The sequence below is a fragment of the Amblyraja radiata genome, chromosome 15 (genome assembly GCF_010909765.2).
Source record: "Amblyraja radiata isolate CabotCenter1 chromosome 15, sAmbRad1.1.pri, whole genome shotgun sequence".
Classification (NCBI taxonomy): Eukaryota; Metazoa; Chordata; class Chondrichthyes; order Rajiformes; family Rajidae; genus Amblyraja; species Amblyraja radiata.
In genome coordinates this window covers 35,672,300-35,743,329 of record NC_045970.1, presented here as the reverse complement: position 1 = coordinate 35,743,329, position 71,030 = coordinate 35,672,300, and the positions used below count along the sequence as shown (strand labels likewise).

The following is a 71,030-nucleotide window of genomic DNA, read 5'->3' as shown; positions in this document are numbered from 1 at the left end:
CAGCGAGGCAAAGCTATAAACACGGTTAATGTTTGTCACTTTCGTGCTTGTCACCATTTAGTGCCAGTCCGGCAGCAGACAAATGAAACACACACAATGGTATTTTTAGCTATGGAAAATTGCCATTGCTGACAAGTCAGGCAGGAATGACGCCATGCTAATTAGACTGCTCTTATGCACACTTTTTCAAAGGGGAAGGAGATAAAGTATAATCAAGTAGGCAGACCAGTGGGTAGTAGTGGAGTTGCTGCTTTACGATTCCAGAGACCTGGGTTCCATCCTATCTACAGGTGCTTGCCTGTACAGAGTTTGTACGTTCTCCCTGTGACCGCGTGGGTTTTCTCCGGGTGCTGCAGTTTCCTCCCACATTCCAAAGTTGTGCAGGTTTCTAAGTTAATTGGTCCCTAGTGTATCGGATGGAACTAGTGAATTTTGGTGGGAGATTGCAACCTTCACGTGGTCCACCCTGTTTCGACGAATACAATCAGCCTGGCGTGCACAAACAGAAGATCAAACAGAACAAGTTGTCTTACAACTTTAGGCTGTGCACGCCATACGCAAGAAGAAGAAGAAGAACTAGTGAATGTGTGATCGTTGGTCGGCGATGAATCGGTGGGCTGAAGGGCCATTTTTTTAGTTGTACCTCTAAACTAAACTAAACTAAACTAAACTAAACTAAACTGAATTGGTGTCAAGGATGCCTAATGGTCAGTGGGCCAAGGTTTGGTTTAATTTAGTTTAGTTTATTGTGACGTGTACCAAGGTAGAATTAAAGCATTTGACGGACAGTTTCCGTGCTGTGTGACTCCGCGAATAGGAATCCTATTTTGAAACATAACACCAAAGTTAAGTTTGAGGAAACAGACTGGAAACAGACCGGTGGTTCTCCCAGAAGGTGCAATTCTAAATTAAGCAACAATTTAAATACATTTGCATTTAAAACCGTTTGGTTACAAAAGGAGTGAGTTTAAACGAGAAGCAACAAGTGAGAGCAGACACAGGAAATCTTGATTTGGTTCTTCTGGGCCACAGAATCATATTCAGAAATATAAACTAACAACTCACGACACGACACGGTGGCGCAGCGGTAGAGCTGCTGCCTTTACAACGCCAGAGACCCGGGTTCGATCCTGACTATGGGTGCTGTCTGTACGGAGTTTGTATGTTCTCCCCAGTCCCGCATTGGTTTTCTCTGGATCTCCGGTTTCCTTCCACAATCCAAAGACATACAAGTTTGTAGGTTCATTTGGCTTCGGTAAAAAATTATAAATTGTCCCTAGTGTGTGTCGGATAGTGTAAATGTGCGGGGATCGCTGGTTGGTGCGGACTCGGTGGGCCGAAGGGCCTGTTTCTGCGCTGTATCTCCAAACTAATCTAAACTAAACTAAACTAAACTAAAAAGCCGAGAGATTAATTAAATCAGCGGGAAGCGAGATAAAAATATGTAGAAGCAATGAACTGCAGCCACTGGTTTACAAAAACAGACACAAAGTGCTGGAGTAACTCAGTGGGTCAGCCAGTATCCCTGGGGAACATTGATAGGTAATGTTTCGGGACATGATATTTCCCGAATAGTTCCGACCCATAATGTCAATAGACAATAGACAATAGGTGCAAGAGTAGGCCATTCGGCCCCTTGAGCCAGCAGCGCCAGTCACTGTGATCATGGCCAATCAGTACCACATTCCTGCCTTCTCCAAATATCCCTTGACTTCGCTATCTTTAAGAGCTCTATCTAACTCTCGAAAGCATCCAGAGAATTGGCCTCCACTGCCTTCTGAGGCTGAGAATTCCAGATTCATGACTCTCTGGGTGAAAAAGTTTTTCCTCATCTCCGTTCTAAATGACCTACCCCTTTTATTCTTAAACTGTGGCCCCTGGTTCTGGACTTCCCCAACATCAAGAACATGTTTCCTGCCTCTAGCATGTCCAATCCCTTAATCATCTTTTATGTTTCAATAAGATTCCCTTCTAAATTCCAGTGTATACAAGTCCAGTTTCTCCATTCTTTCAACATAAGACAGTCCCTTTATCTTTATTTTTAGAGATACAGAGTGGAAACATGCCCTCTCGCCCTCCAAGTCCGGCCAATCAGTGATCACCACGTAAATGAGCACTATCCTACACATGAAGGACAATTTACATCAACCTACAAACATGTATATCATTGGAATGTGGGAAGAAACCAAAGCACCCGGGGAAAATCCACACAGTCACAGGGAGAAGGTACAAACTCTGTACAGATAGCACCTGTAGTCAGGATCAAACCTGGGTCTCTGGTGCTATGAGGCAGCAACTCTACTGCAGTACCACTGTTGCTAAACCGAGCTGTGATGCATCCCGATAGGATGCTTTCTGCCGCGCATCTGTAGAAATTGGTAAGAGTTATTGGGGACCGTAAACAAATGTAATTCTGTTAGGGGCTGTGGATTATGAGGAGACATGTGCAGAAAGAAGTTTGTTATTGGGGAAACAGAAAATGAGAGGAAATATGGTCATTAATAATTGAAAAGTACTGACAGCACGGGTAGTTGGGACCGAACCCAGGTCTGGGGCTGTGCCACTGTGCCACCCTGATGTGTAAACTGAGAAAGGCAGCCATCCTATGAAACATATGACTGGGAGAACTCACTCTGCCGTATCGAATTGTTAGCAGAAACACCTGACTTGTGTCCCATCTCCATTTCCTTCTCACCAATTGAATAAACTCTCAGTTCCATCAGCTGCTCCTCCTGCTCCGAATAATGGAAATGACGGAGTCGATAAATAATGTAGAGTTTGGCCTGATTCTCTTTTGTACTCAAGGGGATGATATGCAAAAATGTTCCACTTGGAAATATTCATTGTTGCTGGATCTAAATAATGGAACTCAAACACAACAGCCTTATGGAATTGCCAAGGAGTAGCTGACAACTGCACTCTCGGGCAATTAGGAAAAAACGTTTCATCCTGGCCTCGTCAGTGTTGTCCACATCTGTCGAGTGAGTGAAACAAAACCTGAATGATAAAATAGGTGGAGCTGGAACCATAATGGATGGCACGGTGACACAGCGGTAGTGTTGCTGCCTTGCGGTGCCAGAGACCCGGGTTCGATCCTGACTATGGGTGCTGTCTGTACGTAGTTTGTACGTTCTCCGTGTGGGTTTTCACCGGGTGCACCGGTTTCCTCCCACCCTCCAAAGACATGCAGATTTGTAAGTTAATTGGCTTCTGGAAATTGTCCCTAGTGTGTACAATGGAACTAGTGTATGGATGATCGCTGTTTGGCACACATTTGGTGTTTCCACCCTATATTTATAAACTAAACTAAACTGTCTTCTGTAAATTGTAAATTGTCCCTAGTGGGTAAGATAGTGCGAGTGTACGGGTGATTGATGGTCAGCACAAACTCGGTGGACCGAAGGGCCTGTTTCTATGCTGTATCTCAAAAGTCTAATGTTTAAAGAAATAGATTATGGAGAAACAAGGAACCGCAGATGCTGAAATCTTGAGTAAAACACAAAGTGCTGGAGGAACTCAGCGGGTCAGGCAGCATCTGCAGACGGAATGGACAGACAACATTTTTGATCGGGAACCAACTTTAGACTCAACCTTTTGGATCGAGTCCATTCTTCTGATTATATTTGATTATATTTGAACAAATAGACTATATCTCATCTGAGCAAGGTGCTCGAGGTGTCAAAATACCTTTCCGTGACTTAACACTACTTATTCTGGTCATTGCAGGACTTCTGACTATGTTTCCCACAGTTCCCATTATATCAAGACCAAAACACAAAGCGTTGGAGTAACTCAGCGGGTCAGGTGGAGAGAATGGATATGCAACATTTCGGGTCAGGAGCCTTCGTCAGACTGATGGAAGGGTCCAGACCCAAAATGTTGCCAAATCAGTTTGAAGAGGGATCCCGACCCGAAACGTTCCCTGTCCATTTTTATCCACAGATGCTGCCTGATTCGCTGAGTTCCTCCAGCACTGAGTTTTGCTAACGATTCCAGATTCTGCAGTATTTTGTGGCTACATCTTTGCATGTCTGGGCTGTTTCTTTTGCTGCACCTTGGGAAACATTTGACAAGTTTGGGTTTGTTTTGGAAGTATTGTTCTGACATAAAACTCAGTGAAACAGTGGCAGCTCATTACCTGAGGACTCAGCGCTTGTTATTGAAATCTTGGAACAGTTTTCACATTCTCAGTCAAAAAACGCTTCCACGCCTGTAATTGGTAAACTCAGTTCTCGGTACTCCAAACAGATCTGGGAGCACATCTGGGTGTTACTTGAAGCACAAGCAAAAGTGCAACAAATTGGAGACCCTCGGACTATCTTTGATTGGACTTTACTGGCTTTATCTTGCATTTAATCATTATTCACGTCATTCCCTTTATCATGTGTCTGTACACTGTGGATGCCTCAATTGGAATTGTAATCAATTGTAATCTTTCCACTGATTGGTTAGCACGAGACAAAAGCTTTTCACTGTACCTCGGTACGTGACAATAAACTCAACTCAAAGGAAGCCATTCAAGGTTAATAATGGCTGCCTCGCCAACAGTCTGTCCGTCCCTTCTTAGTTGTTTTAATAGTATGTGTTAAATGTATGTGTTAAATGTATCGTTCTCCAGCAAAGGCCGCCAACTCCACGATGCTAGGCCGCAGTGCAGACGGAGACACAATATGGAATAAAATCGCATCTCCGTTGAGGTAAGAGATTTAAAAAAGTTTCCCCAACCCCCCGCCCCCCCATATAAAACAAGCTAAAGAACTCTATGTTCCTTCTAAGAGGGAATGCAGGGGTTACTTGAAATTAGAGAAACTTTCATGTCACCTAATTTCTTGCCAAATGTCACCAAATTTCCCTGCGAAATTCAAGCACCCGCAGAATCGTAAATCTCTCCAAATATGTCCCCAGCACTGCATTATTAATATTTTTTTGAATATCGCTCGAATGTAAAGTTTCTAAGAACATTTGTAGGGATTTTCAATATTTGCACTCAGCAAATTCAAACTAATTGGAGGAGGATAACGTTTTTCAAAAGTAGAACAAGAATTGTTGTCGGCCAGTCTGCCTCACACAGAATAAATCTTAAATCCCACGTTTCATAAAAATAGATTCCACGCCGTTCTGCTGTTGAGCACTGGCCTATTTTCCACACCGACATCGAAGATGAAGGTAGAACAATACAGAATGGGAACGGGCCCTTCAGCCCATAATGTTTGTTCCAAACACAATGCCAATTTGGAGAATCTCTTTACCTACTCGTCTAGAGTCTGTGTTTCAGTCCTGAGGGGTAGGGTGTTATGAGGGAAAGGGAAGATTTAGTATTTAGTGGGATTGGTGAAAAGTTTCTTCCCACCTGTTTTCAGGCAACTGAATCTTCCCACCAACTAGAGAGTGGTCCTGAGCTACCAGCTACCTCTTTGAAGACACTTGGATAATCTTTAACCAGACTTTACTGGACTTTACCTTGAATAAACGTTATTCCCTTTATCCTGTTTCTGTACACTATGGAGGGCTCAATTGGGATCATGTATAGTCTTTCCGCTGACTAGTGAGCACGCAACAAAAAGCTTTTCACTGTACCTTGGTACACGTGACAATAAACTAAACTAAACTAAAGGGTTGATTAATCAAAATGTGGCTGTCTTAAACTGCCCATGGCCCCAGAACTAGAAGTCCCTCTCAGCCCCTCCCTCTCTTATTAAGTTTAATTTATTTAAGGATACAGTGAGGAAACATGGTGTTCAGCCCAGCGAGTCCACACCGACCATCGATCACCCATTCACATTTGTTCTTTGTATCCCACTTCTTTCCCATCCACTAATATCACACGTTAGGGGCATTTTTTAACAGAAGCCAATTAACCTACAAACCCGCACGTCTTTGGGATGTGGGAGGAAACCGGAGCACCCGGAGGAAACTCACGCGGTCACAGACAGAACGTACAAACTCCACAAAGACAGTAACCAAGGTCAGGATTGAAAAGGAATGAGAGGCTGGAAACACCGCAACAGCGCCTGAGGAGAGTAAAGCCCAAGACACATCATGAGGTGATTTTCATTTGGCTTTGCCACAAACTCACATTCAAACACTCTCTCCACTTCAAATCTTATTGAGGGCTGTGTTGATTGATTGAAAGATACAGCATGGAAACAGCCACTTCGGCCCACCGAGTCCATGCCAACCTTTGATCTCCCATTCACACTCGTTATATGTTATCCCACTTTCCACTCCCTACACACTTTACTTAGGCAAATTAACTTGCGATCCCACCCATGTTTAGGATGTGAGAGGAAGCCGGAGCACCCGATGGAAGTCCACGCGGTCACGCGGAGAACATGCAAATTCCACACAGACAGCGCCCAAGGTCAGGATTGAACTCTGTAAGGCAGCAGCTCTACCAGCTGCGCCACTGTGCTGCCCAATCTTCCAATCTACCTCATTTCAACCCCACACTTTTGTTTTATCTGCACTTGCTCTGTGGCATTGTTTATTTTCTCTTTTGCGCTACCTGATGTACTCAAAATGAAGACACAAAGTGCTGAAGAAGGCTCCCCACCCAAAAAGTTACATATCCAGGGGTTATCTAGAGATGTGACATGTGGCAGCGCTGCGCACGCAGCTGCGGCTCGCCTGCAGTCCGTCTGTCTTTCTTCTTTCTTTGTCTTATCGTTAATGGTAGAGGTATGTTTTAGTCTATTTTTGGTTGTGTATTATGTGGGGGGGGGAGATACTTTTTAAAATCTCTTCCTTCAATGGAGATGCAACCTATTTTCGTGTCGTATCTCCGTTCGCGCTGAGCTCTAACATCGAGGAGCTGGCGGCCTCCAACTGCAATCGACCTTGAGGGCTCCGGTCGCACAGCCTGCGGACACCATCGCAGTGTCGCTGTGGCTGCGACTCGACTTCGGAGGCTTCGGCCACGGTCCCTGAGGACTGCAACATCGGGAGCTCGTAGGTCCCTGGTTCGCGACCAATTTTCTGGAGCTCCAGCAACAGCAGCTTCGTCTGCCCCGAATCGCCTCGGCGCAGCATTTTGACTGCCTGACCGTGGGAGAAGAAGCAAGGAAGAGATAAGACATTTTTCACCTTCCATCACAGTGAGGAGGTGCCTGGAGGAGAGTCACTGTGATGGATGTTTGTGTTAAATTGTGTTAATTGTGTGTTTTGTTGTTTTTTTACTGTAATGACTGCATGGTAACAAAATTTTGTTCAAACTTGTTTTTGAATGACAAATAAAGAAATTCAAATTCAAATTCAAATGACCCGCTCAGTTACTCCAGCACTTTGAGTCTTTGTTTGCAAATCAGTATCTGCAATTCCTTGTATCGCCTGGTACATTGATAGATGGTATTATCTACCTGGATAGCATGCAAAACAAGTGTAACTGTATCGGTACTCATGACAATTATATTCTATGAGGGATAACTCGACATGCGCCAACTGTGCTAAAAAAAATACCCCTTACATTTATTTTATCTGAAAGGGTAAAATAACGGGACCCCCAATTTAAAAAATGAAGTACTCGAGGATAATGCAAGAAGTTAGCTGCACCATTTTTACAAATTGGATAATAGATTTTGGTTCAGGTGACCAACAGAGGTGACTGAAGTGTTCAGTATAATAGACTCAGGAAGCAAGTAGACGTGTCCCTGGGAAAGGGGTGATTGTGTTGCAGGAAAGACAAAGTGATTAAATTAAGGTTTTTGGTTTTAAATTGTCAGTCTCAATTTTGTTTCAACAGTGAGCGCAACACAAATTGATGATCTCTGCGCAGGAAATGTATTCAGGATCTTTGAGATGTGATCTTGTCAAATGCCTGAACTAGACACAAAGTTTCACTTCATACTACTCTTCTAAATGTGGCACAGTGGCTCAGCGGTAGAGTTGCTGCCTTATGGCGCCAGGGACCCGGGTCCCATCCTGACCGCGGGTGCCGTTTGTACGGAGTTATACGTTCTCCCTGTGATCGAGTGGGTTTTCTACAGGTGCTCCGGTTTTCTCGCACACTCCAAAGACGTTGGTTCATTGACTCTGGTAAAAATTGTTAAATTGTCCCTAGTGTGTAGGATAGAGTTAGTGTGTGGGGTGATCGCTGGTCGGCGCGGAGTTGGTGAGCCAATGGGCCTATTTCCACACTGCATCTCCAAGGTCTAAAGTCTAAAGCAAAATTCCACAGGTAGGCAGGGTGAATGGGGCATAATATATTACTGGCTGCTGTAAGCAAGGTGGAGCAGGGAGCGTTATAATTACATTGATGTGATGTGCCAGAGATATGCTCTTCAGCTTTTGTGGCGGCTTGTATCCGGGCAGACGGCTCTGCGATTGAGTCGCAGCTGTCTTATTGTGTGCCGCCAACTTAATTCCCCCCCAAAATGCCAGCCTACTGTCTGTAACTAAGACATTTCTCTCGCGAAAACAGTAATTAGGCTTCGGGTCTGACCACACCTTGTACTGTTGTTGTAAAGAGGCAAATACAAGCATAGGTTACCTGCTGCTCAGAACAATGCAAACGGCATGTTAGTCAAATTAACATCAAAACCAAAGATCCTATAGCTATAGGATCTTTGATCAAAACGGAGGGAGCTTTGGTTCAAAATCCACTCACCCTCATACCTACTGCTCATCCCCTTCCTACACTGAAGGTGAACAACAAACTATTGTTTCATTGGGCTTGTTCCAGGATTAGAGAGTGATTAGTGCTGGCACCAGTCTGCTTGTTGGGTGACAGTCACGGCTCATGTTCCACGTTGTGCATTGCCACCCACAATTGTAAGCAGTTGCATTTGTTTTTTAGTTTAGTTTAGTTCAGTTCAGTTTAGAGATAGAGCGCAGAAACAGGATCTTCGGCCTACCGAGTCCGCGCCGACCAGCGATCCCTGTACACTAGCACTCTCCTACACACCAGGAACAATTTACAATATTTTACAGAAGCCCACTGACCTACAAACCTGCACGTCTTTGCAGTGTGGGAGGAATCCGGAGCACCCTGAGAAAATCCACACAGTCACGGGAAGAACTCCGCATAGACAGCACCCGTAGTCAGGATTGAACCCGGGTCTCTGGTGCTGTAAGGCAGCAGCTCTAATGCTGCGTCATTGTGCTGATACATTTTTAAGGTGACTTTTCGGGTCGAGACTCTTCTTCAGATTGATGTCAGGGGAGAGGGAGGTACATAGATAAGGAAGTGTAAGGTGTGAACACAGGACCAAGGGAATGAGGTTCAAGGAAAATGTAGACTGGATCATTGTTATCTGGGAGAAGAAAACATCAAAGCAAACAGAGATAAAATGTAGTGGGAGACAGTAAGACTGGTCGGAGAACTGGGAAGGGGGAGGAGGGCAACAAGAAAATGGCAGAATAGTTAAACGAGTATTTTGGTTCTGCCTTCACTAAGGAAGACACTAACAATCTCCCAGAAATACTAGGGGACCGAGGATCTAGTGGGAGGAAGGAACTGGAGGGAATCCACATTAGTCAGGAAATGGTGTTAGGTAAGCTGTTGGAACTGAAGGCAGATAAATAACCCAGGACCTGATGGTCTGCATCCTAGAGTACTCAAGGAGGTGGTCATAAAAATCGTGGATGCATTGGTGATCATTTTCCAATGTTCTCTCAACTCTGGATCAGTTCCTGTGGACTGGAGGGTAGCCAATGTAACCCCACTTTTTAAGAAAGGAGGGAGAGAGAAAATGGGGAATTATAGGCCAGTTATCTGTAGGCCATCGGTAGTGGGGAAGCTGCTTGAGTCGATTGTTAAAGATGTTCCCAGGATGGTGGGACTGACATATGATGAAAACATTGGTCGACTGGGCTTGTATTCACTGGAATTTAGAAGGATGAGAGGAGATCTTATAGAAACATATAAAATTCTTAAGGGATTGGACAGGCTAGATGCAGGAAAAATGTTCCCGATGTTGGGAGAGTTCAGAACCAGAGGTCACAATTTAAGAATAAGGGGTATGCCATTTAGGACTGAGATGAGGAAAAACCTCTTCACCCAGAGAATTGTGAATCTGTGGAATTCTCTGCCACAGAAGGCAGCGAAGCCAATTCACTGGCTGTTATCAAGAGAGAATTAGATTTAGCTCTTAGTGCTAAAGGAATCAAGGGATATGGGGAAAAAAGTAGGAATGGGGTTCTGATTTTGGATGATTAGCCATGATCATATTTTAATGGTCTCGAAGGGCCGAATGGCCAACTCCTGCACCTGTTTTTCTTTGTTTCTACAGGTATGTAGGGTCTGTTTCCGAGCTGAGTGGTATTATGACTCTATATATGTATATGAGTGCGTAAGTAAGTGTGTATCTAGGAATACATCAGTGTTTTGGTCTTTGTGCATGAGTGTAGGTATAAGTGTAAAAGTATGTACACATATGTGTGACTAAGTGTGAACATAAAGTACTGGAGTAACTCAGCTGGTCAGGTTCTCCAGAACAGGAGCATTTCTGGAGAAAAAGGATGGGTGATGTTTTGGGTCGTGACCCACCATCAGACTCTCAGCCTGAGTGTATGTGATCGTGTGGGTGTGACTGCAGGCAATATACTGTGGCACCAGAATTATCTGATTAGATATAATGGGCTTGAGTTATCTGATAGGAGAAATGCTGTCGGCAATATCTTTATGCTTGGTCTCAATGTAGTATTTGAGCTTCTTAAACAATGAGCGTGTGTGAGACTCAAACTCTTGCCTAAGTGCCTTTGTAAGATGCAGTATTGTTCTGCTCAGGAGCAGTCTCTGAGGAACACTTTAGACTTTAGATTTTGGAGATCCAGCGTGGAAACGAGCACTTCGGCCCACCGGGTCTGCGCCGACCAGCGATCACCCCATACACTAGCACTATCCTGCACACACTAGGTACAATTTACAATTTTTACCCAAAGCCAATTAACCTACAAACCTGTACGTCTTTGGAATGTGGGAGGAAACCGGGGCACCCAGAGAAAACCCCCACAGTCACGGGGAGGACGTACAAACTCCGTACAGGCAGCACCTTTTCTCAGGATCGTACCCCGGTCCATAGTGCTATAAGGCAGCAACTCCACCCCCGTGCCACCGTCCTCCGACAATCCTACCCCCTCCCCCCTCCCCTCCCACTGTCACACCCCCCTAAGTGGAAGGATGGGGTTCTTCTTGGTTCTTCTTCTTCTTGGTTTCTTGGTCCTCTAAAATATTCCAAATGGAATTTAAACTGGAGGTGGTTGCTAAAACAATGGGCACTGTGTTGCTCTTTTAGGTTGTCATGGTGATTCTGGAGTAAAGTGTCTGATTTTCCTTTTGTGATGAGAACATTTAAAGAATATATTTGACGGCTTCCACATCTCCATGTTCTCTCGAGAGGCAGCCTGTCCCGCTGAGTTACCACAGCACTCTGTGTCCTTTAGTGTAAATCAGCGCCTGAGGTTCCTTGTTTCAGCATTTCAGCGGTCGGGCTTGGAGGCTGACACAGATTGTGTGAAGGCATGGATAAATAGAAACATAGAAAATTAGGTGCAGGAGTAGGCCATTCGACCCGTCGAGTCAGCACCGCCATTCAATATGATCATGGCTGATCATCTAATATCAGTACCCCATTCCTGCTTTCTCCCCATATCCCTTGATTCCCTTAGCCCTAAGAGCTAAATCTAACTCTCTCTTGAAAACATCCACTGCCTTCTGTAGTGTGGATTGGTGTGAAATCGCAGAATCAAATTATCACCAGGATTGCAGGCAAAATGATTGCGTTTCAGACGAAAAAGGGGACAGTGACAGATTCAGCATCTGGGGAAGGCCGGTTATGTAGAGAACTAAAACCAATGACAATGGAATTGTTTAAAAAAAAACTATTTATAGCAACAAATCCCTATTAATTATTCCCCAGCACAACCAGCATGACAGGTCTCACATTATTCACACGTTGCACTCCAGAATATAATTTTCTTAAAAGATATCTACCTAATTTGCATTTGAATGAATCGATACTAACTACTTCCACCATCTCCCTCGGGGCTTCCATTCTATAAATTAACTGTAACTCGCTGAAATAATGGCCCTGCAGGTTGATTTTAAATGATCCCACTTTGAGCTGTTTGTTCAGCTACGATATTGTTGGTCAGGAGACTTGCAAAGAACACATCTTTAACTGTCCCCGTTGCCTCAATAGCAGCATATCCTTGTGGGGTGACCCACACCACCCTGGCCACACTCTCATTTCACTCCCTGCCATTGGGGAGAAGGTACAGGAGCCTGGAAACTGTAACGTTCAGGTTCAGGAGCAGCTTCTTCCCTACAGCCATCAGACTATCTAAAAATCATCGAGCCACAGAGTCATGCAGAATGGAAACAGGCCCTACTGCCAAACTTGCCCACGCCGGCCAACATGCCCCATCTACAATAGTCCCACCTGCCTGCGTTTGGCCCAGATCACTCTAAACCTGTGCTATCCATGTACCTGTCCAAATGTTTCTTAAACATTGCAATAGTACCTGCCTCAACTGACTCCTTGGGCAGCTTGTTCCATACACCCACCACCCTTTGTGAAAACAAGGTTATCCCTCAGGTTCCTATTAAATCTTTACCCCCTCAACTTAAACCGATGACCTCTGGTTCTCGATTCCCCTACTCCAAGGACTAAAGACTCTGTGCTTTTACCTGATTTATTCCTATCATGATCTTGTACACTTTTATAAGATCACACATTATCCTCCTGAGCTCCAAGGATTAAAGTCCTGTCCTACTCAACTTCTCCCTATAGCTCAGGACATTAACTCCTGGCAACATCCTCGTCAATTTTCTCTGCACCCTTTCCAGCTTGACAACCTCTCTCTTGTAACATGGTGCCCAAAGCTGAACACACACAGTGCTGTAAATGTGGTCTCAACAGTCCTTTCTTTCTTGCTATATCTCTAAAACTAATTAAAAACTAATGATCCTCCATGATCTTATAACATTCTTGAGGGACTAAGTTTCCTATCCTGCTCCCACTTTGTGTCTTCACATGCTAAAGATCGACTGCCCCATATTTAAAGGGCTCAGGCAAAATGGCGTCCGTTGTGCTCTAATTTTCCTTTGATTCCAAGCAGTTGTGCAATCTCCCTGTGCGGAAATATCAGGGGTAGGTCTAGGCATGTTTGCATGGAGGGGATTTGATCAGACTAATACCAACTCTGCCACCAGACATTATTTCATCACTTTTTTGCTGCATTGACTGCATTCTGTCTGGTTGAGGACAAACTCTTTGCTCAGCATTTGGTGGGTTTCAGTGTGAGGGAACAGACATACAAGGCTCTTCACATGGGCACGTGTACTGGTGGGAAAGAAAGCAAGTCTCACGCCCAAACAGATCATTACACCACCTCAGGATGTTCCATGCAGTCAATGAAGTTTTTTTTAAAAACGTGTAATCAGTGTTGTACTGTTGGAGGCAAGGTAAATGTATTTATAATAAAGCTACCTTACAACCCAATGGTCGGAACATTGAATTCTCCAATTTTAGGTAACTACTAAAACCCTTCCCTCACCTTTCGTCCCGCAACCCCCCCCCTTTCCCCTCCCCCCTTTCCCCCCTCCCCCCCCGTTCCCCTCCCCCCCCCCCCCCCTTCTGTCAATTGTCCCTAGTGTGCAGGATATAACTAGTGTATAGTGATGATCGTTGGTCGGCGCGGACAGGCAAAAGGGCCGGTTTCTGCACTGTATCTCTAAACTAAACTAACCTCTACCCTTGATTGATAGACACAACATGCTGGAGTAATAACTCAGCGGGTCAGGCTGCATATCTGGAGAAAAGGGATGGGTGTCATTTTGGGTCAAGACCCTTCTTCAGACTGAAAGTAGAGGGGAGGAAACTGAAGGTAAAAAAAAGGCTAGAATAAATCAAGGCCAGCAACGGATGACCAGGGAAGGGTGGAGCCCATAATGGCCCATTGTTGGCTGAGGAAGAGGTCCACCCCTGATTGGTTGTGTACCACTCTGGCCAGGGCGAGGAACCTAAGGGAAGACCTCACTTCCGAATGACAAGCGGAAGACAAGAAAATGTGAAAAAGTTTACGTCTTAAAACGAGGAAATTGACAGACTGACAACTTGACAAATGAACAGATTTTCTTTGAGCTGTGATTCGACGAGATTGTTACATTTTCAGGTTCGATTTAAAGGCTTTGTATGAAACGTTTAGCATTGTCAGTTTGCAGTCAGTAACAAGCTTGACCTTGAATTGACTGCAAGATTTGTGAGGCAAATAAGATTATGATTATGGGACTGACTTGTTTTTGCAGTCAGATGCAAATCATTGGTTTCCATGAAGTGTAATTAAGACATTGAATCAGTACAGCTGGATTAATGTGCTGTGAGATTTGCTGGTCTTCTTGAGTTGAGCACTTGGAGGTCGTTAGATGCTGCCTGACCCGCTGAGTGACTCCAGCATTTGTGTCTATCTTCGGAGTAAACCAGCATCTGCGGTTCCTTCCTGCTAACTTGGAGATTGCTATCAGGTGAGTTATTAAAACCCAGTGCCTATTTCAGCAGCTGTTAGTTAGAAAGATGTCAGGGAATCAGCAGCAGGAAACCAGGGTATTCTGTAAATGTCCTGTGCAACATGTGCTTCTGATGCAACACCAATAAAGCGGCCTTATCCCAATTGCAGGCCTGGCTCGCCTGCCGCGGAACTGGGAACCCGCTCACAGAGGGAATCCACGGAGAGGAGGATGGAGGGAGATGGCGGTGGACGCCGGACAAAGGGCCTGGTAAGAAGGGTCTTAATTTCCGCGCCCTGAAGATTGGTTGTGGGAGACCCCTCCCCTCCCCCGGGAAAGGACTGGAGAGGGTCGTGCAAGGAGAGGGACGATGGTTCACAGGATGACTAGAATGGAGGCGATGGCTGCAACAGGCCTTTGTGGCCAGCTGCAGCTGGGACTGTAAAATGGCGTAAAAATGGCGGCTCTTGCATATGGGCTCAATGGGCTGCTCTGTACACTCTATGGGTTGCTCTGTACACTCAATGGGCTGCTCTGTACACCGGGCGATTGTGCTTATATTTGGTGATAGTCCTTCTGAAAAAAAAGTCTGATGTAAAAAAAGTATTTCACTGTAAAGATACAGTGAAATATTGGTTCACTTACCAAAGAAACCATTGAACCACTGAGTAAAGGGGTTATTGAGGGACAGACCCCATCTACCAAATAGGCATAAAATGAGCAGCTGGAGGAACTCAGTGGGTCAGGCAGCACCTGGCTCAGATGATGGGTCTAACCCGAAACGTAGACTGTCCATTTCCCACCAAACATGGCTCACTAATGCCTCTACTTCCTGAGAAGACTGAGGAAATTCGGCATGTCTCCAGTTGCACCATAGAAAGCATACTATTGGGTTGCATTACAGCTTGGTTTGGGAACTCTGCCCAAAACTGCAAGAAATTGCAGAATTGTAGATGTAGCCCAGTCCACCACACAGACCAGACTCCCCACCAGTGATTCCAGCTACACTTCAGGTTGCCTTGGCAAAGCAGCCAACATAAAGACTTCCCACACTGGTCATTCCTTCTCCTCCCTGCTCCCATCCAGCAAAAGGTACAGAAGCTTGAAAGTACGCACCTCCAGACTCAGGAGAGCTTTTACCCCTATTGTTTCTGAATTGTCCTTCCATAAGTTAGGGTACTGTCCGCTTCACCTCTACCCCATTGTGGCACAGTGGCACAGCGGTGGAGTTGCTGTCTTACAGCGCCAGACACCCGGGTTTGAACCTGACTATGGGCGTTGTCTGTGCGGAGTTTGTACGTTCTCCCTGTGACCTGCATGGGTTTTCTCCGGGATCTCCAGCCTCCTCCCACACTCTGAACACATACAGGTATGTAGGTTAATTGGCTTGGTATAATCGTAAATTGTCCCTGGTGTGCATAGGATAGTGTTAATGTGCTGGGATCGCTGGTTGGCGTGGACTTGATGTGCCAAAGAGCGTTTCCGCGCTGTATCGCAAACTAAACTAAACTAAACTGAGGTGCTCCAATGTTGAGAACTATAGTTTAGTTTAGCGTGGAAACAAGTCCTTTAGTCCACGCAGTCCATGCCGGCCATCGATCCCCGTACACTAATTCTATCCTATGCACTACGGACAATTTACAGACACCAATTTAACCTACAAACCTGAGGTTGATACAAAATGCTGGAGCAACTCAGCGGGACAGGCAGACTGAAGAAGGGTCTCGACCCGAAATGTCACCCATTCCTTCTCTCCGGAGATGCTGTCTGTCCCGCTGAGTTACTCCAGCATTTTGTGTCTACCATCGATTTAAACCAGCATCTGCAGTTCTTTCTTACACAACCTACAAACCTGCATGTCCTTGGAATATGGGAGGAATCCGGAGCACCCGGACAAAACCCACATGGTCACAGGGAAAACGTATAAAAACTGCGCACAGACAGCACCCATAGTCAGGATTAAACCCGGGTCTCTGGCACTGTAAGGTAGCAGCTCTACCGCTGTGCCACTATGCCCCCTTTTATTCTGCACTCTGTACATTCCCTGTGCTCTATTTATTGTACTTGAGTTTGACGTGATTGTATTAATGTACCGTATTATTTGATCAGTTTGGATCGCATGCAAAAAAAAAGCTTATCGCTGTACCTCAGTACACGTGATTATAATAAACGTAAAAATAATCCTAAATGCTGCCTGACAATGCTGAGTTCTTCTGCAGTTTGTTATTTTGCCCCCAATTCCGGCATCTGCAGACTCATGTTAATCAACAAGACATGCCTCTTGCCTTGAGGGCGGAATAATAAATTCAACAACTACAGATTACCAGCCTTCCCTGTTTCAAATGACCCTAAAAATATAACAAATAAGAACAAAAGAAAGCCATGCCTTGCATAAAGATCATGGCTGATCTTTCACCTCAAACACCATTACCCTGCACTATCCTCATGAAATGTCCAGAAATAGGAGAATCAAGAACAAAAGGACATAGACTTAAGTTGAGAGGGGAAAGTTTTAATAGCAACCTGAGGAATGACTTTAACAGAAAGAGTGGTGGGTATACGAACTGGCAGAGGAGTTAGCTGAGGCAGGTCTTCTCACAACAAGTAAAATAAATTCGGATAGGTTACATGGATAGGAAAGGTTTAGAGGAATATGGGCTAAACACAGCCAGGTGGAACTAGAGTAGATGGGATATCTTGGGCAACATGGAGGCTGAAGGGCCAGTTTGCGTGCTGCATGACTCTAAACCTATCAATGTTTGTTCCGGATGAACTCAATAAAGGCTTCTAAGGTAGAGACTTCTTAAGATCCACGGCCACCTAAGTGGAGACAATTCTCCTCCTTTCAGCCCTGAATGCCATACTCTAGTTCTGAGCTCCTAGTTCTAAAGGAGGGGCAGGACAGAGCATGGCAGGTAATAGGTGAACTCAGGCAAGTTAGGTTTTTGATGGTCAGATAGTTGGACAAATGCCAGAGATGAAAAAACAGAAGGTGTGACACAAAAGGATTGAAGAGTTACGACTTGTGAAGCCAGAGGAAGGTATGTAGGTGGAGGGGGAGAAATCCAGTCCAGTCTAGTCCAGGTGGGGCAGAGGTGGATCTTCAGGTGTGTCCCGACACGAAACGTCACCTATCCATGTTCCCCAGAGATGCTGTTTGTTGTGATTGAACGGTGCAGAGAAGATTTATGAGGTTGTAGCCAGGACTAGAGGGACTGAGCTATAATGAGAGGTTGAGCAGGCTAGAGCTCTATTCCTTGGAGCACAGGAGGATGAGGGGCAATCATATAGAGGTGTATAAGATCATGAGAGGAATAGATTGGGTAAATGCACTGAGTCTTTTGGGGAATCAAAAAGCCAGAAGACATATCGTAGGTTTAAGTTGAGGGGGGAAGGATTTAATAGGAATCCAACAGGTAACTTTTTCACACAAAGGGTAGTAGGTATATGGAACAATCCGGACAAGGTAGTTGAGGTAGGTACTAAATACCACGTTTAAAAAAGATTTGGATAAGTACACGGATAGGATAAGTTTAGAGGGATAGGTGCCAATTGCAGGCAGATGGGACAAGTGTAGTTGGGGCATGTTGACCAGCGTGGGCAAGTTGGGCTGAAGGGCCTGTTTCCACACTGTATGACTCTATGACCCCCTGAGTTACCCTAGCACCATATGTCTTACTTTCTCGACAGCATCTGTAGAAGTTTGCCAAATTTCTCTAAACTACTACGAAAGTATAGACACTGGCTGGCCTTCTTTGCGATTACATCTATAATGTGGACGTAAGACGGGTCATCCGAGATGTTAACGCCCAGGAACCTGAAGGTTCTGTGTATTTGATGCCTGCTGAGTATTTCCAGAATTTTCAGTTTCGATGCCCGATTTGTGGCATCTGCGGTTCTCTGCGAGTTTCCGAGTTGTTTGCTTCATTCACCGCTTGTAGGTTTTCGCAACAAGCACCTGATGCCGAGTTCACCTACACGGCAAAAGTGGCAGCACCTTGAAGGCAAATATTCACCTCTGACGCCCTTTGTGATGAATCAATAGGGTGATTCCTCTTTAAATTGTTTTGTAGTTTAAAATAGCGTGGGTCACATGAACCATCCAAACAGACCTTTCAGTTTATCCTTGTCACACCTTTTACCTGAAAGCACCTAGTCCCTTTCATCTCACAACAGTAGGAAAGCAGAAGGTTAAAAACAATAATAAAAGATGTTTTGTTTCATTGGTATGTAAAAAGAGCCAGAATGAAACTACCATGAGTAAGTGTCGTAATAACTAAAACAAAAGGTTCAAAAGTATTTTGTCATGTGTACCAATTAAGGTACACAGGATTCTCAGGAGACTGCAGATGCTGAAATCTTCAGCTAAACACAAATTGCTGAAGGAACTCAGCAGATCATGCGGCATTTGGGGAGGGAATGGACAGGCGATGTGCTTATTTTATATGTGACATTAAAGCACCATTGAACCATCCTCTTCCTTCAGTATACATAGTTTTCCCCCTCTGCTGTAGTGGTTGGTAACTCAATTTACCATAGTCATACTATAAAAAGCAATAAGACACACAACTACATAAAAGTTAACACAAATATCCACCACAGCAGATTCCCCACATTCCTCACTGTGATGGAAGGCAATAAAGTCTAATCTTCTTCACTCTTTATTCTCCCGCAGTCGGGGCAGTCGAACCACCGCAGTCGGGGCAGTCGAACCATCTGCAGTCGGGGCGATCGAACCATCTGCAGTCGGGGCGGTCGAATCTGCTGCGGCCTGGATCTCCCGAAGTCGATCCCTAGCCAAGGGACAGCAAGCTCCACGATGTTAAAGAAATAAGAAGTCAGCTTGAGGGTGTAACTTCAGGCCAGATTTTAAAGTAGGTTGAATGTACGGCACAGAAATAAGTTGAGAGTTCAGGTTTATTACTGTCACGTGTACCGAGGTCGAGTGAGAAGCTTTGTTTTGCGTGCTATCCAATCAGATCAGATAATACTCAGTACACAGGTTTATAGGTTATTGGCTTTGGTAAAAATTGTAAATTGCTCTTAGTATGTAGGGTAGTGTTAGTGTCAGGGTGATCACTGGCTGGCATGGTCTCGGTGGGACGAAGGGTCTGTTTCCACGCAGCATCTCTAAAGGGACACAGGTGAGGGCTCCAACCACTACAGCAGAGGGGGAAAACTAAGTATACTGAAGGAAGAGGATGGTTCAATGGTGCTTTATTGTCACATATAAAATAAGCACATCGCCTGTCCATTCCCTCCCCAAATGCCGCATGATCTGCTGAGTTCCTTCAGCAATTTGTGTTTAGCTGAAGATTTCAGCATCTGCAGTCTCCTGAGAATCCTGTGTACCCCATGTGATACTCCAGTGGAGAATCAAAATCACAGGCATTTTGGAGGGGCGGAGGCAGTTTGTGGGTTGGGGAGTGTAAGGTGGTACAGTATTCAGGTTCGAACCCAGGTCTCTGCCGCTGTAAGGCAGCAACTTATCGCTGTGCCACTATTTACAATTTTATCAAAGCCAATTAACCTGTACGTCTTTGGGGTGTGGAAGATGTGCCATCTCCGCGATGTCTTGCAGTAATACTGTCCGATGCTCATCACGTGGGCTAGACTGCTGCAACAGGTCAGACGGGATGGGTTGGTAGGTCTTTTCCTGTCAATCAGCATTTGTTGGTAAACAAGTCAAGACGATTACATCTGCAGGAGAATAGTTTGTCACTTGGAACATAATTATCGATGCTGCATTGTGTGTGTATGTGTGTACACCAGACTGTCTCAGCGCTCCCGGAAAATGATTCAATACTTTATTGTCACATGTACCTAGGTGAAATTCTTTGCTTTGCATACAATACCCCAAGTATACAAAGATTTGCTACATTTCTGGCGTTGAGAAAGTACTCTCATTAGCCATGTTGGTACCTCTTCGTTCTCGATGCCCCCTCCTCTGCTGGGTTCCTCTTCGTTCTCAGCCGTGCGGCCCGATTGCATCTCTGTGTGCCCGCCCTTGGTCTGACCACCTCTCTGTGGCCCACCCTTGGTCTGACCACCTCTCTGCAGCCCATCCTTGGTCCGACTGCCCTGCCGGGTCCCTTTGTTCACGGCAGTGCATCATGACTGCCTCTCCGCGCGGCCCTAAGTCCGTCATCACCGGTGGCCCCTCAGGTCTTCGGGAATGAGCAGGGCTGGGTTCGACAGCGGCTCCCCCCCAACAGGCCGCAGCCCCCTGATCCCCGGGGTGCCGCCTGCGCTAGGAAGTGAATCTTCCACTGCCTGTCCAACCTGACACTGCAGTTTGTAATTGGCAGGTTGCCAGTACTATCTCAGTGCCTGGAGCAGGATCTTATGACACAACTCTAAACTCTTCAAAACATTGAACTGGGAGAGAATAAGGGCAGGGAAAGGTTATTGAAACGTTGACAGTCGCTGAAGTGAACTGACCTTTCAAATGTTAATTAATGACATCAGCGTCGCCAGGGCACGGCAGGAATACCAATTATTTACCTTTGAAGCTGGCTTGCTGATTTCTGCACCTTGGTAGGTTCTGGAATGTAACTGAAGGCAGCTTTGTGAGGCAATAAAATCGGATTTCAGGCTTTTCTTGGGACCTGTGTGGTCAATTAGTTAAGTAACTGGCTGCATTTACAGGTAGTTTATGGGTCTAATCTGAGCAAGTGTGGCGTTTAATTCGAACAAGTGTGAATGGAGGTTCATTTGAGCAAGTGCAAGGTGTTGCACTTTGGGAGGTTGAATGTAAGAGGAAAGGAAAATATACAATAAACAGTATGATCCTTAACGGTGTTGATGTAGATAGGTCTTTGGGTTCGTCCATTACTTCCCAAAAGTGTCAACAAAGGTAGATAGTGTTAAAGTGGCAACACAAGTAGAGAGAGTGTAGGAAGGAACTGCAGAAGCTGAAGACAGACATAAAATGCTGGAGTAGCTCAGCGGATCGATTGAAGAAGGATCTCCTATTGTCACCTATTCTTTTTTTTCTAGAGATGCTGCCTGACCTGCTGAGTGACCCCAGCATTTTGTGTCTATCTTTGATATAAACCAGAATCTACAGTTCCTTCCTACACAATCATTGATTGTAAAGTGCACAAGATAGACTGTAAAGCTGGCTTTTGAAAAAAAAAGTATTTATTGACAACATTGCGCTAATGAGTTGGAGGTGAAGCGTCTGAGATGCAAATAAACATGTTTAGATGAACTATTCAGAACAAGTATTGAATGATTACACAATTATTCCTGTAAAGTGATACAGCCAGTGGAGCTGCTGCCCTTCGGCTCTAGCGACCCTGGTTCAATGCAGACCTCCAGTGCTGTTGGTGTAACACTTACATATCTCCCCCATCACTGTGTGGGTTTCCTCCGTGCTCCCCACATCCCAAAATTGTACCGTTTAGTATGTATATTGCCCCTGAGTGTGCAGAGGAGTGGCAGGAGGTTTTCTTGTCATCACAACCCATTTGCAATCACCTGCTGCTCAATACATTGGGGAGGGAGGGATGTTTTGCTTCATTTAAACAGGAAAAAACAGAATATGTCAACTCTGTTTCCGACGATGGGATGGACCTCTCAGTCTTTCTTGAACTCTTGCACATTCAGGGCACTGGGCTTGTTGACAAAGGGGTTCCATTGACCCTGAATGCTCGGGCTGTCGGTGTGAAACGGCTTGCGGATACGGATTTTGTCCAGACCTGACTCGGCGACCATTTTCTGAATGAGCTGGGAAATCTCCTGTGGGGTCTTGGCGTTTAAAGGCTCTTCTTTCACTGCTCCATTCACTGCAACAAGATGGGACAGGAAACTAAATATTTACATGTTTATACGTTTAAAATAAATAGAGGGCGCTGCTGAATTATCAATACATTTAAATGAGGCGAGTCAGATTTCTGAAAAGTCTACAGTAATACAACTTAGTACAGTTAATCACAGCTCTCTACTCTCCTTTACATAACAAAATGGCCATTTGACCCATCCAACTTGCTGTACAATCTGCAAGAAAATGGCCTCATCTTACTCCATCTATTCCCATTATGTCTTTCCTTTCCCACAACTTCTTTTACCCATGCTAATTCTTGCAAGCTGTTAAATCTCTTACATTTCCATTGATATGAAACAATTGTCCATTGATGCTGCCCAACCTGCTTAGTTTTACTGAAAAAAACACAAAGAGCCAGAATAACTCAGCGAGTCAGGCAGTTTCTCTGGAGAACTTGGATAGGTCGCGACCTGTCTTCAGACTGGGAAAAAAGGACAATTATACCCATTCCGATGTCAAATGCATGCAAATGGGACTAGCCCAGTGTCCAATCTCCTTGGCGTGGGATTTTTCCAGGAGCTCCGGTTTCTTCCAACACTCCAAAGTGGTAAGGTTTGTAGGTTAATTGGCTTTGATAAGAATGGTAAATTGTCCCTAGTGTGTACAATAGTCTATGGGGGGGGGGGGGGTAATCACAGGTTGGCACGGACTCAGTAGGCCAAAGGGCATGTTTTCATGCTGTAACTCTAGTGTGTGAGTGTGCGCGTGCGCATGCACACATGATATTTCTGTTTTATGTGTGTGTGTGTGTGTGTGTTTGAGCATGTACATATTTTTCTTTAAACTGACTGCCTCTTTTATACCCCTAGAAGGTTTTGATGGGGATGAAGTACTTCATCCAGGGCTGCCAATTATTGGGTTGCTTCTGAAAATAAAGTGCTTGTGTCCAAAATTAGCAGCTGGCTCTGGCACTGCTCACCAAAGCATCAGTGTTTGAGTCGCAGCAGCTCAGGAGCTTCTTTGACTGATGAGAACGGAGAGGCCAATGTGCCCGTGTCTTTGTAACCATATCACGACAAACGCGTCATCAAACCTGCAAAGAATATTCCGATGCTTACTTAACCTTTTCTCACCCAGCTGCTACAAGCATTTTATTCCAGAAACGGCAGCATTACAATGCCTCCTTATGTTGTTCATTTATTTTATGATTTTAGGTAACGCTGTGGTTTGCGATGATTTTGTTTAAATTATCTAGCACAAATTTTATCTATTAAGATTGAACTTTGTTATAATCTGGGTAAAATATGTCCCCTTTTCCCCATTTTTATTTAAGGTCTGAGCGTACATGCATGTTTAAGCTGTGCAATTTACTGAGTTTGTCTCCTACACTTGCAGATCACAGAACGATTACATATGCAAGGATGTTATATTGAACCTGTACAAAGCACTGGTGAGGCCACTACTGGAGATTAGTTTGGCCCATCAAGCCCACACCGACCATCAACTGCTTCTACTTTATCCCACTATCTCATCCACTCCCTTACACATTTTAAGGGCAATTTTCAGAGGCCAATTAACCCACAAACCCACATGTCTGGGATGAGGGAGGAAACCACAGCACAAAGAGAACGTACAAACTTATCACAGATAGCACCCGAGATCAGGATCAAAGCCGGGTGTCTGGCGCTGAGAGGCAGTGGCTCTGTGCCACTGTGCCACCGATCCTGGCATCACGAGTCAGAAAGCCATCAGTTCGAGTGTCTTTCAAGCACAACATTTAGGTTAATGCTCTGGAGCTGTAGTGAAGGAGCGATACATTGTTGGAGATTCTGCCTTTGGAATGCAGTATTGAAATATTAAATCACGATATCTCATCAGATGGAGATAATAAAACACAATTTTTAAATTCACCCCGTAAACCAGCACGATCCTACTCACGAGGGAAAATGTACAAGTTACAGAGGTAAATTAACCTGCAAACCTGTACGTCTTTGTAGTGTGGAAGGAAACCAGAGCACCCGGAGAAAACCCATGTGGTCACAGGGAGAACGTACAAACTCTATGCAGACCAGCACCTAGGATCGAACTTGGGTCTCTGATGATGTAAGGCAGCAACTCTACCGCTGATTATTGTCTATAAAGAAATTCTGCCTGAAAATGAGATAACAATAGCCTGCCTTGCAATAAAGATTGAGCTGCGGTTGTGATTTCTTGTCGGCTGATCAAGATGTGTGCTTAACGTGAAATGGTTCTTTAATTCTGCCCTTCCCCTCTCCACTGCCAGGACAACATTGCAGTTCCGTGGTGAGTCTATCCACCATGTGACCAGGTGTGTATGTCAAGTTTTATCTCCACCTTCTCCAACGGTTCAACTTTGTTGGTGAAGATGCTGGTTAATGCACAAAAAGTGCTGGAGTAACTCAGTGTGTCAGGCAATAACTCTGGAGAACATGGATGGGTGACGTTTCGGATTAAGATCCTTCTTCAAACATTGTGGGTGGGGGGGGAAGAGGGGGTTGTGGAGTAATCATTGCCACATAGGGGCTCCTTCACCTTGAGCTCTCTAATCAAGTCTGGTTCATTGCACAGCATCAAATCGAGAATTGCTTCTTTGAATAGGGTCTCGATCTGAAACATCACCTATCCATGTATGCTCCCTGACCCGCTGAATTACTCCAGCATTTTGTGTCTGCCTTCGCCTCTTCCTTAATGGGTCCGACCACAAGCTACTCTTAGAAGCCATCTTGTAGAGCTCTTCCCTTTCCCGCTTTCTTCTCTCTCTCTACAATCAGTCTGAGGAAGGGACTCGACCCGAAATGCCACCTATCAACGTTCTCCAGAGATGCTGCCTGACCCGCTGAGTTGCTCGAGCACCTTCTGTCCTTTTGTAATTCAACTTTGTTAATTTTTGACAAGGGGAACACGTACTAGCTAAGGATCACAATGCTACTCTTCAGGCCTAACGACACGAAATGTGCCCAAGGCCAATTTACACCTGTCAACAAACACTTACAACTCCAAATTCAGCCTTGACTGATGCTGGTGCTCACTAGACTGCTATTCAGGTGTTCTTTAGAGGCCTTCATTTTAAATCTCCCAGTGGCCTGACACCTTGCTATCTCTAACCTGCTGCAACCCCAGTCCAATCTCTCAGCAGAATGCAATAAACAGGGGCAGGTCATTCGGCCTCTCGGGCCTGCTTTGCATTAAGTAGGGTTGTAGCTGATCTTTCAGCACCCATACCAATGCCATATCAGCTCGATTTCCCTCTCTCCCTCAGGCTTCAATGTTTTTTACAAATAAATCTGTCTTCTCTTTCCTCATCGTAGGCTGCTGTTTACCCTAAACTCCTCCAAGTCTTCCATATTCCCTCTCATTTGATCCTTCCTTAAATCCTAGTGCTTCTCTAGAACAAATTGCACAGATTTGATCTGAAACATTATTTTATTTAAAAAAAGACAAAGTGCTGGAGTAACGCAACTGGTCAAGCAGCATCTGTGGAGGACATGGATAGGTGACGTTTCTGGTTCAGACCCGAAACATCACCTGTCCGTGTTCTCCAGAGATGCGGCCTGCCCTGCTGAGTTACTCCAACAGTTTGTGTATTATTTTTTCTAAATCAGAATCGGCAGTTCCTTGTGCCTCAGTTATTTAATTGAGATATTTAAAAGATAGTTAAGTGTTCTTATATCCTTGTTTGGTGACTTGCTGCCCCCTTGTGGAACCAAGGAAAACAGACCGAGAGCCCCAGATCTGTGCCTGAAGAATGGTGAATTTTAAACATCTCAATAAGACAAAATTCCTGTTCCAATTGCAATTTGATGCACATGTATAGCAGCACAAAGATCTTAAGCGACAGCACAGTGGTGCAGCAGTAGAGCTGCTGCCTTACAGCATCAGCGATCCGGGTTCGATCCTGACTATGGATGCTGTCTGTATGGAGTTGTACGTTCTCCCTGTGACCGTGTGGGTCTTCTCTGGATGCTCTGGTTTCCTCCCACACTCCAAAGCTGTAGAGTTTTATAGGTTAATTGGCTTTGGTAAAAATAAATTGTAAATTATCCCCAGAGTGCAGGAATAGTGGTCGGCGTCAACTCGGTGAGACAAAAGGCCTGTTTTCGCACTGTAGCTCTAAAGTCTAATTCATTCTAGAGAAACTGAGTTAAAATCAGGAGGTGTGATGAAAGAAAAGGATTTAAAGGATAAAATGAGAGGGAAGATGGGAGAGTTAGAAAAGTTCATGGAAAAAGCAGCCTATGATGAGAAAGAAGTCAAATTTATAAAATCCTTGGCCATGCTTTCTCCTCTTCATGCTTTCTCACTTCTACTCTACACCTTTCTTCAATTCTTGTGCATAATGCAGTTCTTGCAACTCTTTCAAGAAACGGTTGATTTGTGCAAAGCTGGAAGCTCTCTAAGCATCTGACAGCTCACCAGATAGGGAGCAGATGAAGAAGCAGTAGTCCGATTCAACTGCTTTGCACTTCAAAACTGACAACTCTCTGCTTGGCACCGGTAAAGAAACTTGCAGCCGAGCCAGCTGAAACCAATCCCGTGAACGACCTGTCTGGCTTTGTGGTAAGTTTACCAAAGCAGCTCCAAGACCCGCCCCACTCGGCATGTCTCTACACACCTTTACTAAATGATATTTATGATTTGCCTGGCATGGGGAAAGCAAATTCTGACAAGCTTCTGTACTCTGTCGGTATCAGATGACAAAGGCATCAGCCTCTATACAGAGGAAACATGCTGTAGCTACAGAATACTGTACGCGTTAATCACAAGAATATGGGCATGGACACACTGTAGATAACTGGACACGGGGCTAACACCAAGGCCACTGATCATGGCATGAAGGATGCAATGGCATTCAGCAGTCAACCTCTCTATTGATATTAGCAGCTCCAAGTCATGTTTCAGCTTATGGTTCCTCAGGTCGTCAAACCTTGCTGTGGTACACAAGCACTTCAGACTCTGGCTGCATATGGTTCACACTGTTCACACTAGTGTTCCTGACCCAAGCTGGCACTGTCACGCATGGGCAGCAGTAGAGTTGTTCCCTTACAGCGCCAGAGACTCAGGTTCTATCCTGACATTGGGTGCTGTCTGTACGGAGTTTGTATGTATGTTCACTCCGAGACCATGTGGGTTTCCTCCCACACTTCAAAGACGTACAAGTTTGTAGTTAATTGGCTCTGGTAAAAATAGTAAATTGTCCATAGTGTGTAGGGTAGCGCTTGTGTGCATGGGGATTGCTGGTCGGCTCGGACTTGGTGGGTTGAAGGACATTTTAGTCTAAACTAAACTAAAAATCTACCCCACTGTGGACACCCAATGTTCCTGACCCGTGCTGGCACTGGTCATACACCTCGAGGGCCCAGGAGGAAAACTGGCGGACGCTGGATAAAGGGCTGGTAGGAGAACCGGAGGGCGTCTAACCTTCCATGCTTTCAAGGTCGGCTGCGGGAGGTACCCACCCATGGCACGAAAGCTGAATGCCTGGAGAGAAGAAAAAGGTTGCCTCGCTGGCAATCTGAATGAAATGATGGCTGTAAAGGGCCGTTATGGCCAGTTGCAGCTTGGACTGGGTAAAATGGCACCAAAATCTGGTGACTATTGCATATGGAAGCAGTGGGCTATTTCCATCCATGGGATACATAATCGAGGATGGTCTTAATGTATGGCAATAATCGCACGGATCGGGGGTTGTTCAGTGGGTCAGGCAACATCCCCGGAGAACATGGATAAGTGATGCTTTGGGTCGGAACCCCTTCTTCGGGCTCTTTTGTTGAAGAGTGTGTGGTGTCTTGGATGGAGGTGGGAGGGACTGGACAAGGGGGTTAGAATGAAAACAAGGTATGTGGAGAGGATTTTCGTGGGGCAGGAACAGGCAGAAACAATTGGTGTGCCAGGGAAGTCCTGTTTGTGGATTTTGGCGAGGAGATAGAACCGGGCAGTGGAGGGCTGGTGAACGATAAGGTTGGAGGCTGTGGAGGTGAGATCGCCAGAGGCAATGAGATCAGACACAGTCTGGGAGATAAAGGCTAGATGTTCGTCAGTGGGGTCATGGTCAAGGGATATGTATAGAAACATCACCTATCCATATACTGCCTGACCTGCTGAGTCACTCCAGCACTTTGTGTCTTTCTTTGTAAACTAGCAACTGCATTTCCTTGTTTGTACTATGTTGAAACATTGGTTTTAATTTTAGAAAATTCAAGAGAGAGGGAGGGAGAGAACTTAACATTTATGACATGGAAAATGTCAGAAGTTATTACTAAAAATTTTGCAGCAGGGCTCTTAGAAAAAATTCACGGTATTCAGACCAAAATCACCATGGTGACAGAAGGAAGTGCAGATGCTGGATCATGGTTTGTGAAAGGGAAATCATATTTTACCAATTTAAGAAGTGACATGTGATGTGGCTGAAGCGAAAGCAGAATGTTCAGGAGGTATTTGATAAGGTGCAACAGGATTTACTGCATAAAATAAAAAAACTCCTGATGTATATCAGCATGGAGGTTTGGCTGGCAAATGGGTAACAGAGACTGGCAAGATGAAATGAGTGGTGTACCCCAGGGATCAGTGCTGGGGCTCCACCTTCTTTCAATTTATATAAATGACTGACAAAGGATCCAAAGTAAGACCACAAGACACAGTTAGCTGATAACAACTTCCCAGTTGTTATCAGCTAACTGAACCTCTCACCGAGGGATCGGTGCTGACCTCCCATCTACAGGTTAAACCGTTATATGTGCATTGCGAACGTCTTGATTGTAATCATGTAGTCTTCTCGCTGACCGAATAGCACGCAACAAAATGCTTTTCACTGTACATCAGTGCATCGTTGTCACGTGTACCGAGGTTTGTGTACCATGCAGTCAAAGAAGATTATTCATGATTATAATCAGGCCATCCACAGTGTACAGATACAGGATAAAGGAAACAACGTCTAGTGCAAAATAAAGCCTAATACGGTCCAATTAAAGGTAGTTCAAAGGTCTCCAAGGAGGTGGATGGGAGGTCAGGACCACACTTTAGCCTGATAACAGCTGGAAGGAGGGATAAATATTGACCAGATAAGATGTGATAAGGGATGGGGATGAGTTTATAGTAACCCTTCAGCACTTTGTGTTTTTCTTTGGGAAACCAACATCTGCAGTACCACATAAACCTTTTAACTGCCTAGCATTGGCCTGCCCCTCTCTTCGTGCTTTCTTTCACCCCTCTTCCGCCCCCCCCTTCCCCTACCATAGTCTGAAGAAGGATCCCGAAGAAGGAAAGTCATCTAATCATGTTCTCCAGAGTTGCTGTCTGACCCACTGGGTTACTCCAGCACTTTCTCTTTTGTTGTTGTTGTAAATCAGCATCTGCAGTTCCTTGTATACACATTCTACCGCTGGCTGCATAGGGAGCTCAGCTATTTACAATCTACAGTAATGATTTGCGTGAAAGGTCGTTGTACAATGTAACCAAATTTAACAATGACAAAAGATTGGAGGTAAAAATCAATTGTGAGGAAATCACAGGAAGATTGCAAAGGGATAGAGACAGGTTAGGTGAATAGATCAGGGAATAATGTGTAGGAACAAACTCACTGAGGACATCTAGTGGCAAATTCTCCACTCACCAATTACAATGTGCTGCAGGAGTAAGAATTGTTATGGATGCAAGATGATTGTATTGTAAAGGCCTGAAAAGAAAAAGTATTGTCAAGACTGGAGTAGACACCAGTAAAACCCCAGCCCTTATATCGTACATTTAATACTGTTACTGGAATGGCAGCTGGATTACTAGAGTGGCATGGTGGTGCAGCGCTAGAGTTGCTGCCTTAGTGCCAGGAGCCTGGGTTCGATCCTGACTTCACGTGATGTCTGCATGGAGATTGTATGATCTCCCTGTGACTGCGTGGGTTTTCTCTGGATGCCCCGGTTTCTTTCCACATTCAAAAGATGTGCAGGTTCGCAGGTTAATTGGCTTCTGTAAATTGCCCCTAGTGTGTCAGCTCTTGGCTGGTGCCACGGCGGTGGTGGGACCTCGGCAGCAGCGTTGGCGGTTGTGGGGCCTTGCGATGAACAAGCGGGAGGGGAAGGGGAAGACGATGGGGACCCGGCCTGTGGGGACTGCCATGAAGAACAATGGGGACCCAGCGTGGGGAGTCCGCCATGAGGTACGGTGGGAGAACAAATGGGGACCCGGTGTGGGGGAGGGCACGCTAGTTTAGAATCCTCTGTTAAGCCTGCGTTTGTTTGTTCATTTGTTCCAGTGAAGGCACTGTGCACACGGCAGGCAGCCAACAGTCACTTGTCTTTTTCTTTTTGTTTTCACTTTTAATTTCAAGTTTCCGTGTACCTTGTTGTGTGTTGTGACTGTTGGCACACCAATTTCCCTCTGGGGTTGAATAAAGTTTTATTGTATCGTATCATGCAAAACTGGGATGACATAAAACCAGCGTACGGTTGATCGTTGGTCAGTGTGGACTCGATGGGCAGAAGGGCCTGTTTCCATGCTGTCTCTCTAACCTACACTAATTCAGAAGTTTAGCTGGGAAAATGAACTTCAAAAAATTAAACTTTGAAATGAGAGGCACTGTCAATAACAGAAACCCATGAATCTACAGAACTGTCAAAATAAATCCTGACATCTGGGTCATGAATACTCTCCAAGGAAGGTTCAGAGACCAAATCTTTATTTGAGTCAAACCCACCGATGTGATTGTTTATCCCTAGCTTCCCCAACTCATAGGAAATTAGGGATGGACAATAAATAAAAATAGGTGCTCAGAAATTTATTAAAGCTGACCATCCTGACTAGAGAGCAGTCGTGAGCTACCATCTACCTCATTGGAGACCCTCGGACTATCTTTAATCAAACTTAATCTTGTATTAAACATTATTCCCTTTATCCTGTACCTTTACACTATGGACGGCTTGATTGTAATCATGTACGGTCTTTCCGCTGACTGGATAGCATACAACAAAAAGTTTTTCACTGCACCTCGGTACACGTACCAATAAACTGAAGTAAAACATTATTAAGAACAACATTTTTGGAAGCTTGATTTGTGGGATATGGGTGTCAATGGTAAGTTTGGTATTTACTGCTTGACATTTGAGAGATGTGTCAATCAAGAGTCAACCACATAATTGGGCACCTTACAATCCAGTAGTATGTATTTTGATTTCTTCAAGTAACCCTTGCATCCCCTCCCTCTATGTCCCTCCCCCACCCTAGTCGTTGAACTAGTTTTACTGTCATCCTGTCGAGTTCCTCTCCCTGTATACTTGTTACCACCTATCCCACAGCCAACAATGGCCTATTGTGTGCCCCATATTTTCTTGATTATCGTTGCTTTCGACATATCTTCCATTAATTTCTCCTTGGTACCATTAATATCTTTCATTCCCCTTTTTCCCTGACTCTCAGTGTGAAGAAGGTTCTCGACCCGAAGCGTTACCTATAGGGAGGTTGCACGCAGTCGAGGTCACGACCCGTGACCTGTACTGTTGCCATGCAACGCCAAATGGAGGACACGCGGTGAACTGCAGGTAAGCATTTACTATGGCTGCCAGCACAGCGGGCCCTTCTTCGAGCCCAGCATCCGGACTGGTTGCACACCCGCGGACCCCAGGCCGTCTATCCCCGCGGCCAGGGGTGGGAGGAGGAAGAGGTCGGGGGAGGGGGGGGGTGAGGAAGAGGTCGGGGTGCCGATGCAGCGCAGTCAGTGATTCTGGGTGGGCGGAGGGAGTAGACCGTCCTCAACTCTGCTACAGCTGACGTTGCCTGGAGCCGCGGCCCCGCTCCGACCTCGGAGCCGCTTGATCCCGGCCCCGCTCGACCCTGGCCCCGCTCCGACCTCGGCCCCGCTCCGACCTCGGCCCCATTCCACCCCGACCCCGTGTGTGGGCGCTGCCGACCCACAGCCCCTTGACAGTGCGGCACAGAGGGAGACGGGGTGGAGGGCAGCCGTCGCCAGACAGTGCTGACCCGGGGGGGGGGGGGGGGGGGGGAGTGTGGGGACTGTCCCGAGGGATGTGCTCCTTCGGCCGCTTACACGTCAGGTTCAGAGCAAACCTTCCCGCTTTCAATGACAGCACCCACAAATATTTATAGCACAAAATATGACAATTTTGGCGTTTTTTAACAGGTAAGAAGGTACGCGTTCCGTGTGTTAACAGTGTGTGCCGGAAGCTGCCATGTCCTCCACATGGATTGAGCTGCTCCTTTCGTCACACCCTTTGACCCGATGACCTTATGTGCAACCCCCCTATTCCTTTTCTCCAGTGTAACCTGCTGCGTTACTCCAGCCTTTTGTGTCTGTTTTTGGTTTAAACCAGCATCTGCAGTTCCTCCCTAGACATATTTGTGGGTCTGGGGTAACATAAAGGCCACCAGGTAGGAACAGCAGATTTCCTTCCCTGTAGGCTGGTGATGAAAAAATATTTTTTTTTACTCTGCAGTTTCTCAATATACACTCTTTATTTACTACTAGACCAAGTGCAGACCCAACGGTGTGCTCCCCAACGCAATATTCCAACACTCAACCGTTCCCCCAATGCAACTGAATCCGTTCCCGAACATAAGATTCCAGCACCCCCGCCTCCCTCAGCAGTGGAATATAAAATAAAAATCACATTGCAGCTCCCCTGCCTGCTGCAGCAGTTCCAATTGCAATACCAATTGGTCCTCCCCCTCCTGTTGAAGCACTTGCTGTGATATCTCATTGAGATGAAAAGTTCACTGTGTTGCAACTTTGTATTGAAGTGTGTTGGAAGCTGGGAGGAAGGATTTTAACAATAAAAATCTCGTTACAGTTGGCATTTTTAAAGATTTAATCGCGAATAACTTGTGAAGTATAGGATGAAATCTTAAGTGAACCTGAGAATGGTGTGGTCGGGAAAATTGTGAGTTAGAATATGTAAACATTTCAGCGTTACGGCGTTGGGTTTTGAGCTTATCAAGGGGTGGTTTTACAAAGATAGATCTGGCATGTTTCCTGTGTCATTGAAAAAGATTTACATGGCAATTTTGCATATCCTTTTCCGTATGCCCTATAGCAAGGACTGAAGTATGTTTGAAGTGTGACTAGGTCAGGACAATAATTATGAGCAGGTTAGTCGGTGGTTTACAGACAGAAAGAAAGTGTAGAAGAAGACCAACACTGGTTTCGGACAACAGCTAGGGTGGGCGTGTGGTAACAGTGGACCCTGCCCAGCCCATTTCAAAGTCATTTACCATTAGGCTGTGGTCCGAGGAGCTTTATTCTGCAGTTTCGTGCCCCAAGTCACCAAACTACATGAAATTTTCACATATTGTGTAAAAATATTTATATAAATCACCCCTGAAACTCGATATGAAGAAGACTTGCACATTTTTTTAATTAAATTAGAGAAAAACCAGAAAATGTCGGGAATTTTTTAGTCCAATCAAAGCACGCAAGAAAAGTGCAAGAAAGCCTTCAAAGTCCCTGCTGATGTGCTGGAACACAAAGATGGCCCCCTGAATCAACTCTAACTAAAAGGTAAGATTAAAGTCTGAATTTATGAAAATCTATCTGTATGGACTTTAATTAATTTAATATAATGTGAATAAATTCATTCATTCATTCATGAAATTGAGGGCCTAAACTATAACACAGTCAATTAAACATTGTCACTAATGCCAGCCTGTAGTAGAGTAATAAGTCTTTAGCAGCTAATCTCGGAGCTGCCTGCGAAAACTTACCGGGAAAAAGTGCTCCGATCGCGGGACCTAGGTACTCGCGGTAAATAGCGATCGATATCCCTCCGTTTTTCTCCCGTTATCGGGGTCTGAAAACGACTGCTACAGACATCACTATGTACAGCCTCCCCCCCCCCCCCCCCGCCGAGATGATCCGCGGCTCCGCGATCGCGAATCGGCCGCTTATTAATTGAGACCGCGGCTTCACTTTACCGCGAGTACCTAGGCCCCGCGATCGGAGCACTTTTTCCCGGTAAGTTTTCGCAGGCAGCTCCGAGATTAGCTGTTAAAGACTTATTGTCACTAATGCCAGCTTGTTGTAGAGTAATGTTTAATTGACTGTTATAGTTTAGGCCCTCAATTTCATGAATGAATGAATGAATGAGTAAGTGAGTGAGTGAATGAGTAAGGAATGAATGAATGAATGAATTTATTCACATTATATTAAATTAATTAAAGTCCATACAGATAGATTTTCATAAATTCAGACTTTAATCTTACCTTTTAGTTAGAGTTGATTCAGGGGGCCATCTTTGTGTTCCAGCACATCAGCAGGGACTTTGAAGGCTTTCTTGCACTTTAATCCACTTCGCAGCACTTTCTTCAGCCTTTTTAATGCTTTTCCCACTAAATACAATTATCCTGCTGCAAGTTTCCACAACATTTATTCCACAGAACAACAAATCGGAATCTCCAGTAAAACAGGCGTCTGTGAAGCCCCCTCAGCCATTTTGTGTGCTAGCCTGAAACAAAGCGCGTGATTGGCCAACTGGCAGACAACTCAATGTTAAACGTGCTTTGATTGGACTAAAAAATTCCCGACATTTTTCCGGGTTTTCTCTAATTTAATAAAAATGTGCAAGTCTTCTTCATATCGAGTTTCAGGGGTGATTTATATACATTTTTTTACACAATATGTGAAAATTTCATGTAGTTTGGTGACTTGGGTCACAAAATCCTATTTCTAGACACATTTTTGATGCTCGGCCCACAGCCTACATGTCATTGAGATTTAATATTGGGTTTAGGCACCATCTTGTGGTCAAAAGCTGCACTGCAAGACCACTGCAAGAAATGATAGCACCAGAGCTGCAGAGAGACTGTAGTCCCAGAAAAACTATCCATATCACGATTTTCTGATTTGTGAATTCTGCACGTTGCATTTCCATTACATAAACGGCTGCAATGCGAAGTTGGCTGCACAGTGAAAATTACACCAAGGCTGAATTGAGAAAGTGAATTAGAGTGATGAGGGAGAAAGAATAAGCTGGCTTTTCTTAATCCTCCCCCTTCCTATGTCTTCCCTCTTTTTTCTTATTTCTCCCACTATCCCCCACCCCTCCCTTTTTTCCCCCAGTCCACTTCCACATAACTATCCCTCCTCTTTTATCCAACCACTATCCCCTTCCACTTAATTCCCCCCCAAACTTTACATTTCACTCCTCTGCTCTCTTTATCTTACACCCTTTTGTCTTCTTTTATCTCTCTGGCCTTTGTCCACCCATCTGCCAATCAAATCCCCTCACCTGTATTCACCCATCACTTGCCAGGCTTTCCCCCCCACGCACCCCCCCCCCCCCTTCCTTCCAGCGTTATTGCTCCACTCCTAAAATCAATCTGAAGAAGGGTCCTGACCTGAAACGCCACTTATCCATGTCTCCTGCTTGACCTGTTGAGTTACTCAGATTTTGTGTCTTCTTTTAAGACTGATTGGCATTTTTCAAAATACTGGCACATGAATGACCTATCTCACTGTGCTGTTAGACAGCAGAGAAGCCCTACATTTGATAAGAGACATGAAGTATCAAAGGGCCGAAATGCAAGGTGGCAGATTAAGTTGAACCAACATTCACTTGTGTTATGGGCAGGACTTGGATAGGGTGTATGTGGAGAGGACTAGTGGGAGAGTCTTGAACCAGAGGCCATAGCCTCAGAATAAAAGGTTGCACCTTTAGAAAGATGAGGAGGAATTTCTTTAGTCAGAGGGTAGTGAATCTGTGGAACTCATTGCTACAGACAGCTGTGGAAGCCTAGCCATTTGGGTATTTTTAAGTCAGAGATTGACAGATTCTTGATTAGCAAGGGCTATGGAGAGAAGGCAGGAATGGGGTTGAGAGGGAAAGAAAGATCAGCCGTGATTGAATGGTGGAGTAGGCTCGATGGGCCAAATTGCCTTATTCTGCTCATATGACATGAACATATAAATTTAGCCTCTGATTTTCTAACGCAGGGAATAAACAATTTTCCGTTCGCGGTGTACTTGGGATTGGGAGCAGCGCTCCAGCTACTCACAGTATTCCCCAACCAGCTTTGGAACGTAGCACTTCTTTTGAGTGACGTAGACCACAATCCCAGGATTCTGCCTTGCAAAATCGATCACGCCTTCTTCAATGTACTCTCTGCAAGGGGCCAAAAGACAAGGATGTATTTTAGAAGCATTGAAAGAGAAGCAAAGACAAGAACAGAAGAGTTGCCGTGAAAAATCAGTGCCTTTGAGGACTCTTCAAAAATAGCTCTTCTCAGACCATACCTCACAACCCAGGTGACAAGGCCCTTAACACTGCAGATTTGCACAGTGTTCTAGATTGTCATATTCACCACCTGTGAGGAGATTCTAGATCTCTCTATAAGAAAGCACTCGGACTGATTTTCTGAAAATGAGTCAGTCATACAGCGTAAAAACAGGCCCTTCGGAACAACTTGCCTCTGCCGCCCAATCTACTCTAGTCCCACCTGCCTGCGTTTGGCCCAAATCCCTCTTAACCTATCTCATCCATGTACATGCCTATATGTTTCTTATCTGCTGTGATAGTATATGCCTCAACCACCTCCTCCGGCAGCTTGTTCCATATACCTACCACCATTTGTTTAAAAAAATTGCCCCTCAGGTTCCTATTAAATCATTCCCCCATCACCTTAAACCTGTGTCCTCTGGTTCTCGATTCCCCTACATTGGGTAAAAGACCCTGTGCATTGTGGGTATATTAAATAGATCGGATAGAAGCACAGTCTCTTGCCCAGAGTAGGGGAGTCAAGAACCAGAAGACATAGGTTTAGAGTGAAGGGGGAAAAATGTAACAGGAATCTGAGGGGTGATTTTTTCCACGCAGTGGTAGTATAGAACGAGCTGCCGGAGGCGGTAGTTGAGGCTGGTACTATCGCAACGTTTGAGAAATATTTGGACAGGTACATAGATAGGATAGGTTTGGAGGGATATGGGCCAAACACAGTCAGATGGGACCTGTGAAGGTGGGGTATGTTGGTCGGTGTGGGTAAGTTGGGGCGACGGGCCTGTTTCCTCGCTGTATGATTCTAAGATTCTATTTAAATGAAAAAATGTCATAAAAAGGATCTGCAAATGCTGATGTATAAAACAGATAAGACACAAAATGGTATAACTCAGCGGGTCTGGCAGCATTACTGGAGAAAATGGATGTTTCAAGTTAACACCCTCCTTCAGACTGACTGGAAGAGAAAAAAACAAGATATTCGGTTCTGGCAACAGATGACCTCGGGCAAAGAGGTTCCCTGGTACCTCCCCTGTTGGCTATAGATAGATGTGAGCCTGAGAGGGATACATCATTGCAAACTGTGGAACTGATTAACTGTTGGGGGGGGGGGGGGGGGGGGGGGGCATATAAACTGAGAGAGGCAAAGTTTAAAGGAGAAGTGTGGGGTAAGTTGTTTTTTAATACAGAGGGTGGTGGATGTCTGGAATACTTTGCCTGTGGTGGAGACAGATAGGATAGTGGTGTTTAAGACTAGGACTTGACAGGCTCGGACTTTATTCGCAGGAGGGCAGCCCCTTTTACTCTAGGTGGAAATGTCCCACACTAGGGGGCATAGCTACAAGATGAGAGGTGCCCTGAATGCGCTGCGAAAGGTGGTGGTGGAGGGGGATACGATTGTGGCATTTAAGAGGCTTTTAGATAGGTACATGGATATGCAGGGAATGGAGGGATATGGATCATGTGCAGGTAGCTGTGCAGTTTACATTGGCACCTGGGTCAGCACAGACATGGTGGGCTGAAGGGCCCTGTTCCTGTGCTGTGTTATGTCCTGATGGGGACGAGCTGAGGCGGGCACATCGGGCTAGCATGGAGGATCCTGGCCGAAGGACCTGTTCCTGTGCAGTGCTGAGGCCGGCACCCCCGGAGCTAGCACGGAGGAGCCGGGCCGAAGAGCCTGTGCATTGTACTGAAGGTAACAAGTTCCGGTGGCTAGCATGGAGGAGCCGGGCCGAAGGTTCTGTCCCTGTGTTGTTCAGGGTTCTGATGGGGGGAGACAAGCGGCAGCGGGCACTCCGGGGCTAGCACGGAGACGCCGGGCCGAAGGGTCTGCCGTCGCCTTCCTGTCACTGACCTGACCCCCCTGCTGCCCGGGGCGCGGCGGCTGAACACGATGCTGATCCGCTTGAGCTGACAGAGGTGGCGGCCCAGGCCGTTGTGGAGGACGCTGCCGAGGAAGCGGCTGGCGGTGCCGCGTGCCGTCATGTCCCCGCCAACCGCCGACCGGAAACGAAGGGCGGCGTGCGTCACTTAACACCCTCCGCCGCGCGTGTCCGCGTCACTTAACACCCTCCGCCGCGCGTGTCCGCGTCACTCGACCATCTCCGCCGTGCGTGGCCGCGTCACTCGACCCCCTCCGCCGTGCGTGGCCGCGTCACTCGACCCCCTCCGCCGTGCGTGTCCGCGTCACTCAACACCCTCCGCCGTGCGGGTCCGCGTCACTCGACCATCTCCGCCGTGCGTGGCCGCGTCACTCGACCCCCTCCGCCGTGCGTGGCCGCGTCACTCGACCCCCTCCGCCGTGCGTGTCCGCGTCACTCAACACCCTCCGCCGTGCGGGTCCGCGTCACTCGACCATCTCCGCCGTGCGTGGCCGCGTCACTCGACCCCCTCCGCCGTGCGTGGCCGCGTCACTCGACCCCCTCCGCCGTGCGTGTCCGCGTCACTCGATCCCCTCCGCCGTGCGTGTCCGCGTCACCACGCACTAGCCGGTCACACAGCGACTGGAGGAAGCCCCTCCCCCGGCGGAGCGACCAGCGCGGCAGTTGCCCCGGACAACGCCGTGACTGGCAGGCGCTCCGTCCCCTGGAGGTCCCGCCCCCTCCCGCGCCGTTGTCCGCAAAGATCTTAGAGCGGAGCCCCGCTCCAAAGATCGCTCCGCTATAGGATCTTTGCTCCGCTCTAAGATCTTTGGTTGTCCGGGCGCACGTGCGGTAAGTGGCGGCGGTCCCGGGCCACGGTTCTCCCGCCCCCGGTGCTGACCTGCTTCACGTCTCCAGCAACCCCCCCCCCCCCCCGTCTCCCTTCCACCTAACCGGCAGCAGTGCCTGCGCTGCAAACACATCGAAGCATGACTCTAACTCGGTGCATATCGTTCACTCGCATCCTGAAATACGGTGCAATAGATAGCGGCCAACCGCTCTTGCAAAGGCATCAAATGGCTCGGCCTACGAGCCTCCTGCAATCCGTTTCCCCTCCTCCCGCTCACTGCTAACATGCTTTCCTCCAAAGTAATGCTTTTGTTATTTATCCTGAAAAAAAGGTTAATGAATAAGTTTCCATCACAGTGCAAAGGTGCCCATCGAAAGCACATTGCTGGGTTTGCCCGCTTGAATGTAGTGCATGGATGTATTAACGGCAACAACGTGTATCTTCGGCCTCACTGCATTCGCATTGTGCTGTGTGCGTGCCCGTAAAGTAGCAGCAAATAGGAATTTAATTGTGAACGATATCCGCTGCATGTGACAAATGTTTACTCTTTATTTAGCCGAGCTATGTAAATCAACGTTTGCATCGCTTAGTGTAATCTTGCCTCTTGCTCGTGTAATCAGAACTCAATGCAATATTGTCCAAACATCAGTCCTCCCTTCCCCATTCACACAACCCCTCCACAATTCGGTTTAAACCAGCATCTGCATTTCCTTCTTACACCCTCCATTAATCCCCTTCCTTTGCTTTAGCTCGGGGAAGTGTAGGTGTTATGTGAAAAGCGCGCATTAATGAGCAACCAACGGTTCTTGAAATTAAGCTGCATTTTTCTTCAGTGACATAGATTAAAAAAATAGTTGTACGCCGTTACACAGAGGGAGGTGAATTATTTGCCACAGAAGGCTGTGGAGGCAAAGTTCGTGGATACATTTAAGGCAGAAATTGATATATTCTTGATTAGTACGGATGTCGGAGGTTATGGGGAGAAGGCAGGAGAATGGGGTTAGGAGAGAGAGATAGATCAGCCATGATTGAATGGCGGAGTAGACTTGATGGGCCGAATGGCTTAATTGTACTATCACATGATCTACACATGGTAGACAGCTCCGCTCTCCAGTGCCTCTTTGGTGATTTTTGAATAGGTAACGTTTTGGGTTGGGACCTTCACCTATCCATGTTCTATAGAGATGCTGTCTGACCCTATGAGTTACTCCAGAAACGTTGTGTTTATCTTTGGTAAACTAGCATCTGCAGTTCATATTTATCACTCAACATGTGTACTTACTTACACAGGAATGGTAGGGTTCTGCGGAGTGTTGTAGAGCAGAGGGATCTAGGAGTGCAGGTACACAGTTCCTTAAATGTGGCGTCACAGATGGATAGGGTAGTCAAAAAGGCTTTCAGCACATTGGCCTTCATCATCAGTCAGAGGATTGGGAATAGAAAGGAACTGCAGATACTGGTGTGCACCGAAGATAGAGGCAAAATGCTGGAGTAACAGCGGGACAGCTCCGCATCTCTGGAGAAAAGTAATGGGTGACGCTTCGAGTCGGGATCCTTATTCAGACTGAAAGAAGATGGGAATGGAAGGGAGGTTAGTTTGTGTGATGGTCTGGGCTGCGTCCACAATTCTCACCCTTTGAAGCACGGTCCTCTGTCGTTCTCTCTCGTTTGACTCCTTGTCCTTTCTTTCCTCAACAGTCGCCATGCTGTGCTTGTGCGGTCGGGCCCGTGGTGTGGTGCCTCGGCTCCCGGGAGGAATATCCCTCTGGCTGAGGCCTGGCGCTGCGGCAGAGTTCACCGTCCACCGGGGACGCGCCCAGTCAGTAGCACCCCTCGGCACCGCCTCTTCGCTCCGCTTCCGCACCACCAGGGCTGAGCCCAAGGGATCTGAGCCTGACCCGGACTCCGACTCCGCTTCCTTGCCGGTCACCGTAACGCAAATCCGCCAGTACCTCCGAGCCAAGGGCGTCCCCTTCCACGACGGCTACAGCTGCCTCCACGTCCCCAGCCTCTTCGCCGGCAAGGCCTTGGACTCGGTCAAGGCTGAGAAGGACACCTTCACCCTCTTCGTTGACAAGACCACCGGCCAATTCCTCTGCAAAGACACCCTGCTGGAAGGCAGCTGGGAGGACTTCCAGGATTGCCTGGAGGTGATGCAGAAGGAAGGGCGGCAGAACCTGGGCCCCGACGTCCTGCTAAAGGTGCCTGAGAGCAACTGGGAGCTCCGCAAGCAGGAGATGGACCTGAGGGAGGTGCAGCAGATCTGGAGCCAATCCTCCGCCTTCGCCACTATGGAGGACGAGGAGACCCAGCTGGTCAAGGCCGCGTTCGGCATCTCAAAGGTCAACAACCAGACGCTGAAGAACCTCTGCGTCAAGTACTTCAAGCCGGCCAGGAGTTTGGTGTTCCCGTGGTTTAGCTGGAGGGACTCAAGCCTGAGAGGGTTGAAGCTGATCTCGGCAGAACAAGATGGCCACCGGGTCGACTACGTGGCGGCCATCTTGCCGAAGGCTGGGAATTACTACGACCTCTTCGGGTTGCATCTGTTGACGCGGAAGGACACCATGCTGGTCCTGACCAGCAATGAGACCGACTGCCTAGCGGTTGTCAGCGCCACCGGCCTGCCCTGCGTCTCCTTGCCTCGCGGAGTGAGCTGCCTGCCCCCTGCCCTTCTGCCCTACCTGGAGCAGTTCCGCAAGGTGGTCCTGTGGCTGGGTAGCGACTTGCTGTCCTGGGAGGCCTCCAAGCTCTTCGCCCGAAAGCTCAATGTCAAGCGCTGCCACCTGGTGCGCCCGGGCGAGGGGCAGCCCTGCCCCCTCGAAGCCCTGGCCGGCGGGCTCAACCTGGGCAAGATCGTGAAGGCCGCGGTCCCTGCCGGACACAAGTCCATCATCTCCTTCCGGCAGCTCCGGGACGACGTGTTCGGGGAACTCGCCAACGCCGAGCAAGTCTCCGGCATCAAGTGGCGCCGGTTCCCCGATCTCAACAAGCTACTCAAAGGACACCGCAAGGGCGAGCTGACCGTGTTCACAGGTACTACATTCCCCCTGGCCTCAGATCACCCGGGGTGGCCCTCATTTATTCGCAGGAGCTTACTGTACTGAAGAAAAGAGACTGGAGTAACTCAATGGGTCAGGCAGCATCCCTGGAGAACATGGATAGGCGACGTAACGTGTCTTAAAGTCATACAGCGTGAAAATAGGTCCTTCGGCCCAACTTGCTCACTCTGCCCCATCTACACAAGTCCCACCTGCCTACGTTTGGCCCATATCCCTCTAAACCTGTCCTATCCATGTATGTGTCTAAATGTTACACAAGTGTTGTGATAGTACCTGCATCAACTTCCTCCTCCGGCAGCCTCTTCCATATACCTTCCACCCTTTGTGTAAATAAAGTTGCCCCACAGGTTCCCAGTAAATCTTGCCACCTTTACGTTAGACCTATGTCTTCTGGCTCCCTGTTCTGGACAAAAGACTCTACGCTTTTACCTGATCTATTCCTCTTAAGATGAGTCCTGACCCGAAAAGTCATCTGTCCATGTACTCCAGGGAAACTACCTGACCTGCTGCGTTACACCAGTACTTTGTCATTCCTTGGTAAACAAGCATTCGCAGTTCCTTGTTTCTATATGTTGCGGTGTTGAAATTGGCCATACCAGAAGTTGTAGATACTGGGATCCCAAGCAAAAAAAAACAGTGCTGAAGGGGACAGGCAGCATCACTGGAGAAAAGGAATGGGTGACGTTGTTCTTCTTCTGAAGGGTCTCGACCCAAAATGTCACCGATTCCTTCTCTCCAGAGATGCTGCCTGTCTTGCTGGGTTACTCCAGCATTTTGTGTCTACCTTCGATTTAAACCAGCATCTGTAGTTCTTTATTACACACAGTGCTGAGGGGATTGATCCAAAAGTTCAATCCTGACCTTGGGTGCTGTCTGCGTGGTGTTTATCCTGTGTGACCTCCCACATTCCAAAGACATATAGGATGTTAAGTTCTGAAGAAGGGTTTTGGCCCGAAACGTTGCCTATTTCCTTCGTCCATAGATGCTGCTGCACCCGCTGAGTTTCTCCAGCTTTTTTGTGTACCTCAGATTTTCCAGCATCTGCAGTTCCTTCTTAAACACAATAGGATGTCAAGTTAATTGGTCTCTCAGTTGCCCCTGGTGTGTAGGAAGTGGTACAGGTACAGGATACTGAGTTGGATGATCAGCCATGATCATATTGAATGGCGGTGCAGGCTCGAAGGGCCAAATGGCCTACTCCTTCACCTATTATCTATGTTTCTATGTGTGGCAGCAACTCTACCGCTGTGCCGGGTGTGGATTCTGTGGGCTGAAGGGCCCGTTTCCACGATGTATTTCTAAACAAAACTAAACTAAAAAAGGTGGGAGTGCGGCCCATTTGGGCGCTTTTACCTATTTACCAAGACTCCAATCAACTCCACCAGGGGGGCTCTCTGCTTGCACCAGGGAAGGCCTAGGGTAACCATGGCAATCGGGCCTACATCCTAACCTGCTGCTTTGCTCCTGCCCGCAGGTCCGACGGGCAGCGGGAAGACGACCTTCATCAGCGAGTGCACGCTGGACCTGTGTATGCAGGGGGTGAACACCCTGTGGGGCAGCTTTGAGATCAGCAACGTGAGGCTGGCCAAGATCATGCTGACTCAGTTTGCCATGCAGCGGCTGGATGACCAGCTGGACAGCTACGACCAGTGGGCGGACAAGTTCGAGAGCCTGCCCCTGTTCTTCATGACCTTCCACGGACAACAGAGCATCAAGTGAAGTACCTGGCAGCAACCACGTTACCGCTAATGGCGGCTTCTTGCGTTGTGATGTGTAGAGAGAGTAATAACTCAAGGCTTTGCTCTGGGGGCGGGGGGGTCTTGTTAGAGTCATACGGCCCAACTTGCCCACACCGGCAAACATGCCCCATCTACACTAGTCCCTCCTGCCTGTGCTGGGCCCATATGACTCCAAACGTGTCCTATCCATGTACCTGTCTAAATGTTCCTTAAACATTGCGATAGTACCTGCCTCAACTACCTCTTCTGGCAGCTCGTTCTATACGCTCTCTACTCTTTGTGGGAAAAGGTTACCCCCTCGGTTTTGTATTAGATCTTTACCCCCTCACCTTAAACCTGTGTGCTCTGGTTATCAATTTCCCCAACTCTGGGCAAGAAATTCTGTTTACCTGATTTATTCCTCTCATGAATTTGTACACCTCTGGAAGATCACCCCTCGTCCTCCTGCGTTCTAAGGAATAGAGTCCTAGCCTGCTCAACCTCTCCTTATACCTATAGCTCAAGCCCTGGAGTCCTGGACATCTTTCCTGTAACACGGTGCCCAGAACTGAACACAATGTTCTAAATACGTCTTATACAGCTGCAACATGACCTCCCAACTTCTATACTCAATACTCTGACTGATGAAGTTCAATGTGCCAAAATACGTTTTGATCACCCTATCTACCTGTGACACCACTTTCAGCAATATATATATTCAACAAACTACGAACTTGTAAACAGAGGTTTAGGTTTATTATTGTCACTTGTAATGAAGTACAGTGAAATGCAGAAGCAAGGAACTAGTTTACAAAAAGAGACAGTTTTAGATAGGCACATGGATATGCAGTGAATGGAGGGATGGACCCTGTACAAGTAGTTTAGTTTAGAGCTATAGCATGGAAACAGGCCCTTTGTCACGCCAACCATTGACCACCCATTGAAACAAGTTCTATGTTATCCCACTTTCTCATTCACTCCCCATACACTATCATTTACAGTGGACCGATTAGCCTACAAACCGGCCCGTCTTTGAGACGTGGGAGGAATCCCACGCGGTCACAGGGAGAACATGCAAACTCCACCTAGACAACACTCGAGGTCAGGATGGAAACCAGGTTTTTGGCACTGTGAGGCAGCGGTAGATGTGCAGTTTGAATTTGCTTTTGTGGTCAGCACAGACTGGATGGGCCGAAAGGCCTGCACTATTCCATATTGGGGTGACGATTCGGTTTGGAACCCTTCTTCAGATTAATTGTTTTGGGGGGGGGGGGGGGGGGGGGGAGAAAGCTGAAAGAGATGGGAGGTGAAAGCTTGGCGAGTGATGGGTGGATACGGCGATGGGGAACTGGAGTCACCAGTGACGAGTGGAGTTCCGCAAGGGTCAGTGCTGGGGTCGTTTCTCCTCGCGTTGTATATGAATGATTTGGATAAGGGGATTGGCGGCTTTGTGGCCAAGTTTGCAGATGATGCTAAGATAGGTGGAGGGGCAGGCAGTGTAGAGGAAGCAAGGACTCTGCGGAAGGACTTGGACAGGTTTGAATAGTGGGCAGAGAAGTTGCAGATGAAAATCAGTATAGCAAAGTGCGGAGTCATCCATTTTGGTAATAAGAATAAAGGCATAGATTATTTTCTAAATGGAGAGAAAATCCATAAATTGGAGGTGCAAAAGGGACTTGGAAGTGCTGGTGCAGGGCTACCAAAATGTTAATTTGCAAGTCGAATCAGTATTAAGGAAGGCAAATTCAATGATAGCATTTATATCAAGAGGGCTGTAATACAAAAACAGAGATGTGATGCTGAAGCTCTATAAGGTGCTGGTCAGGCCGCATTTGGAGTACTGTGAGCAAATCTGGGCCCCGTATCTGAGGAAGGATGTGCTGGCTCTGGTGAGGGTCCAGAGGAGGTTTACAAGAATGATTCCAGGAATGAGTGGGTTAGCATATGATGAGTGTTTTTACAGCACTGGGTCTCTACTCGCTGGAGTTTAGAAGGTTGAGGGGGGACCTCATTGAAACTTACTGAATAATGAAAGGCATAGATAGAGTGGATGTGGAAAGGATGTTTCCACTGGTGGGAGAGTCTAGGACCAGAGGTCATAGCCTCAGAATTAAAGGGCACTCTTTTAAAAACTGGTGATTTGGAACTTCTTTAGTCAGAGGGTAGTTAATCTGGAACTCATTGCCACAGAGAGCTGCGGAGGCCAAGTCAGTGGATATTTTTGGGGCAGAGATAAAGTTCTTGATTTGACTGGGTGTCAAGAGTTATGGGGAGAAGGCAGGAAAATGGCATTAGGTGGCAGAGATCAGACATGATTGAATGCCAGAGTAGATTTGATGGGCCGAATGGCCTAATTCTACTCCTATAACTTGTGAGCGTGACCTTATTTGGCAGATGGGTGACAAAGCCCAGTGTTAAGTAGTAGATAAAAATCTGTGAGATAAGGAGTGAAGTGGGTCCCGACCTGAAACGTTGTCCTTCCATTTCTCTTCACAGATGCTGCCTGACCCACCGAATTACTCCAGCACTTTGTGCCTTGCTCAAGATTTCAGCATCTGCAGTCTCGAGCCTCAAGTGCTGGAGTAACTCAGTGGGTCAGGCAGCGTCTCTGGAGAACGTGGATAGGTGACGTTTCGAGTCAGTACCCTTCTTCAGACTCCAGTAAAGAATCGCGACTCAAAACATCACTTATCCATGTTCTCCAGAGATGCTGCCTGATCCACTGAGTTAATCCTGCAACTTTGTGTCCTTTTGTGTAAATCAGCATCTGCAGTTCCTTGTTTCTACTACCCGAATGAATTCTTACTCCCTCCAAACCCACGCTTAGGCAGCACAGGGTAGTGACAGCAGGTAATATTGCACCGTGTGACAGGGCGGCACAGTGGCGCAGCGGTAGAGCTGCCGCCTCACAGACACACAAGCCCGGGTTCGATCCTGACCTCGGGTGCTGTCAACGTGGAGTTTGCACCTTCTCCCTGTGACCGCTTGAGTTTCCTCCCAGAGCTCCCGTTTCCTCCCACACTCCAAACACGTACAGGTTTGTAGGCTAATTGGCTTGGTAAAAATATTGTAAATTGTCCCTGGTGTGTAGGATATTGCTAGTGTGCTCTGATCGCTGGTAGGCGCGGACACGCTGGGCCGAAGGGCCTGTTTCCGCACCGTGCCTCTAAACTAAACATACACTCGCATACATACCCATAAAAAATAGACAGACAATAATAGTGCAAAAAGACAAAGCCAATGCCCCCAAGTCCATGTAGTTCATGTGTGTTGGTTTGTCACTGTGCCCACTGACTGATTAACTGAGTGCTTCTCTTTGCCATACAGGTCCGTCATTGATACAATGCAGCACGCTGTCTACATGTACGATATCACCCACGTCGTTATCGATAACCTACAGTTCATGATGGGCCACGAGTACTTCTCCATTGACAAGTAATTTCATCTTTTAATTGAAACGTAGGCTGTATTGTGCTCGCAATGACTCCGACTCAGTGTGGCCCTTTCCAGTAAAGCTTGAGAAAGGAGTTGTCTCCTCGACCGGCTGCATCCCTGATGTTCACCTTAACGGAAATAAATGTAGATCTTACTGTGGACTTCCATGCCTAGCAACCACATGCCCACTCTTTCACTGGGCTTTCTGCTCTGATATTTCACCTCTCCATATAACCATATAACCATATAACAATTACGGCACGGAAACAGGTCATCTCGGCCCTACAAGTCCGTGCCGAACAATTTTTTTCCCTTAGTCCCACCTGCCTGCACTCATACCATAACCCTCCATTCCCTTCTCATCCATATGCCTATCCAATTTATTTTTAAATGATACCAACGAAGCTGCCTCCACCACTTCCACTGGAAGCTCATTCCACACCGCTACCACTCTCTGAGTAAAGAAGTTCCCCCTCATGTTACCCCTAAACTTATGTCCCTTAATTCTGAAGTCATGTCCTCTTGTTTGAATCTTCCCTATTCTCAAAGGGAAAAGCTTGATCACATCAACTCTGTCTATCCCTCTCATCATTTTAAAGATCTCTATCAAGTCCCCCCCTTAACCTTCTGCGCTCCAGAGAATAAAGACCTAACTTATTCAACCTATCTCTGTAACTTAGTTGTTGAAACCCAGGCAACATTCTAGTAAATCTCCTCTGTACTCTCTCTATTTTGTTGACATCCTTCCTATAATTGGGCGACCAAAATTGTACACCATACTCCAGATTTGGTCTCACCAATGCCTTGTACAATTTTAACATTACATCCCAGCTTCTATACTCAATGCTCTGATTTATAAAGGCTAGCATACCAAAAGCTTTCTTTACCACCCTATCTATATGAGATTCCACCTTCAAGGAACTATGCACGGTTATTCCCAGATCCCTCTGTTCAACTGTATTCTTCAATTCCCTACCATTTATCATGTACGTCCTATTTTGATTTGTCCTGCCAAGGTGTAACACCTCACATTTATCAGCATTAAACTCCATCTGCCATCTTTCAGCCCATTTTTCCAAATGGCCTAAATCACTCTGTAGACTTTGGAAATCCACTTCATTATCCACAACACCCCCTATCTTGGTATCATCTGCATACTTACTAATCCAATTTACCACCCCTTCATCCAGATCATTGATGTACATGACAAACAACAAAGGACCCAACACAGATCCCTGAGGCACCCCACTAGTCACCTGCCTCCAACCCGACAAACAGCCATCCACCATTACCCTCTGGCTTCTCCCATTCAGCCACTGCTGAATCCATCTTGCTATTCCTGCATTTATACCCAACAGTTTAACCTTCTTAACCAACCTTCCATGAGGAACCTTGTCAAAGGCCTTGCTAAAGTCCATATAGACAACATCCACTGCTTTACCCTCGTCAATTTCCCTAGTAACCTCTTCAAAAAATTCAAGAAGATTAGTCAAACATGACCTTCCAGGCACAAATCCATGTTGACTGTTCCTAATCAGACCCTGTTTATCCAGATGCTTATATATATTATCTCTAAGTATCTTTTCCATTAATTTGCCCACCACTGAAGTCAAACTAACAGGTCTATAATTGCTAGGTTTACTCTTAGAACCCTTTTTAAACAATGGAACAACATGCGCAGTACGCCAATCCTCGGGGACTATTCCCGTTTCTAATGACATTTGAAATATTTCTGTCATAGCCCCGGCTATTTCTACACTAACTTCCCTCAATGTCCTAGGGAATATCCTGTCAGGACCTGGAGACTTATCCACTTTTATATTTTTCAAAAGTGTCAGTACTTATTTTACTTTGAAACTCATAGTATCCATAACTACTCTACTCGTTTCCCTTACCTCACATAATTCAATATCCTTCTCCTTGGTGAATACTGAAGAAAAGAAATTGTTCAATATCTCCCCCATCTCTTTTGGCTCTGCAGATAGCTGCCCACTCTGTTTCTCCAATGGACCAATTTTATCCCTCGTTATCCTTTTGCTATTAATATAGCTGTAGAAACCCTTTGGATTTACTTTCACCTTACTTGCCAAAGCAACCTCATATCTTCTTTTAGCTTTTCTAATTTATTTCTTAAGATTCTTTTTACATTCCTTATACTCCACAAGCACCTCGTTTACTTCATGCTGCCTATAATTATTGTAGATCTCCCTCTTTTTACGAACAAGATGTCCAATTTCCCTTGAAAACCAGGGCTCTTTCCAATTTTTACTGTTTCCTTTCAACCGAACAGGAACATAAAGATTCTGTACTCTTAAAATTTCCCCTTTAAATGTCCACCATTTCTCTTCTACATCTTTCCCATAAAACAAAATGTCCCAGTCCACTCCTTTTAAATCATCTCGCATCTCATCAAAGTTAGCCTTTCTCCAATCAAAAATCTCAACCCTAGGTCCAGTTCTGACCTTCTCCATAATGATATTGAAACTAATGGTATTGTGATCACTGGACCCGAAGTGCTCCCCAACGCATACCTCCGCCACCTGTCCCGTCTCATTTCCTAACAGGAGGTCCAGCACTGCCCCTCCTCTAGTAGGTACCTCTATGTATTGCTGCAAAAAACTATCCTGCACACATTTTACAAACTCCAAACCGTCCAGCCCATTTACAGAATGTGTTTCCCAGTCTATGTGTGGAAAGTTGAAATCTCCCACAATCACTACCTTGTGCTTACTACTAATATCTGCTATCTCCTTACATACTTGCTCTTCCAATTCTCGTTCCCCATTTGGCGGTCTATAATACACCCCTATAAGTGTTGCTACACCTTTCCCACTTCTCAGTTCCACCCAAATAGCCTCCCTAGATGAGCCCTCCAATCTATCCTGCCAAAGCACTGCTGTAATATCTTCCCTGACTAGCAATGCAACACCACCACCTCTTGCCCCTCCAATTCTATCACACCTGAAGCAACGAAATCCTGGAATATTTAGTTTCCAATCACAGCCCTCCTGCAACCATGTTTCACTGATCGCCACAACATCATACTTCCAGGTGTCTATCCAGACTCTAAGCTCATCCACCTTTCTTACAATGCTCCTAGCATTAAAATATGCACATTTAAGAAACCTCCCGTCTCTTCTTCTCTGTTTATTTCCTTTTCTTTCTTTCTCCTCTTGTGTCCGAGTGCTTCCCTTTTCTGCTTCCTGCCTCCCATTATTAAAGCAAAAGCCTCACTCAGTGAAAGGGCAGTAAATATAGACTTTACTTTAGACTTTAGAGATACAGTGTGGAAACAGGCCCTTCGGCCCACTGAGACCAGTGATCACCCAGTACACGTACTATCCTACACTCGGGACAATTTACTATTTTGCTGAAGCCAATTGATCTACAAACCTGTAAGTCTTTTTTAGTGTGGGAGGAAACCGGAGCAATCGGAGACAACCTGCAAGGGCGAACGTACGATCTCCATACAGACAGCACCCGTAGTCGGGATCAAACCCAGGTCCCTGCTTCTGTAAGGCAGCAACTCTACAGCCGCACTGTGTGTCGCTGTGTTGGGGGGGGACACATAACAAGGTGCTGGAGTAGCTTAGCAGGGAAGAGAGGAGGGGCAAGTCAAAGCCTGGTGGATATCGGTGTGGAGAGTTTTTGATAGGCAGTCGGTTGAACAAAGACTAGAGATGAACAAACAGAAATTGTGAGACAAAAGGATCGAAGAGGTGCAAATTGTGAAGCTAGAGGAAGGAATGTAGGCGGAAGGGGAGATGAGAGATAGGTGCGGATCCAGGTGGGCACAGGGCCGGGGAGGGGGAGTAAGGGGGGTGGTAGAGAAAAAGGGGGATAGGTTTTGTAGTTAGCTAAAGTGGGGAAATTCACCGCTAACTTTAGTGGAGGAGAACCTTTAGTGAAGGCAGGGTAGGGTAGGGCGTTTGTGTCAGAGAATTCAACGTTCCCTACCTTTGGGTTTTAAGAAATCAAAGCGGAATATGAGGTGCTGTTCCTCCAGTTTGCGTGTAGCCCCACTCTGGCAATGGAGGAGGCCCAGGACAGAGAGGTCAGTACAGGAATGGGAAGGGGAGATAGAACAGCTAACAACCGGGAGATCCAGTGCGGACCTCTCTATGCTGTATCTCTCTGCACCATCTAATCAGGATGACAGCATAAATGGTGTTCGGTGGGTTCAAAGAGTGGAGATGAGTAGGAGTTTCTTTATTCAGAGGGTGGTGAATCTAGGGAATTAATTGTCACAGACGGCTGTGGAGGCCAAGTCAATGGGCATTTTTGAAACTGAGATTGATAGGTTGTTGATCAGGAACAGTGCCATTGGTGACAGGAAGAAGGCAGGAGAATGTGGTTGAGAGGGAAAAATAGATGAGCCATGATTGAACTGTGGTGTAGACTCAATGGGCCGAATGGCCTATTTCTGCTCCTATGACTTACGGTGAGCCTCGCAAATCCTAATGAAACAAAAGGATTGACCCGAATCTTCCCCAAGTCCAATTGGATCGGTAGAAGACTTGGTTCCTTAGCCACGCAACCCCAGTAAAACTGAACCATTCCCGCACGCTTCAGGTTCTCCGCGCAGGATTACAGCATTGGAATGTTCCGGAAGTTTGCCACGGATAACGGCTGCCACGTGACCCTGGTCATCCACCCGAGGAAGCAGGAAGATGACAAGGATCTGCAAACGGCTTCCATCTTTGGAACGGCCAAGGCAAGTCTATGCTGCGACGGGGCTGGGATGGTGAATGATGCTTCCTGTGCCCCATGCTGTCCCTACCCTATCTTCACGCCTGTGTTGAACCACCCCCCCCGGTCTGTCCGTCCCTCTGTCCATCCGTCCACAATGCTTCCTTAAAACGAGGCAAGGAAAGTTTAATATAATAAATGTAATGAAAAGGAACTGCAGATTATGGTTTATACCAAAGTTAGACACAAATTGCTGGAGTAACTCAATGGGTCAGGCAGCATCTCTGGAGAACATGCACATGGTCCCTCCTTCAGACTGATTGTGGGGGCTTAAAGCAAGAAAAGACCAGGATAAATCAGGGTCAACAAAAGATGATCTCGGGCAGGGATAAGCCAATTGTTGACTGTGATTGCAAGAGGGCAGGGCTTGCTCTCTCCAGTGTGTTGGTGAGGCCCCCTCTACCCCAATCCACACCATTAAGACTATGACTAATAAACCTCTGAACTAGTTTACAAGCTAAGTTATAGGAGTAGAATTAAGCCATTCTGTCCATCGAGTCTACTCCACCATTTAATCATGGCTGATCTCTGCCTCCTCATGCCATTTTCCTGCCTACTCCCCATAACCCTTGATACCCGTTCTAATCAAGAGGTTGCCTATCTATGCCTTAAAAAGTAGACGTAACACGAGCAGCATGCCGCACAGTTTGCTGTAGGAGGGAGGGAGGGATGAGGAGGTGTAAGATTCTCATTTCTTGGTCACTTTGCTTCCATCCCACCCTCCACCCGACCTCTTCCCGCAGGCTAGCCAAGAGGCAGACAACGTGCTGATCCTACAGGACCGGAAGCTAGTCTCGGGACAGGGGAAACGTTCCCTGCAGGTGGCAAAGAACCGCTTCGACGGAGACCTGGGCATCTTCCCGCTGGAGTTCAAGAAGGCCTCGCTGACCTTCTCCGCCGTCAAGAGCAGAGCCAAGCTGAAGAAGGTGGAGGAAGAGGCGGAGGGAGGCGATGTCGCCATCGTGATGAAGCCTGGCAGATCTGCCAAGCTCAAGGAGAAAAAGTGAGCCCTTCTCCCCCCTGGGAGATGGCACTGTGTGCCGGGCACCTGCTTACCGGCGATGGGGAAGGGTCTCGGCCGCTATGGTGGCACCAGTCACACGGACCCACCGAGCTTTCCATGCAAGACAGGATCTTGTACTCAACGTTGGAGACTAAGACTAGTCATCGACCAGCGATGGTGGAAAAGATAGAACTTTCAAAGCAAATGGAAGCATGAACGGTTTAACAAAGGCAGCTATTACTCACCAGCCTCAACTCACGTGTGTGGGTTTCGACTGTAGACTTGTGCAGACCACCCCCTCCCCAAACTCTGGAGGTGAAGCCATTTGTTATTTTCTGCTGGGTGCATAGAGCATAAAACAATACAATACGGCACAGGAACAGGCCCTTTGGCCCACGATGTCTGTGCCAGACACGATGACAATTTGTTTTATGGACCATGCATAGAGCATAGAACAGTGCAACACAGAACAGGCCCTTCGGCCCACGATGTCTGTGTCGAACACTTCTGGCCGCTGGAGGACTGGAATGGACACGGATCAACAGGATTGAGCTGAGGGCTAATTGCTTCATTCGGAATCATATTTGAAAAAAATACTCTTGAGTCCAAATCTGTAAAAAAAACAAAACACTGATCATGTTAAAAGTCTGAAATTAAGGGAATATGGAAAATGCTGCTATTTTACAATTCTGTGTCACTCCTTATTATAGATTATTGTATCTGTTGAAGATCCTGTATACTGGACTTGTTCAAGCAAGTATTTTTAACGATTGGATATTTGGAGCCCATGCATTTCTAATGTTATATTTTGTTATAAAGCTGAAAGTAATCCAACTGAAGGCATGTGTGTTAACTATAAGATGGGTGGAATGAAATCCAGGAAGCAGTTTCAGGTTAAAAAAAGCTCTGGTTTTGATATGGTTTTGCTATCTACTAAATATACTCGAGATACAAGGGACTGCAGATGCTGGACTCGTGAGCACAAAACAGCGTGAGAGGAACTCAGCAGGTCTGGGAGCATCTGTGGAGGGAAAAGGGCAGACAATGCTTCCAGTTGGGACCTTTCCTCAGACAGAAGAAGGGTTCCGACCTCAAACGCCTTCTGTCCTTTTATCACCACAGCTGCTGACTGGCCCGCTGAGTTCTTCCAGCAATTTGTGTTTTTTTTTTCTACACAAAGTGCACTGCATTTACTGACCTCTGCATTTATGACACCACCTGCCTCGCCTGCGATCCCTTCCGTTGTGTATGGCGTGGGAGGCAGTGCAGGGAAACACCACCACCTGCAGGTTCCCCTCACATTACACACAGCTCTAGCCTGAAAATTAATTGCTGGTCCTTCACTGTTTCTGGAACCTTCTCCGCTCTTTGGTGTTTTATTCTCACGTATGCACTGCACGTTGAAATTCGTTTTGCATCGATCGCTCGTGCACGGGTTGCCATTATTTGGCACCGTTTACAAAAAAGTGCAAAGTCCCCGGTCCACGTTCTCGATGTTCTGGCGCGGCTCCTGATCCAGGTCAGCCCGGCCCAGACTGCTGCAGGGCCTCCTCCGTCACCTTCGATCAGCTCGGCCCGCCAACAGACGTCCGTCCCTCTCAATATCTGTGTCCCAGGGGAACCTCCTGCAGCCGACCTTGAAGGCGCTGGAGGCAATACCCACGGTCCCTCCCCTACCCGCCGGCCCACTCCTCACAGCGATAAACAAAACAAATAAACTGAACACAATCTTGGCAGAGACACAAGGAACTGCAGATGCTAGTTTACAAAAAAAGAAACAAAAGTGCTGGAGTAACCCAGCAAGGTTAGGCAGCATTTCTGGAGAACGTGAACAGGTGACGTTTCGTGTCAGTTCTGAAGAAAAGTCCTGACCTAAAACGTCGCCTATCCATGTTCTCCAGAGATGCTGCCTGACCCGTTGACAATATTGGCGTGCTGTCCAATCCAGGAAGTCAGTGTTCTGGTGTAAGCACCCCAGACTTTCATGTTCAAAGGCCCTGGCGTGGGTCTTAAAACCTATTGCCTTTTGCTTCAGGGGGACAGACAGAACCTCAGGTTGACAAACTAATTTGGCTGCACTGTTTGTGTGCTGTAAATGCTCTGCAATCCACGTTTTGTCCACCAGGTGGGGGGCTGTCAACATACCACTGAACACATGCCTTATGAGCAAGAAATTCATAATCAACTGGCAAGATTGAAAAATGATTTGAAACTAAAACCATCAAAATAGCTGAGATCCAGATTCAATCCTGGTCTCAACTGCTGTCTGTGTGGAGTTTGCACGTTCTCCCTGTGATCATGTGGGTTCCTCCGGTTTCCCCCCACGCCTCAAAGTCGTGCGGGTTTGTAAGTTAATAGTCCTCTGTAAATTGCCCCCAGTGTGTAGGGAGTGGATGTGAAAGTGGGATAATGTAGAACTACTTGTAGGTTAACACCGACTCTAAACTACACACAAGGAACAATTTACAGAAGCCAATTAACCTACAAACCAACACGTCATTGGCATGTGGGAGGAAACCGGAGCACCCGGTAAAAACTCGCGGTCCCAGAGAATGTACAAACTCCATACAGACAGCAACTGTAGTCAGGGTCGAACCCAGGTCTCTTGTGCTGTAAGGCAGCAACTCTAATGCTGTGCCACTGTGCTGCCCCTATTTTATAGATATCACAACAAAACGAAACATGATCTCACCATCTGTCTACAAGATTGCCTGTCCCCTTTATCAAAGATCTTCCGGGGTTATCTACTAAATCCTGCTAAGACAATACTTTGTACCTAAGGGGCAGCACAATGGTGCAGTGGTAGAGTTCAAGTTCAAGTGAGTTTATTGTCATGTGTCCCTGTATAGGACAATGAAATTCTTGCTTTGCTTAAGCACACAGAAAAATAGTAGGCATTTACTACAAAACAGATAAATGTGTCCATATACCATGATATAAATATATACACACATGAATAAATAAACTGGTAAAGTGCAAATAACAGAAAGTGGTTATTAATAATCAGAATTTTGTCCGAGCCAGGTTTAATAGCCTGATGGCTGTGGGGAAGTAGCTATTCCTGAACCTGGACGTTGCAGTCTTCAGGCTCCTGTACCTTCTACCTGAAGGTAGCAGGGAGATGAGTGTGTGGCCAGGATGGTGTGGGTCTTTGATGATACTGCCAGCCTTTTTGAGGCAGCGACTACGATAAATCCCCTCGATGGAAGGAAGGTCAGAGCCGATGATGGACTGGGCAGTGTTTACTACTTTTTGTAGTCTTTTCCTCTCCAGGGCGCTCAAATTGCCGAACCAAGCCACGATGCAACCGGTCAGCATGCTCTCGACTGTGCACCTGTAGAAGTTAGAGAGAGTCTTCCTCGACAATCCGACTCTCCGTAATCTTCTCAGGAAGTAGAGGCGCTGATGAGCTTTTTTGATAATTGCGTTAGTGTTCTCGGACCAGGAAAGATCTTCAGAGATGTGCACGCCCAGGAATTTGAAGTTCTTGACCCTTTCAACCATCGACCCGTTGATATAAATGGGGCTGTGGGTCCCCCTCCTACTCCTTCCAAAGTCCACAATCAGTTCCTTGGTTTTGCTGGTGTTGAGGGCCAGGTTATTGCGCTGGCACCATATGGACAGTTGCTGCCTTGGCATTGAAAACCTACAGTCCTGCTTTGACTGCACTGATTGGAATGTGTTCAGGGAAACAACCACAAGCCTCAATGAATATACAGACTGTTACATCATATGTCAGCTTTTGTGAGGATAGTTACATTCCCACTAGAACCCGGACCTGGATCAGGTTCAACAATGACAAGCCCTGGTTTACAGCAGAACTCAAGACAGCTACGCCAGTCAAAAGATGAGGCCTACATGAGCAGACCTCTACAGGCAGGCCAAGTACAAGCTGAGGAGAGGGATCAGAGCTGCATAGTAAAGGTACTCTGAGAAGTTGAGGAGCAAGTTCTCAGCCAATGACTCTTCTTCAGTGTGGAAGGGCTTGCAAGAAATCAGCAGCTACAAGAGGAACCCCATCCCCCTCGGCTCCTAGGACAATCGACAGCTGACCAACGACCTGAACGAGTTTTACTGCAGGTTTGATAGACAAAAATATAACCCCGATACCCCCTCCCCACCACTCCTCCCCAATGACCACTTCACACCCACTTACAGCCTAACTCCAGTCTGTAAAGACTGGGCCCTCGTCCACTACTCACCCCCTCCTTGCTGCCCAACATCAGTCTGACCACTTTTCCATCACCAACAATAGCAACTGAGGAGGTGGAAAAGCTATTCAGGAGACAGAAAATCCAGAAACCTCCAGGACTGGACAATGTTTCCCCCTCTACTCACAAGCTCTGTGCCAGACAACTGGCACCAGTCTACACAGACTTTTTCAACCAGTCCCTGCAAACCTGCACTGTCCCTGCCTGCTTCAAAGTCTCCACTATTGTTCCCGTACCAAAAAAGACAGGGATTACTGGTCTTAATGACTACAGGCCTGTCGCACTGACCTCTGTAATCACGAAGACCCTTGAAAGACTTGTGCTGGGCCAGCTGAAAAATATCACAAATATGCAGTTTGCATATCGGGCCAATAGATCAGTGGATAATGCAGTCAACCTAGGCCTGCATTTCATCCTCCAGCACCTAGACCGCCAGGATTTTGTTTGTGGATTTTAGCTCGGCATTCAACACCATTGTGCCAGAGCTACTACACTCCAAACTCTCCCAGTTGACTGTGCCTGAACCCCTCTGTCGGTGGATCACCAACTTCCTGACAGACAGGAAGCAGCATGTGAGGCTGGGAAAGCACATCTCGGACCCGCAGACCCTCAGCATAGGAGCACCACAACGCTGTGTATTTTCTCCTCGCCTTTACTCTCTCTACACCAACGACTGCACCTCCACTGACTCCTCTGTCAAGCTGCTCAAGTTTGCGGATGACACAACCCTGATTGGACTGATCCAGGATAGGGAGGAATCGGCCTACAGACAGTAAGTGACACAGCTGCCGTCCTGGTGCCATCGCAACAACCTGGAGCTCAATGCTCTTAAGACGGTGGAATTGATAGTAGACTTTAGGAGAGCTCCCCCTCCCCGCACTCACCATCAACAACACCACAGTCACATCTGTAGAGTCATTTAAGTTCCTTGGAACCATCATCTCCAGGGACCTTAAATGGGGGCCACCATCGACTCCACAGCCAAAAAGGCCCAACAGAGGATGTACTTCCTGCGGCAGCTGAGGAAACACAATCTGCCACGGGCAATGATGGTCCAGTTCTACACGGCCATCATAGAGTCTGTCCTCACCTTCATCATGGTCTAGTTTGGCTCAGCCACCAAGCATGACATCCAGAGGCTGCAGCGAATCGTCCGATCAGCCGAGAAGATTATTGGCTACAACCTTCCCCCCCCATTGACGAACTGTACACTGCAAGGGCCAGGAAGCGAGCGGGTAAGATCATCTCTGACCCCTCACCCTGGCCACAAACACTTTGAAGCACTTCCCTCTGGAAGGTGACTCCGGACTGTCAAAGCCGCCACAGCCAGACATAAAAACAGCTTTTTTCCACGAGCAGTAGCTCTACTCAACAACCCAAAGTCTGTAGCCTCCTTGTGCTCTGGTATTTTATTTCATTCTTCACATGTTTAAATTACAATGTTTTATTTTTAATTGTCTACTGTATATCGTGTTGGTACTTGCGAGCAAAGCACCAGGGCAAATTCCTTGTGTGTATACATACTTGGCTAATAAAATGTATTCAATTCAATTCAATTCAATTCAATTTACAGCACCAGAAACCCGAGTCCGATCCTGACTACAGGTGCTGTCTATACGGAGTTTGCATGTGACTGCATGGGTGCTATGGTTTCACCCCACATTCCATAGATGTGCAGGTTTGCAGGTTAATTGTCCTTGGCGTGTAGGATAGAACGAGTGAACGGGTGATCACTGGTCGGCGCGGACTCGTTGGATCGAAGGGCCTGTTTCCACGCTGGATTTCTAAACTAAACTAAATTAATTGCCCTTTGTCCTTAAAATCTTTAGGTTAATATTTAGGGAGTTATCTACTCAACCTCTCCTGCTAAAACAATGCTCTGTACCTGAAGTTTAGGTTTGTGTAGTAAACCAGGATGTGGTTCAGTAAAATACAGGCTCTCAGAGACTATGTGATAGTGCTCCAAATAATGGTAGACTTGGCATGAAGTAGTAGCTCAATGAATTGGATAAACACATCCGTGCAGAGTTCACTTTATATTGTGGCTTGGTCTGAAAATCCCTGCTGTGCCTCTCTCACGAGCTGTGAACGATTTGAGTGAAAGGTCAGATTTCACATTTGAAAGGCAGTGTTCCTTTGGCGGTGATCACTGCTCATGAAGGATGTTGGCACAAATGCTCTGCCTAAAGTGAGCAGCCCACACATTGTGTGCCACACCTACCCAACATCCTGCCCACAAAAACACAGCTGCACACATCAATGGCTCTGGCTGAGTTGGCCAACTGAAAACTGGGGCCTCTGAACATTTGAAGAGGGTTATTGTTCCCGTAGTGGCTGCAAAAAATATAACGAAGGAACGAGAGGCTTTAGCCCTGAGGATTCGCCGAGTGTAGCAGTTTTGAGCACACCTCCAATTCATTTTGCAGAGTGGCACAGCGGCACAGTTTCTGCCTCGCAACGCCAGAGACCCGGGTTCGATCCTGACCTCGGCTGCTGTCTGTGCAGAGTTTGCACCTTCTCCCCGTGACCTGTGATCTCCCCGTTTCCTTTGGGTGCTTCGTTTTCCTCTCACCTCCCAAAGACGTGTGGGTTTGTAGGTTAATTGGCCTCTGAAATTGCCTCTAGTGTGTAGGGAGTGGATGCAAAAGTGGGATAACAGAACGGGTGATCGACTCAGTGGGCTGAAGGGCCTGTTTCCATGCTCTATGGATAAACTAAACAAAAGGAATGATTAATGGGGTGTAATAAGTGTATCATTCAAGAATGACTTTTTCTGTCGGATATCAATAACTTGCACTGCACGGACAGTTAGATGCGTATTTTTAGTGGAGCGCCTGTCTGCATTCTGTGGTAACTCATTAATTCTAGCTGAATGCTATCCAAATGCCGTGACTAATGATCAAGAACAATTTTATTCCTTGTCCAAAAATGTAAAGCTAGATTCATAGTCATGCAGTGTAGAAACAGGCCCTTCAGCAAAACTTGCCCAAACCGGCCAACATGCTAGTCCCACCTGCCTGCTTTTAGCCCATATCCCTCCTACCCTGCCCTTCCCTGCCCTACCCTGCCTAACCTTATCCATGTAGCAATGTTACAAAATTTTGACATTTTAAAAATCAAGTCTGTAATTTATCCCATCAGATAAAGCATAAAAATAAGTTTAATTTGACACCTAATTCACTTTCATATCTCAAGTATTTAAAAAGTTATGGCCATTTTCATACTCGGAAATGAGCATCTTGTTCCCTATTGATTTTCTATGGACATAACAAAAAGTTGTGATCGTGAACAGTCAAAAGCCCATAACTTTCTTAAAAATTAAGAGAACTGAATGAAATTTTCAGTTATCATAGATTGAAGCATTCTGAAACAAATATAAAATAATCTTACTTGGATGACCTGAAATTAAAGCATATAATTAGTTAGTTACCTAATTGTAGCTAATTTCAGACTTCAATTACTAGATCTAAACATCTATCCATTTCTTAATAAATGATTAACATTTTTAAATAGCCTAAATGTCCAAATAATATTCACAAATAATTCACAATAAAACATGATTTTTAAATCTCATTTACATTAATTTATAGGCCAAATGGAAGGAATTCAGTGTTCAATTGCTGTAAATAAATGTCCATTTAAATCAGCTTTCCAGTGGGTCCCTGTGGAACGCGCTGGTTTAGAACGTTCACATTGCGGTAGATTTGTGCCCCAAATGCCCAGAAAAATACTGCGCGATATAATGGGCCCAAAATGAGCTACTCGCAATATTAAACTTTGTATAACGGGATCTTTAGAAGCCCTTTTTAATGTAAAAATATACAACCTTCCTTCAGTTGTCTGCTTTATGAGACCCTGCGGTTGCTGGCGGTCGCGGGTTTAGAGATTGATTTTTAAACTACTATAACTATTATTCAAGGCCTTTAAACCTAATAATAGCTTTTGCGACGGGGTCTTCCAGCGATTTTTCGTTAATAATTAACTAGGCTGAACATCTTCGATTTGAACAGCCTAGAGAAAATCGCGTTTTAAACCCACCCCCTCTAAACGGCGCCAAAATCGCGCACACCTGTAGCGGCAGATTTTCAAAGACGCTTCAGGTAGGCTTTGCAACATACCTAATCCATGTACCTGTCTGAATGTTTATTAAATGTTGCGATAGTACCTGCCTCACCTACATCCTCAGGCAACTTGGTCCATACACCTACCACGCTTTGTGTAAAAACAGTCCACACCATTAAGAATGAGCAGAATTAGAAGAAATCCACACCATTAAGAATCCACACCATTAAGAATTTGCAGATCATCTTCATCGTTGCTTAGTTTGGTTTAGATTAGGGAAACTGCATGGAAACAGGCCCTTTAGCCCACCGAGTCTGCGCCGACCAACGATCACCTCGTACACTAGTCCTATCCTACACACTAGAGACAATTTACAGAAGCCAATTAGCCTACAAACCCGAACGTCTTGGGATGTGGGAGGAAACCAGAGCATCCGGAGAAAACCCACGCGCACCCACCCATACAAACTCCGTAGAGACAGCGGCCATAGCGAGGATTGAACCTGGTTCTCTGGCGCTATAAGGCAGCAACTCTACCACCGTGCCACTGCGCTGACCTTGCCGCTGAGTGAGTTTGGATCTGATCATTTCGGCTCAGTATTTACATTTCAAAGATGAATCAAGCACTGTGTCTTGGGACATTTCACAGCATCGCAGAAATAAAAGCTCTCCTTTGTTAGGACAAGACTTGCCCAGTTGCTACTGAACATGAAAAAGAATAGTTTTTCACAGATCCAGTGCACATACGAGCTGAAGGCATAAGGGAACCAGCTGACAGTCGACATTGTTTATGTGAGCAAGAATGGGTAGGAAGGCCTGGAGCAAAAACTACACGTAAACAAGTCTCATATCTGGGTTGACGGCATGTATGGAGCTCAGAGGAGGATTCAATGATTTTGGCACAAATGTACAGGACAATTTGTTTTTACTGAGACTGCCTTTTGGAAAGTTGTGCGAAGATGTCGCAAAAGCCCAAATGGCTGAGTTTTGGGTCAAGGATTATTGTGGTGGAAGTGGTGGCGCTACCCAAGCAGCTGCGGCTCGCCTGCAGTCCGTCTGTCTTTTTCTTTTTTTTTGGTTTTCTTTTGTCTTGTTGTACGTATGTTTTAGTTTATTTTTAGTTGTGTATGTGTGGGGGGGCGGGGAAAACTTGTTTTAGTCTCTTCCTTCGGGGGGATGCAACCTTTTCTTTGTCGTATCCCCGTCTCTGTCTCTGTCTCCGTCTCCGTCTCCGTCTCCGTCTCCGTCTCCGTCTCCGTCTCCGTCTCCGTCTCCGTCTCCGTCTCCGTCTCTGTCTCTGTCTGCGCTAAGGCCTAATCGCGGAGCTGGCGGCCTCCAACTCGGGCTGACCTCGAGGCTCCGGAGGCAGAGCCAGGACTCACCATCGCAAAGCTGGTTGACTTCGGGGCTGTGGTGGCGTTGCGGTGGTGGCGACCCGACTTTGGAGCCTCGGAGGCTTCGGCCGCGGGCCCAGTGGACGACAACATCGGGAGCTCGCAGGTCCCAGGTTGGTGACCGATTCTACGGAGCTCCCGCGACAACAGCTTCGTCCGCTGGACTGGCAGCTTCGTCCGCCCCGGGCCGCGGAGTTTCAACCGGCCCGCTCGCCGAGCTCGGATTCGGCCGCGGGACTTACCATCACCTGGCGGGGGGCCCAACATCGAAAGTCTTGATCGCCTCAACGCAGAGGGAGAACAAGGAGGGAAGAGACAAGGACTTTAAGACTTTTGCCTTCCTTCACAGTGAGGAGGTGTCTGGTAGACTCACTGTGGTGGATGTTAAACTGTGTTCATTGTGTGTTCTGTTGTTTTATTCTCTGTCTTGACTGCAAGGCACGTAATTTCATTCAAACTAAAAATTTGAATGACAATAAAGGATACTTTATACTTTTTATTATACTTTATTACTGTCACATGTGCTGAGATACAGCGAAAAGCTTTGTTTTGAACACTATCCAATCAACTCAGATACTAGTTTATTCAGCGGGGCAGGCAGCATCTCTGGAGAAACGGAACATGTGATGTTTTGGCTTGAGACCATTCTTCAGATTCCACATGGTCAGAGGGTCTGAAGAAGGGTCTCGACCTGAAATGTCACATAGCGTATTCCTTTTCCACAGGGATACTACCTGAACGCTGAGTTACTGCAGCATTTTGTGTCAATCTTCAGTGTAAACTAGCCTCAGCAGTTGCTTCCTACACTGGTAATAGTTTAGTTTAGTATATTACTAGACTAAGTGGGACCCGTTGGGTCCCAGCTTCACATGGGAGGGCTGGTCCCCCAACGCAATATTCCACCTCTGCACCACTTCCAATATTGCTGACCATGGGGGGGGGGGCGCTTTCTGGAGCACTAGTATGAACCATTTTAGAACCAATAGACATTTTTTTTGCAAGCTTTAGAACCAATAGACATTTATTTTGCAAGCTTTAGAACCAATAGACATTTTTTTGCAAGCTTTAGAACCAATAGACATTTTTTGCAAGCTTTAGAACCAATGGACATTTTTTGTAAGCTTTAGAACCAATAGACACATTCTGCAAGCATTTTAGAACCACTAAGGACACTTACATTTGAGTAGACATGTGTTCAGTGTTATTCACAGCTCAGAGAAACATGACCCTCTGCCTTCCTCCAGCTTGCAGACACTGATTGAGGCACACCACTTCCTGGTTTTATAGTCCCTCCCCCCTGCCGCCAGTGGGGGCAGCAGAGAGAATGGGGAATTTTGTAAAAACATTAATATCTCTGTCATTTTTAATCGACGGGAAAAATCCTCAGCACACATGCGGCGGAGGGGGGCTCTGAGCAAGGTGGCCAAAAATGACGGCCGTAGGTGGCGGCGTTCTCTCGGAAATCGCAGCACAGATGGCCAAAACTGATGCTGTTTGTTGATTTCAGCTCAGCATTTAACACGATAATCCCCCAGCATCTGGTGAGCAAACTGGCACCCCTAGGTTTCAATACCATACGATGCAACTGGATCCTGGATTTCCTTTCTGAAAGACCCCAGTCTGTGCGGGTGGGGAAGTACACCTCCTCGGTCATCACACTGAGCAGCGGATCCCCTCAGGGCTGTGTCCTGAGTCCGCTGCTCTTCACATTGATGACACATGACTGTGTCGCCAGGTCCACTACTAACCATATCATCAAATACGCGGATGACACAACAGTAGTGGGCCTCATCCGCAATAACGACGACCAGGCATATAGAGAGGAGGTGGAATAGCTCGTGAGCTGGTGCAGCAGGAACAACCTTCTCCTAAATGTGAACAAAACCAAGGAGATTGTCGTCGATTTCAGAAAGAAAATTCAGCCCAGTCACACTCCACTTTGCATCAACAACTCAGCATTGGAGCAGGTGAAAAAGATCAAGTTCCAGGGGGTGCATATAATGGACACCTTAAACTGGTCCACAAACATTACATCACTGGCAAAACGGGCACAGCAGCGGTTGTACTTCCTCCGCAGGTTGAGAAGTTTACACCTCCACCCTCCCATCCTCGCCACTTTCTACAGAAGCACAATTGAGTCGGTCATGACCAGCTGCATCTCTACGTGGTGCGGCAGCTGTACAGCTGCGGACTGGAAGTGCCTTCAGAGAGTGGTGAGGACAGCGGAAAAAATCATTGGGACTTCTCTTCCTTCAATCATGGACATGGGGTACAAGCGCTGTCTGATTAGAGCTAAGGGCATTACCAGAGCCCCCACACACCCACAATTCGGACTGTTTATACTGCTTAACTCTGGGAGGAGGTACCGCAGCATGAAGAGCGGGACAACCAGGTTCTGCAACAGCTTCATCCCCCAGGCCATAAGATTACTGAACAATCAACAAAACCGAGGCTAGAACTTTTTAAATATCAACACTTTTAAAAACTTTTTATATATATTTATTTTACAGAACCATGCACATGAGGCATTTTTATGGATGCACCTAGCACTTTTACTTTTGCTATTTACCTGATTGGAGAGTCAAATGCAACGAAATTTCGTTCAAGGTGCACTGTGTCTAGGTGTATATCTGAATGACAATAAAGTTTTCATTCATTCATTCATTCATTCAAAAGCGGTCAAGAACAGAGATTTAGTAATATAGATTGTCATGTGCACTGATAACAGCGAAAAACATTTTTGTTGTATGCTATCCAGTCAGCGGATAGGACTATAGATGATTATAATACTATACATAAATACAATCGTCAAACTCAAGTACAAATGGTAACAACATTTCGTTAAAAAAAAATTTTGAACTATAAAAACCCTTGAGTTACTGGACATTCAGAGATTATCGTATTTGAGTGGAGAGTGGGAGAATTGCCATTAGATTCACATAAAGGCTTCTCCTTAATAATAAACATAAGAAGCTTAAGACTATTTACTCTCTGGGTTCAGAGCAAGTGTTTCATGAATGGTTCATTGAGATATTCCCAAATGATAAATAAGTTTTCATCTGTTTAAGAAAGAACTGCAGATGCTGGAAAAATCAAAGGTAGACAAAAAATGCTGGAGAAACTCAGTGGGTGAGGCAGCTCTATGGAGAGAAGGAATAGGCGACATTTCGGGTTGAAACTCTTCTTCAGACTGATGAAGGGTCTCGACCCAAAACATCGCCTATTCCTTCTCTCCATAGATGCTGCCTCACCCGCTGAGTTTCTCCAGCATTTTTGGTCTAGCTAAGAATTTTTCACCGTCCACTCTCCAGTGTCGGGTGTGGAAGGAGGAGCACTTTATCCAGTTTTATTGCGCAGTTTTATTAGTCATTGAAGGAAAACAGCTGGTGAAATCTAATTGTGAGAATTATAGAGAGATACAGCACAGATCACGTCCACACTGTCCATTAATCCGTCCCTTTCCACACTAATCCTACTCAAGCCCATTTTATTCCCCCCCACATTCCCATCAATAAACACCAAAGAACAACACCATCGCATATTCTACTGTACACTTCCACGAAGAGCAATGAAATCACACAAACCAGCCTCCCTCCCATTGACTCCACCTACACTTCACGCTGCCTCAGCAAGGCCACCAACATAGTCAGTGACCAGTTCTACTCCAGTCGCTCATAGAAACATAGAAAGTAGGTGCAGGAGTAGGCCATTCGGCCCTTTTTAGCCAACACCGCCATTCATTGTGATCATGTGCGCCATTCATGTGTGATCGGCGCTCCCTTTTCTCACCTCTCCCATCGGGCTAGAGGTACAGAAGTTTGAAAACACACACCTCCAGATTCAGGGACAGTTTCTTCCCAGCTGTTATCTGGTAACTGAACCGTCCTCTCACCAACTAGAGAGCGGTCCTGACCTCCCATTTGCCCCATTGGAGACCTTCAAATTATCTTTAATCGAACTTCAGTGGGCTTTATCTTGCACCAAATGTTAGACCCATTATCCTGTATCTGTACACTGTGGCAGCTTGATTGTGATCATTTCTAGCCTTTTCGCTGACTTGATTGCACATAAAAACAAAGCTTTTCACTGTACCTCGGTACACGTGACAATCATAATAAACTAACTTAAACTGAACTGAACTAAACTACGTCCAGTTAACCAGCCAATCCCTAGTTTTGGGGGATGCAAGAGGAAACTAGAGGACCCAGTGAAAATCCACGCAATCACAGGGAGAATGTGCAAACTCCACACACACATTATCGAAGATCAGGATCGAACCCTGAATCTCTGGAGGTGCAAAGCACCAGCTTTACCAACTGGGCCAAAATGAAATAGCTGAATTCACCCTTGGGCTCCCCTCCACTATTTCAATGATATAATCTGAATTCGTCTTTGCGAGATTTTCCATTCTTTAACTATGGGTTCAATTTAATGAATGAACTTAATTATTTTGCTAACAGATGGAAAAATCCATGGTGCTGCCTTCAGTTGTGACTCAGTTGTTGGCAGGTTAAGAGGTTCATCTCACTCTCTGGAGATTTCAGTGTTGTCTGAAGAAGGGTCTTTTAGACTTTAGACTCCAGACTTTAGAGTACAGCGTGGAAACAATCCCTTCGGTCGACCGAGTCCACTCCAACCAGTGATCACCCCGTACACTAACGCTATCCTACACACTAGGGACATTTTAACCGAAGCCAATTAATCTACAAACCCCTCACGTCTTTGGAGTGTGGGAGGAAACAGGAGCACCTGGAGAAAACCTACGCAGGTCATAGGGAGAACATACAAACTCCATACAGACAGCACCCATAGTCAGGATCGAACTTAGGTCTCTGGCGCTGTAAGGCAGCAACTCTACCACAAACCTCACCTATCCATGTTCTCCAGAGATGCTGCCTGACCCGCTGAGTTACTCCAGTATATTGTGCCTTCTCACAGGGAAGCCGATCTGTTGGAGATAGCCGAGATGTTCCGCTGAAGTCCTGTCAGCCGTCTAAACTTAACTTAAAATATTCCATGGCACAATCATGAAGGAGACCAAGGGAGGTTCTCGCTGGTTCAGGTTTACGTTCATTATTGTCAGGTGTATTGAGGTGGAATGAAAATATTTGCTTTGCATTCTGTCCAATCAAATCAGATAATACAGATCCACCACCGATGTCCTGGCAATGGCTGATCCGGCACCCGTATTAATCTAGTCAAAGTTACGAGAGCGCACTTGAAATCCCCCTGGAATTCCCCCGAAAATGTGGCGCTTAGGCCGAGTGAGGCGGCCGATCTTGACCTCAGCCGGATTTCCGATCGGCGGGTTGGATTTTCTCCCTGCGGACGGGGTTCTGGAACTCCAGCCCGGTCTGTTCCCACAGCCGACTTCTCAGGCCGACTTTGCGGGCCAGTATCTCGTCCCCCCCAGCGGCCTTGGCGGACCGATCCTCTCGGAGGCCGTGGCCTCTGTTGCTCTGGCAAAACGGATAATCTGGAAGGCTTTGGAACCAAGGGTGCCGAAAAATCGGCGGTGGACCTGCACTATACAATCACGCCAAATTCAAGTACAATAGGTCGAGCAAAGGAAAAGATCCAGAGTGCAGAATATAGTTCTCAGCATTGTAGCACACCAGTTCCAGAGACAAAGTCCAATGTCTGTAATGGGGTAGAGGTGAATTGGATAGTACCCTAGCAAATGGAAGGACCATTCAGAAGCCTGATAACAGAGGGCAACTAGCTCTTCCTGAATCTGGTGGTGTGCACTTTCAAGCTACTGTATCTTCTGCCCAACAGGATCGGGGATTAGAGGGAATGAATGGGGTGGGACAAGCCTTTGATTATATTGGCTGCGTTTCCAAGGCAGCATGAAGTGTAGATGGAGTCAATGGTGGGGAGACTGGTCCGTGTAAATGGGCTGGGCTACATCTACAACTTTCTGCAATTTCTTGCGGGCTTGGGCAGAGCTGTTCCCAAACCAAGCTGTGATGCCGACCAACATTTGTCCTTCTGCCACTAACACTGGAACAGATTATATGGTCATTGTGGGACGGCTGTTTGTGGAAACTTGCTGTGTGGAAGCAATGAATTGTAAGCGGGATTCATTGGGAAAAACAAGCATTGTGATTGAACTTGGGCTATGAGCCATTTGAGACATTTATGGCTCGTCTGTAAATATCCAGATGGCACAGTCCCCACCAAACCATATAAAACGCTATTCCAACTTGGAGATATATCGGTGTTCCTTCATCACCATTAGGTCTGGGCCTTTCATTATTTAGTCGTTTTCAATGATGTCTCCCCTCATCTTTCTAAATTCCAGCGAGTACAGGCCCAGTGCCAACAATACGCTCCTCATACCAATGTTAACCTAATCATTCCCAGGATCATGCTCGTAAACCTCCTCTAGACCCTCTCCAACTCCAGCACATCCTTCCTCAGATGTGAGGCCTAAAACTGCACATACTCCCTGTAACCGCGTGGGTTTCCTCCCACATGGTTTGTAGGTCAATTGACTCTCTGTAAATTGCCCCTAGTGTGTAGGGACTGGATGCAGAAGTGGGATAACATAGAACTAGTGTGAACGGGTGATCGATGGTTGGACTGGACTCGGTGGGCCGAAGGGCCTGTTTCCAAGCTGTATCAATCAATCAATCAACCTTTATTGTCATCTTGCAAGCAACAGTTGTACAGTGCAAAATGAAAAGACGTTTCCCAGGGAATACCGGAGCATCGCACATGAAATTTAAAACATTTCACACATAATAACAGTAAAAACAATCCAGTCCCTAAAGGTCCATCTGTCTCCTCAGATCCTGGTGAACTTCTACCGCTGCACCATCGAGAGCATCCTTACCAACTGCATCACAGTATGGTATGGCAACTGCTCTGTCTCCGACCGGAAGGCATTGCAGAGGGTGGTGAAAATTGCCCAACGCATCACCGGTTCCTCGCTCCCCTCCATTGAGTCTGTCCAAAGCAAGCATTGTATGCGGAGGGCGCTCAGCATCGCCAAGGACTGCTCTCACCCCAACCACGGACTGTTTACCCTCCTACCATCCGGGAGGCGCTACAGGTCTCTCCGTTGCCGAACCAGCAGGTCCAGGAACAGCTTCTTCCCGACGGCTGTCACTCTACTCAACAACGTACCTCGGTGACTGCCAATCACCCCCCCCCCCTTATTATTATTATTTATTCAAATCATTTGCTATGTCGCTCTTCCAGGGAGATGCTAAATGCATTTCGTTGTCTCTGTATTGTACACTGACAATGACAATTAAAATTGAATCTGAATCTGAATCTGAATCGGATCTGAACAGTATAAATAGTTAAAAGCAGGTAAAACAACAACGTTAAAATACAGTAAAACCAATCATAAAAATGTCCGGGGCAGCTGATTTGAGTGGCCAGTGCCAGTTATTAAAGTGGCCAGTGCCTGTTATTAAAGTGTCCGTGCCAAGCCTCAGAATCAGGTGACTGTGAGTACAGAGTGACTGTTTAGCAGCCTCACAGCCTGTGGCAGGAAGCTGTTTAGCAGTCTTGTAGTCCGGGCTTTGATGCTGCGATATCTCTTGCCTGACGGCAGGAGATCCAGGTGTATGTGGAGGGGGTGCAGTTTGTCCTTAGCAATTCTCTGAGCTTTTTTCAGACAGCGGCTCTGGAACAGTTCTTGTACCGAGGGTAGGGAGACGCCAATGATCCTCTCTGCTCCCATCACTACCCTCTGCAGAGCCTTCCTGTCCGAGCAGTTGCAGGTGGAGTACCACGTATTTATGCAGTACGTGAGTACAGACTCCACCGTGCCCCTGTAGAAAGTCCTGAGGATGTCGGTGGGGAGTGAGGCCTGTTTGAGTTTCCTCAGGAAGTGCAGTCACTGATGGGCCCGTTTGACGGTCCCAGTGGTGTTCCTGGACCAGGTGAGACTGTCTGTAATTTGCACACCGAGGAACTTTATGCTCTCCACTCTCTCCACTGTGGTGCCACTGATGTTGAGGGGTGTATGCTTTGGCTGCGCCCTCCTGAAGTCGACAACCATCTCCTTTGTTTTGTCGACATTTAATGCTAGATTGTTGTTGCCGCACCAGTCCACTAGTTGTTTTACTTCCTCCCTGTACATTGATTCGTCATCTCTGCTGATGAGCCCCACCACTGTTGTGTCATCCGCGAATTTTATGATCTTATTGTCCCTGAATCTGGCAGCACAGTCATGTGTGAGCAGTGTGAACAACAGCGGGCTGAGCACACAGCCTTGAGGGGAGCCGGTGCTC

General features: G+C 46.5%; 2 protein-coding genes across 2 annotated transcripts; one reads left to right on the top strand and one right to left on the bottom strand.

The window, feature by feature from the left end:
• Positions 1-21,568: 21,568 nt before the first annotated feature.
• Positions 21,569-38,505, bottom strand: mrpl43 (mitochondrial ribosomal protein L43). Its single transcript, XM_033034025.1, has 3 exons — positions 38,295-38,505; positions 36,225-36,331; positions 21,569-22,233 (listed from the first exon to the last, which is right to left on the bottom strand). Exons 1-3 carry the CDS (start codon positions 38,423-38,425, stop codon positions 22,025-22,027), a joined length of 447 nt encoding a protein of 148 aa, XP_032889916.1. The 5' UTR covers positions 38,426-38,505; the 3' UTR covers positions 21,569-22,024.
• Positions 38,506-39,127: 622 nt separating this feature from the next.
• On the top strand, positions 39,128-53,954 carry twnk (twinkle mtDNA helicase). The gene is made up of 6 exons (XM_033034024.1): positions 39,128-39,153; positions 40,850-42,184; positions 43,685-43,925; positions 47,256-47,363; positions 51,936-52,077; positions 52,856-53,954. Exons 2-6 carry the CDS (start codon positions 40,855-40,857, stop codon positions 53,117-53,119), a joined length of 2,085 nt encoding a protein of 694 aa, XP_032889915.1. The 5' UTR covers positions 39,128-39,153; positions 40,850-40,854; the 3' UTR covers positions 53,120-53,954.
• Positions 53,955-71,030: the final 17,076 nt, after the last annotated feature.

Bases quoted from the DNA above. Each gene is read 5' to 3' on its own strand.
- mrpl43 (XM_033034025.1), bottom strand. From the start codon at position 38,425: ATGACGGCACGCGGCACCGCCAGCCGCTTCCTCGGCAGCGTCCTCCAC. The intron at 36,332-38,294 runs GTCAGTGACAGG...GGCCCCTTGCAG, and splicing joins CCGGGCAGCAGGGGGGTCAG to AGAGTACATTGAAGAAGGCG. The intron at 22,234-36,224 runs GTGAGTAGCTGG...ATCTTGTTGCAG, and splicing joins AAAGCTGGTTGGGGAATACT to TGAATGGAGCAGTGAAAGAA.
- twnk (XM_033034024.1), top strand. From the start codon at position 40,855: ATGCTGTGCTTGTGCGGTCGGGCCCGTGGTGTGGTGCCTCGGCTCCCG. The intron at 43,926-47,255 runs GTGAAGTACCTG...TTTGCCATACAG, and splicing joins CACGGACAACAGAGCATCAA to GTCCGTCATTGATACAATGC. The intron at 47,364-51,935 runs GTAATTTCATCT...CGCACGCTTCAG, and splicing joins GAGTACTTCTCCATTGACAA to GTTCTCCGCGCAGGATTACA.